This window comes from Phaseolus vulgaris, chromosome 10 (genome assembly GCF_000499845.2).
Source record: "Phaseolus vulgaris cultivar G19833 chromosome 10, P. vulgaris v2.0, whole genome shotgun sequence".
NCBI lineage: Eukaryota > Viridiplantae > Streptophyta > Magnoliopsida > Fabales > Fabaceae > Phaseolus > Phaseolus vulgaris.
In genome coordinates this window covers 6,474,844-6,546,932 of record NC_023750.2, presented here as the reverse complement: position 1 = coordinate 6,546,932, position 72,089 = coordinate 6,474,844, and the positions used below count along the sequence as shown (strand labels likewise).

The 72,089-nt window shown below is 36.2% G+C and overlaps 3 protein-coding genes and 1 pseudogene across 5 annotated transcripts; all 4 read right to left on the bottom strand.

Moving 5' to 3' along the window:
* Positions 1-12,749: 12,749 nt before the first annotated feature.
* Positions 12,750-13,790, bottom strand: LOC137813331 (uncharacterized). The gene is made up of 2 exons (XM_068615491.1): positions 13,226-13,790; positions 12,750-13,162 (listed from the first exon to the last, which is right to left on the bottom strand). The coding sequence occupies exons 1-2, from the start codon at positions 13,788-13,790 to the stop codon at positions 12,750-12,752; spliced, it is 978 nt and encodes a 325-aa protein (XP_068471592.1).
* A 13,532-nt stretch (positions 13,791-27,322) lies between these two features.
* Positions 27,323-29,975, bottom strand: LOC137812741 (ATP synthase subunit delta', mitochondrial). Its single transcript, XM_068614920.1, has 2 exons — positions 29,529-29,975; positions 27,323-27,895 (listed from the first exon to the last, which is right to left on the bottom strand). The coding sequence occupies exons 1-2, from the start codon at positions 29,775-29,777 to the stop codon at positions 27,551-27,553; spliced, it is 594 nt and encodes a 197-aa protein (XP_068471021.1). The 5' UTR covers positions 29,778-29,975; the 3' UTR covers positions 27,323-27,550.
* A 7,332-nt stretch (positions 29,976-37,307) lies between these two features.
* LOC137819381 (protein ENHANCED DOWNY MILDEW 2-like) lies at positions 37,308-47,815 on the bottom strand. 3 transcript variants are annotated; one of them, XR_011082281.1, is made up of 19 exons: positions 47,448-47,550; positions 46,211-46,633; positions 46,033-46,129; positions 45,332-45,388; positions 45,092-45,243; positions 44,893-44,989; positions 44,440-44,538; positions 42,907-43,154; positions 42,630-42,719; positions 41,648-42,169; positions 41,392-41,539; positions 41,162-41,263; positions 40,523-40,615; positions 39,924-39,965; positions 38,532-38,642; positions 38,316-38,387; positions 38,102-38,209; positions 37,948-38,011; positions 37,308-37,844 (listed from the first exon to the last, which is right to left on the bottom strand). XR_011082281.1 is itself a non-coding variant. In XM_068623213.1 (19 exons), exons 2-19 carry the CDS (start codon positions 46,618-46,620, stop codon positions 37,422-37,424), a joined length of 2,946 nt encoding a protein of 981 aa, XP_068479314.1. In that variant the 5' UTR covers positions 46,621-46,633; positions 47,668-47,815; the 3' UTR covers positions 37,308-37,421. The 3 variants fall into 3 exon arrangements, 2 of the variants coding, with proteins under 2 accessions (XP_068479314.1, XP_068479313.1); XM_068623213.1 differs by lacking the exon at positions 47,448-47,550 and adding an exon at positions 47,668-47,815 and having other exon boundaries at positions 38,091-38,209; XM_068623212.1 differs by having other exon boundaries at positions 38,091-38,209.
* A 1,056-nt stretch (positions 47,816-48,871) lies between these two features.
* Positions 48,872-53,135, bottom strand: LOC137819632 (transcription factor bHLH18-like; annotated as a pseudogene).
* Between the last annotated feature and the right edge of the window lie 18,954 nt (positions 53,136-72,089).

Genomic DNA, 72,089 nt, shown 5'->3' with positions numbered 1-72,089 from the left:
GAAAGACTCATGGTGAATAGGCTAGATACCTTTGCTAAAAATCAAAGGAGCCTTCATGATCTATGTGTTAGTAACTTTCAGAGGATTGACATAAGGTTTGACAACATGGATGCAAGGTTTATGACTCTGGACGAACATATTGAAGCTGTCCAGAATCAAATCTTTGATCTTCAGTTTGTTGATGAAGAAGATTGAAAGAAAAACAACCGATTGGTCATCAAAACAATCGATTGTTTTTGGCTGTTCTCTTTTCTGGTTTTAAAATTTCTTTCCTTCTGCTGTTGCTGTTTTATTTCTGATGTAATGGGAACAATGTTTTAGTTTATCTCTTATCTTTGTCTATTTGTGAAGACAAATAGGGGGAGATATATGTTGTGTTTCCAATTGTTTTAAGTTTATGTTTTTCAAGTTGTTAAAAACAGTTTGAGTGATGTTATTTGGTTATGATATTAGATGTTTTAAGCTTTAATTGTTAATCTGTATACTAACAGAATATCAGAAGTTCAAAGTATTGCTCAAAGTTCTTTTGCAGGAATTGCTTCAAATTTAACCAAAGAACAACACAAGCATCAGGGATTTGTCTTCATCAAATAGGGGGAGATTGTTGAACCAAGTGGTGTTCAATGTTTTGAAGAATCCAAATCCTTTGAAAGATGATGAAGCCTCTGCTTTGCTTGATGCTGCTGTGCTGGTTTAAGCCTTGTTCTGGGGTAGTTCAATGTTGTAATCAACCCTTAGATTAAATCTCAAAGCAATTAGCATCTCAATTTTATCAAAGCAAAATGTTTTTCAAACTAAGTTGAAACAACCGATTGTTTTATCGAAACAACCGATTGTTTACACTTAGGTGTTTTGAGAAAGTTTGAAAACTGTTTTTGAATAGTGTTTTTGTTAAGTAACAAAACAATCGATTGATTCGAGGAAACAATCGATTGTTTGTTTTAAAACCATAACAGAAAAACTGTTTTCTTTGACTGAGCTTTAAATGTTTTAACTGAATACGCTCCAGTCATTAAATGCTTTGACCAATCTATTTTAAATGCAATTAAGAGTTTGTTAAGATTTGATAACAAACTATATTCTTAGATATATTCTTGAAACATAGTTTTTGACAAGAAGAGTTTTTTAAAGAATTCTGAGATTGCTTAAGAGTTGAGAGATTGATCAAGGTGCTGAATAGGATTCTGCTTGTATTGATTTCAGATATTCATCTGTAACAAGTGTAATCTTTGTAAACTGCTGAACAATTCGTGTGTGTGTTTTGCTGAGATTGGCTCTGTGTTCTTGAGTTGTTCAAGATCAGCAATCTTAGTGTTGGCCAAGGAAGATGTGTTTCTTGAGGTGTTCAAGGTCATTCTCTTGGTTGTGGTCTGCATAAGTGATCAATTGTGTACAATCTCTCTATCCCTAACTCTTTAAATTCAGTTTGTTTGTTGTTTGCTGGTATAAACAACCGATTGTTTCGAAGAAACAACCGATTGTTTTTTTTTCTAGTATTACAGTTTTGCTTGCTGTTTTGGCTAACTGAATTGCTGAATCAATTGGTTTCTGAAATAAGTTCATTCTAGCTTTGAAAAGTTTACGAAAACCCCTTTAAACAATTCACCCCCCTCTAGTTTAAAGCCATCTTTTCTAACAATGTTGACCCGATTCCTCCTTAGACTGGCAGAGAGCGCATACAGTGGTGTTCAACATCACCCTTCTCCTACTCAAACACTCTCTTGTTGGTACTTTGTCCAACAGTACCCTCCAGGCTGTGATCATCACATTAGGGAACGTCTTCACCTTCCACAGATAAATGAAGGCATCGATTTGTGGTCCCCTTTCGGGCTTGTCAAGGCATTCGTAAGCTGAACTCACCGTAAAGCATCCAGATACATCACAAGTCCAAACCTGAGCATCCTTGACATCCTTAGTGACATTGGCCCTTGACATATGCATACTAAGGTCAACTTCCATCGGGATTTCCCACTCAAATCTTTCACGCCTCCATCTTAAGGTCCATCTCCACACCAATTCCTCCCACACACCTACCTCCTCCACCTTTTGGCCCTGATTCAACGACAGAGAGTACAGTCTTGGTAACATAGTTTTGAAATTAACATTTCCGGTCCAAACATCTTCCCAAAATCTTGTTTTATCCCCACTCCCTAATTTCCAACCTACTTCTTTTTGGAACCACCGGATTCCATCTCCCTCCGTACAAACCTTCATTAAGTCTCTCCACCACCAAGATTAGAGTTTCACTGGTAGTTGAGAGTCACCATATTCAAGGCCATACTTTGAATCCAAGCATTTCTTCCACTTCCTTTTCTCATCAGAGATACAACGCCATCTCCACTTAGCCAGTAGCGCTACATTAAACTTGCGGATGTCTCTAATGCCTAAGCCTCCTTCCTCTCTTGGTTTACATAAGGTTTTCCAGCTGACCCAAGAAATCGGTCTCTTCTCCTTTCCCCATCCCCACAAAAACCTCCTTTGAATGTTGATTATACTTTTGCACACTGATTCCGGTGCTTTAAACATGGACAGATAGTAAAGCAGCAAAGCAGTGATAACAGATTTGATTAAACATATTCTTCCTGCCATAGATAAAAATCTCCCTTTCCATACACTAAGCCTTGACTTTATCTTGTTCAGAACTGGCTCCTAGAACTTTTTCTTCCTTGGATTTCCCCCCACTTCTAAACCCAGATACATAAACGGGATACTCATCTGAGTACAGTTCAAAGTCTTTGTGTAGCACTCAAGAACACTACTAAGGACATTAATACCTGCAAGCTTTGCCTTATGAAAATTGATCTTCAAGCCTGAAGCTAACTCGAAACCCCTTAGAATAGCCTTTAGAGTCACTACATTGGCAAAGGAATCCTCACAAAGAAACAAAGAAACAAATGTACGTTATGTGTTTCATAGATATTAAAGTCGCCTTTCTGAGGATTCTGTTCTCGAGCATCTGGTGCATTCAAATAAATTAAGAGAGTTGGTAGAATAAGCTATTTCACTGCCATGTAATAAATTATCACTAGTTCTATATACTATATTTGATGGCATTGTATATTCATTCTTTGTGAAAGATTAGGTTGCTTCTGGGCCTATATTGTTTTCTTATTTTGTTGTGTGTGGGTTTTTGTAATCCTTGTTGTTTTATACAATTCCTTGTAACAAATATCCAACAACTAGAGATTTCTCTCAGAATTATAATCTTCTAATGTTTTAGAGGAAGCATGCTAGCAAAATATCTGAAATAGAATCTCAGATTTCTCAACTCAAAGAGGATTTATAGGTTGTGAAGAACCAACTTAGTTTGTTTGACACATCCAAGAAGCAAGCTCAGGAAGATTCTGAAGAGTCCAAGAACACACCATGTACACACACCACACCAAATAGAAATAGAAAAAGGTTGAGTAGAGAGAACATAAACAAAAAAAATTGAAGCTTGTGTTACAAAGAGAAAGAGAGAGGGTCGTACAGAAGAAGTTGGGTGAAGAATGCGAGGTTAGGTGGATCGTGCAGAAGAAGTTGGGTGAAGGAGGTGAGGTGAGGAGAGGGAAGGGGACAAAAGGTAGAAAAGATGGAGAGCCAAGACTGTAGATGCGCCACCTATGCAGACCAATACAACTGTGTGTGCCACATCATCAACTGTTAACGTCGTTGGTGGAAACTTAACAGAAATGAGCAAGTTGAACCTTTTTAAAAAATCTTGGGACCAAATTGTTTTTTCTAAAAACCACTATATTAAATTGAATATTGACCCTAAATATAGAGACCAAAAAGGTAATTCAACCTTTTTACCACTAATTACAGTGATCAGTTTTGTTTAGAACAAATCAACAAATCCAAGAAGCAAATGAAAAAGTGATGCAACAACTAAAATAACTAACTTAGCACATCAAAGGACTACACAGTTGGATAACACAGTTGATGCAACAATAATTAGCTATGATGATGGAACAAAAATTTGGTGACACGTTAACAGTTAACATGTACAAGTCAGGTTTACCTCCAATATGTTGAAGATTTTGATGACCATTATACTTGAAGTTCACCTACATTGTAAGTTTAGTTATTTCACATTTCTTTTTTATGTATTAAGTGTTGTATTTATTCTAATGGTTTTATTATTTTTCATACACACTCTCAATTGTATGTGATCATTATATCAAATTAGAACACTCTTTTTGTCTTAATCATGTAATTGTTTTATTTTTAATTTTCAAACATTTTTTGGTCCTACTTTGAGTTATAAATATTCTTTATTTCAACTTTAGGCTTATTTTTCTTAAGCAAACTTACTTTCTGATTTGCTCATGTTTATTTTTCTTAAGCAAACTTACTTTTTGAATTGCTCATGTGTATGATATATTTTACTTCACTATTGCTAATGACCACCTCTTTAAAAAAATTTAATTATTATAAACTACATTGATTGGATGGTGTTGTAATTGAATTTGAAATTACAAATCGTATTGGGTTTGAATATGGAATTGTAATTGAAATTAATGTTAGATTTAAATTTTGAATTAGAATTGACATTGAGTTTGGAATGATGTTGGGTATTAATATAGGAAGATTTCAAATTTAAAAACGGTTTGAAAATGTTTCTAAATTGAATTAATTTTTTTTTTCATCATCCCTAGGAATGGTTTAACTGAAACTACCATTTTCTTTTCTTCTAGTTAGCGTCAACCTAACCTATTCAAAATTCCACTTTTTTTTGTCAATTTTGTTTTATAACGTATGTTAGACCAACAAAAACCTTTTAATTAAAATGCTTTATTTATTTAAAGTGTTTGCTTTTGTGACGTCAAGGTTATCTATTTTTTACATTTATATAGTGTCAACATGACTGATCCTATCATTATATTATTACATATTGATTGTTCAATTTGCGTTTGTTAGGTCGACATTACTAGCATCTCTTCCATAAATCGACAAATTCAATAGCTTCTAGACATGAAGTGTGGACTTTCTAGATGACACAAGACAAACACTAATCATGCTTTTGTATCAAGTTTTTTTTTTTTTTATTTGTGTTCATTTTTGTCGACACTAAAATCATTCTTGTAATAAATATTGTACTGCCCAGGTGGTCGGAAGTGATGACGTGGTAGCAAGCTATTATATAGGCGTGTTGAACGGGGCACCTGGCTGGCAGAAGGGAAGGAAGTCGGGGGGCTCGTGTAGTCGCCAGTTATTAAGTTGGCGTGCTCCGATCTCTAGCATACCTAAACCGGCGGTCACCGAGTTTGAGATGAAGTCGCCGGATGTGAACCCAGGCGACCAAGTGATTAGAGATCGCCGAAAGAAGGACATCGCCGAAGGATCAGGGAAACTTATTCCAGGCTTTCGAAACAGAGGATGAAGTCGTCAGATGGTCATTCCCTAGCTGGCCAGAGGTTGAGGTCGAAGAACAGCTTACCCGAGCATGCACGATGAGGCAAGTGAAGTAGATCATGAAGGCGGCCGGCGAGACCACAGGGAAGGTGTGTATGAAGGCACCCGTACTCGCCACACAGAAGAGATCACGCTCCAAGGCAGTTATGCGCTGAGTTGTTTCCTGCATAAGTAACTTAGCTAAAAGCCTGAAGAGTAAGAAGTGACGCCCAAGTCAAGGATGCTCCAGATGATGGCACGTGTACAGCTGGATGCGAGCCACGTGTCCAGATGTGTAACTGTCAAGAGAGAGAAAATGCACAGGTATATAAGAGATTCTAACGAACTTCTGAGGTACACACGCGTTTTAGAATACTTCTTTTACGCTTGCGAGAACTTGAGTACGCTGAGAGAGAATTTTGCACGGTTCCTGAAAGTTCTTAAGTTTTCTCTTAGTATTTGGTGGTTCAGTCGCTGACTTGGGCGTCGGAGCGTGATCGGCCGTAGCGGCGCCGTTCTGTCTTTTCGCCGCTTACGCGAGTTTCAATCGGTGAGATCGAAGCTTCGCCGTTCGTTCGGATTTTCGACCGGTGAATTAGAGGTTTTGGTGGAGAAGCGGTGGTTTGTGGTGAAGCTGTAAGTTTCTGCGAAGGGTTTTTGCTGATTGAGATTGCGTTCTTGAAGTTCTTTGGAGTTTACGAAGTTCTGACCGATTGATTGCTGGATCGATCGTTGCTGAAGGAGGTTTTGTTCGTCGCTCGTTGTGGTCTGTTAAGTTTTCATGAGAAAGATGAGAAGCAACCGTTCAAGTCCAGTTGCGCCAGTTGCTACTGAAGGCGCCATGACTATGGCGCAGATGGTGGAGATCATGCGTGCGCTGCAGGCGAATGTGGAGGCCTCGCGCATAGAGCAGGCAAAGATGCATGAGGACCTAGTCGCCTCTCAGGCCAGGAATGAGGAGCTCAGCAGAGTGACTGAGGAGTTGCGCCAAGCTCTTCAGGAGCAGAGAGGGCGCCCAGTCGCTGAAGAGGTCGCACCGTGGTCGCCACCTCGCGTTTTCCCCAAGCCATTTGCACAGGCGATCACAGACACGCCTATCCCTGCGAGTGTGGTACCCGTGAAGGCTACTTTCACCGGCGTGGAGGATCCTGAGGCACATCTCACCACGTTCCACACGCAGATGATGCTGTTAGGAGGCTCGGATGCTGTGTATTGCAAGATGTTTGTGAGCACGCTCCAGGGAGCAGCGCTAGAATGGTTTGTGAGCCTGCCTACAGGTCACATAACCAACTTCCAACAGTTTTCGAAGCTTTTCGTCGAGCAGTACATAGTGAACAAGGCGCCACCTAGGGTGTCTTATGATCTGTTCGACATAAGGCAGTACCAGGGAGAGTCCCTCAGGGATTACTTGAATCGTTTTGGGGCGCAGATGGTCCGCTCGCCGGCCAAGGACGAAGAGATGTTGGTCTACGCCTTCAAAAAGGGCGTGCTGTCGGGACCTTTCTGCGAGGCATTGATCAGGGCTCACCCCGCCACGTTTGCTGAGGTTAGGCAACTTGCGGTGGCCCACATCGCCAATGAGAGTGAGGTCGCCGAGAAGAGAGGAAGCGTGGCCCCCGCTAGGCCACGTGCCCATACCAGGATTCAGCCACAGAGGGTGCTGGAGACAGCGGCGGCTAAGAGGGATCAAAGGACCCGCTATCCTTATGATCCAAGGAAAAATAAGGGCAGGGGCCCAAGGCGCCCCAGGGAGTACAATCGCCCACCAAAGCATAAGTTTGTCATGGGGTTAGCGGACCTGATCGCCATCCCCAATATAGCAGCCAGGCTCAAGGCACCCGAGAAAGTGGGCGACAAGGTCTTGGGACCAAAGCCAGACGCCTGGTGCGAATTCCACCAGGGTTTTGGTCACACCGTGGATTCATGTTTGGCCTTGGGATACCAGCTCGACGACTTGGTCAAGAGCGGGTTCCTAAAAGATTACTTGCTGGACAGGAGGACGGGGGGAGCGTCGAGCTCCCAGCCGGCGGGTGGTGAGGCTCAGCAACACGAGATGCCCACTCACGGAGAGATCCACACCATCGCAGGAGGTTTTTCGGGTGGTGGATGCATCGCGTCACAGAGGAAGAAATATGCACGGTCTGTGATGACAATGGACATGTTCGAGGACCACTCGCCAGATGTGGACATCATGTTCACAAGGGAAGATCTCAGGGATGTTGTACCCCATGACAACGATCCAATAGTCATCTCGCTTGTTACGGTGGGAAGGAAGGTCCACAGGGTTCTGGTGGACCAAGGAAGCTCGGCAGATGTGATGTTCTGGCCAACTTTCACACAGCTGCAGTTGCCCCTTGACCAGCTGAGGCCCTATGGAGGGTGCTTGTATGGTTTTGTTGGCGATCAGGTGGAGGTCAGGGGGTACATAGAGTTAAGAACTACATTCACGGATGAGGCGGGCTCGAGGACGGAGAAAATCAAGTACCTCGTCGTGAATGCTCCCTCAGCATATGACATTCTGTTGGGAAGACCAACGCTCAACAGAATAGGAGCTGTGCCTTCAACCAGGCACATGAAGGTGAAGTTGCCATCGATGGAAGGGGTGGTGATCACCATCAAATCTGACCAGAAGGAGGCGAAGAAATGCTATGAGAATAGCCTCAAGAATAAGAGGTCAGTGAGTTACATCACAACGACGCCGCCTCCCGGTGTGAAGCCCAGGCCAATAGAAGGGCGAGTTGTTGATGCAGCGATGGAGGTGGCCGCCGGAGGCGACGTCGCCATGATGGATGCTGAGGCTGAGGGAGAGAACGCCGATCGGGAAGAAGAGGCGAGGAACCGCCCAGAGGAAGCGAGGGAACTGGGAATCGCCAGGGCGGTGATCGCCAGGGAAGCTAGACCCAAACCCGTCGAGGAATGGCTCGAAAGGGAGATCGGGGGGAAAGTATTCAAGTTGGGAAGATCCTTGGAGGCTGAGCTCCAAGACCAGATCGCCAAGGTGATAGAGCGGCATCTGGATGCTTTTGCATGGTCTGCTTTAGACATGCCAGGAATCGACCCCGACTTCTTGTGCCACCATCTAGCAATGGACAACCAGGTCAGGCCGGTGCGACAAAGAAGAAGGAAGTTTAACGAGGAGAGAAGACAGGCGATCAGGGATGAAACACAGAAGCTCCTCGCCGCAAGCCATATCAGGGAAGTCCAGTACCCTGAGTGGCTGGCCAATGTCGTACTGGTGAAGAAAAGCAATGGGAAGTGGCGCATGTGCGTCGATTTCACTGACCTAAACAAGGCTTGCCCAAAGGATTCGTATCCTTTGCCAAGCATAGACGCCCTGGTTGACAGTGCTGCAGGGTGCAGGTTGCTGAGCTTCCTGGACGCCTTCTCGGGGTACAACCAGATAAAGATGCATCCCATGGATGAAGAGAAGACCGCCTTCATGACCGAGAGATCGTGCTACTGCTACAAGGTGATGCCCTTTGGGCTGAAGAACGCAGGGGCCACGTACCAAAGGTTGATGGATAGGGTACTTGCACCAATGCTGGGGAGGAATGTGCAAGCGTACGTGGATGATATGGTCGTGACCTCGCCGGAGAAGAGCAAGCATGTTGCGGACTTGGAGGAGTTGTTCACCACAATCGCCAAGTTCAGGTTAAAACTGAACCCCGAGAAGTGCATTTTTGGCGTGGAGGCGGGGAAGTTCTTGGGGTTCCTCTTAACTGAAAGAGGAATAGAGGCCAATCCTGATAAGTGTGCTGCCATCTTGGCGATGAGGAGCCCGGCTACCGTGAAGGAGGTGCAGCAACTTACAGGTCGGATGGCCGCCCTGTCTCGTTTCGTATCGGCTAGCGGAGAGAAGGGCCATCCGTACTTTCAGTGTTTAAGGCGGAACAACAAGTTTGCCTGGACGAAGGAGTGTGAAGAGGCCTTCGTCAAGCTTAAAGAGTACCTGGCGAGCCCGCCGGTTTTGTGCAAACCGTTGGTGGGAACCCCTCTCAGGTTGTACTTTGCTGTGATTGAGAGGGCGGTGAGTGCGCTGCTCGCCCAAGACCAAGACCAGGCTCAGAAGCCTATTTACTTCGTCAGCAAGGTGTTGCAGGGCCCGGAGGTGAGATACCAGGCCTTGGAGAAAGCTGCGCTGGCTGTTGTATTTTCGGCGAGGAGGTTGCACCACTATTTCCACAGTTTTACCATACTGGTGATGACCGACTTGCCCATCCAGAAAGTCCTGAAGAAGCCTGATGTAGCTGGTACGATGGTGAAGTGGGCGGTGGAGCTGTCGGAGTTCGATATCTAGTACGAGCCCCGGGGTCCGATCAAGGGGCAGATTTTCGCCGATTTTGTGGTCGAGCTCTCGTCAGAAGCATCGCGAGTTGAGGGGAATGATTTCCGTTGGGTGCTTTCGGTGGACGGATCGTCGAACCAGCAGGTTAGCGGTGCTGGAGTCATCCTGGAAGGGCCCAACGGTGTGCTGATTGAGCAGTCCCTGAGGTTTGCTTTCAAGGCCAGCAACAATCAAGCAGAATATGAGGCGCTGATCGCCGGAATCTTGCTGGCCAAGGAGATGGGAGCTAGGGTGCTGATGGCTAAGAGTGACTCGTTGTTGGTCACGGGACACGTAACAGGCGAGTTCCAGGCCAAGGATCCACAAATGGCGGCTTACCTGGAGTATGTGCGGGAGTTGAAGAGTTCCTTTGTCTCCTTTGAAGTGGTGCATGTGCCCAGAGAGCAGAATGCCCGAGCTGACTTGCTAGCTAAGCTCGCCAGTTCGGGCAAGGGGGGTAGACAGAGGACGGTGATCCAAGAAACTCTGAAGACGCCTAGAGCATTTGTGGCAGACCACCTGGTTATTCAAATAAGCAAGTCGACGGAGAAAGCGGCGAGGAGTCACAGGTCTTTAACTCAGGAGACCTTGAGATCGCCGAGAATAAGAGCATGTCGGGGGGAGAAGGTGAACGTGGCGCAGGTCTGCGCTACCCATGAGCCAGACACCTGGATAACACAGTACAAGCGATGCCTGGCAGATGGCCTTATCCCGCTGGATCCGACGGAGGCCAGGAAGATAAAGAAGAACTCCAGCAAGTTCACAATGATTGATGGCGAGCTGTATAGGTTCGGGTTCGCACACCCACTCCTGGAATGTGTGCACGGAGAGAAATGTACAAGAATTATGGCCGAGCTCCATGAAGGGATATGCGGAAGTCACGTCGGGGGTTGAGCTCTGGCCGTGAGAACCCTCCGTGCAGGTTACTACTGGCCAACAATGAGGGAGGACTGCAAGAAGTATGCACAGTGTTGCAAGCAATGTCAGCAGCTCGCCGATTGGCACAAAGCGCCCCCCGAAGAGTTGAAGTCGATTTACAGCCCTTGGCCATTTCATACGTGGGGGATCGACATTCTGGGACCTTTCCCATTGGCGATAAGGCAGATGAAGTACTTGGTGGTGGCGATTGAATATTTCACCAAGTGGATCGAAGCAGAACCAGTAGCCCAGATCACCGCACACAAGATCGAGAGCTTTGTGTGGAAGAACATCGTGTGCCGGTTTGGTGTGCCTAAGCGCCTGGTGTCAAACAACGGGACTCAGTTTGCAAGTCACCTATTGAAGAAGCTGTGTGAAGAGGTGGGAATTCAACAAGTATTTGCATCCGTCGAGCATCCTCAGACAAATGGCCAAGTAGAGTCCGCCAATCGGGTATTGCTAAGAGGCTTGAAGAGAAGGCTAGAGAAAACCAAGGGATCGTGGGCTGAGGAGGTACCCCGTATAGTTTGGGCGTACCACACCACTGAGCAGTCAGGAACCCATGAGACCCCGTTTAGCTTGGTCTATGGGTGCGACGCAATGATTCTAGTGGAAATCCAGGAGAGCTCGTCGAGATTCCAGAACTTTGTAGCGGAAGACTCGAATGAGGAAAGAAGGTTGAATCTGGATTTGCTGGATGAGGCCAGGGAGGAGGTGAGAGTAAAAGCCGAGGCAGTGAAAAGAAGGATCGAACGAAGGTATAACTCGAAGGTGATGCCAAGGCAGTTTAAAGAAGGCGACCTGGTGATGAGGAAGGCCCACCAGTATGAGATGGAGAACAAGTTATCGCCTAAGTGGACGGGACCGTTCAGAATAATTGAGGCGCTCGGGAACGGCACCTACCGCTTAGAAACATTGGAAGGAGGGGCGATTCCTCGCACTTAGAACGCCACGCACCTCAAGTTATATTACAGTTGAAGCTTTGTAAGTAAAAACAAACACGGAGAGTTTTGCAAGCTTTCTGTTAAAACAGTTTGAAGGGGGCACTCTTTTTTTCCTAAGGAGGGTTTTTAATGAGGCCACCCAATAAAGAAGAGTTTTCGAAGTTTAAAGTGTTCTAGATTGCATGCTTATTGTTACGAAAGTTTTAGAAAAAAGACCTTGTCACTCGTATGTGATTTAAGGCAAGTTTGAAGATATGTTGCATGCTTTCTAGAAAGTTTTAAGTCCCCATCGCTTTTCGGCGATTGGCGGCATCAGTTAAAGTTTTAAAAGTCCTCATCGTCTTTCGGCGATCGGAGGCACCAACAACGTTTAAAAGACCTCCTCGCCGTCGAGCGAGTGCAGGCGAGAAAGAGAAAAAGTCCTCAGTGTCTCCAGGGGAGAGAAGATGTAGCCCCTGGGGCAATGTAGAGGCACGAGATAAAGACCTTCTCGCCGTCGGGCGAGTTCAAGCAAGATAAAGACCTTCTCGCTGTCGAGCGAGTTCAGGCAAGATAAAATCTTTCTCGTCTCGAACGAGTTCAGGTACGGTGTAGAGGGTGGAAGAAGTTTGAAGGATGGCCAAGGTAGGTTCGAAGAGAACGCCTAGCTGTTCGGCTTATTGTTCTGAAACTCAGGGAGGTAGAGAAGGATCCGAAAGGCGCCTCTACCCCCCAGATGAGGGAACAATAGCCAAGTTACGAAGGCAAAAGGGGGCTTACATCGCCGGGACCCTCTGGCGATCAGAAGAAATTCAGGCGATGGCAAGAGTAAGGGCCCATTTTGATGGAGCAGATCAAGTGAACTACATCTTAAACTATCAGTTGGATTGAAACTTGCTGCTTAGTAAGTAGTTTCACGCTGAAGTTCGTTATCTTAAAGTTCACAAGTTATTAATATGCCATCGTTCGAAAAGTGATAGTTTGATCGAGTTTGAAGCAGTAAGTAAACGGTAGAATCGCTAAGTTAATTTGTTTAAGCGGTTTTTACAAGGAGAAGCAAAGCAAGCAAAGAGACAATATGTAGAAGCGAAGAAGTTATAATAAGAGCAGTATCAGTTCAAGTACATAAGAAGAGGGGAAAAATATTACAAGCAAAGCCTAAAGATTGTACAAAAAGATATCAGGGAATAAGCGGTGGAGGGAGATGACTAATCTTCAGAAGGCACGATCTTCCCATCCACCACTTCGTTACAAATTGATATCATGGAGAGGTCGAGCTCGGGGTACTGGCAGGCGAATTGCTCCAGGGCGGCGTCGAACCCAGCGGCGAGGACTTGGGCGGAGCTTAGTTCGAGCTCTTTGTTTTGTTGTTTGAGCCCCTCGGTTTGCTGTTCCAGCTCGTCAGCTCGTTTCTTCAGTTCTTCAGTTTTCTCACGAGCTTGAACGAGGTCTTCAGCAACCTTTTTGCTTTCCTCCCGCGCCTGGGCCAGCTCTGCAACAGTTCTTTTGTTTTCCTCTCTAGCTTTGGCGAGCTCAGCCACGACGTCATTCCTCTCCTTTTCGACCTTTCCAAGGAGAACCTCCCGATCAACCGACCTTTTCTCAAGGTTCTCTACCTTGGCTGCATCCGCTTTTATTGATGCCTCCAAGTCAGCCACCTTGAGCCGGTAGGGAACCAGCTTACTCTCCAGCTCGATCTTCTCTTGAGCTAGGAGGTGCAGTTTCTGGCGTAGATCGGAGGCCTCCTTGCGTGCAACCCTCAGCTCGGCACTCATGGCGTCTTCCACCCTTGAGTGATCAATCTTCGCCATCATGAGGTTGCAGGACAGCTTTTCCGCCTCGATCCTTATCAGGCGATTATCCTCTTGGAGTGTGGAGATATCATCCTGAAGTTTTTTGCTGGAACTCTCCACAGCTTTTGTTATGATGGAGGGGAGGTCCTCTGCCATCATCTTGAGTTTAGCTGTGAAGGGCCCCCAGATTCCTTTGACCGCGAGGGGAAGGCTTGCAGCCGCTGTTGGTGGAGGGGCTGAAGGGGCCTGATGCTGACTCTCACCACCACCCTCTTGAATTGGTTGTTGAGGTTGGACTTCCTGGCGTGGTGGTGATGTGGGGGACTCGGTAATGAGTATCGGCGAGTTATGAGCGCCTTCATCCCCACCTGGTGTAGCTTCGGCGATTGAGGCAGTTGAAGGAGGACCCTCTCCAGCAGATACGAATGGTGTGGAGGCGCTCGGAGGGTTCTCCATGAAGTTAGGCTCGTTGCCTTCAATCGCAAGAAGTGCAGCTGCCAAAGGTATTGCTTGGACTGGCGGTGTTGGAGCTGGTGGAGAGGGCGGTGTTGGTGTTGGGAGAGCAGGTGGTGAAGGAGGTGCCACCCTTCTCCTTTTGGTAATGAGGCCGTCCTCAGTCGCCTCATCATCTTCATCTTCGTCTTCTTGAACCACTTGAGGAGTTTTCCTCTTTGGTTTCTTTAGGACGAGCTTCTTTCGTTGAGGGGCGGGCAGTGCCTCTAGGGGAGCTGGGCCTTGAGGGGGCGATCTGCCTTGGACAGCGGCGATCTCCACTACCGAGTTTGGTACGGTTTGGGAGCCAGCCGCCAGTTTGTGAGTTCGGGCGAGCGCCCTCAGTTCAGCTAACTTGCCTTTGCCCAGCATGAGATCTGCACAGTGCAAAAATATACAAGTAAGCGCAAAGGCAAAGGTGAAATGTATGAGTACGTGTGCAAATGAGACAAACAAGTGGTGCAGGAAATAAAAACCAAGTCTAGTGCGCAACAAACAGGACCCCCAATAATAGATAACGGAGATGCGCAATCAATCCCAACACTAGACAAAAACCTAGGTGTCGAGGTAAGTACTAACCTATGTGAGCTTCGAGTTGGCCTTCGAGGAACTCGAAGGATATTATTGCGGAGGTGGGAAAGGTGATGTTAGCAGTCGCTACACTCTTCTAGAAAAGGCATAGGTCCCTGTCCAACTCGCCCATGTTTTCAGGACTTCTTGGCCTTCTGAAGCTCTCTTTGGAGTCCTTATTTCCCTTGTTTACCCAGTACAAGGGAAAACCATCGAGCAGCGAAGGGTCTTGATCATTTTGGCGCACTTGGACGAACTTTCCCTTCCAATCTTTGTAGGATTGCTGGAAGATAGAGAGGATCGATCTCCCAGCAATCCCGTTTAAGCTCACTCAGGGGCGGTCTCCAGGATTCTTGGCCTCGAACAGGAAAAGGAAGACGTCTACCGAGGCCGGTAGTCCCAAATGCGCGCACATAATTTGGAATGCCCGCACGAATGCCCAGCTGTTGGGATGGTGCTGGGCAGCGGCGATGTTGAGCTCGGTTAATAATTCTCGTTCAAAACGAGTGAAGGGAAGCCTGAGTTTCACCTTCTTGAAAAGGGTGGTGTAAACGAAGCAGAACAACTCGTCGTTGTTCCCCTTGTCATCCGCGCAGATTGGCACGTCAGGAGGGCAAGGCAGCACCATCAGTTTGTCGTCGTGCTCCTTGTGGAACGAGAGGTTGGGTTCGTCCCCTTTCTTCCGTCGCAGCACCGCCAACGCAGAGTTTACTGAAGAAGTCTCCTTCAGCAAAGTTGGGGTGGCCCATGGGTAGAGTTTTTTGTAGTCTGGAGTGGGAATGGAGGCTCCTCCGGCGACTGGTGGGGTTGCCTGAGCAGGGTCGGGACGAGAGGTTGCAGGTCTCTCAGCCTGGGAAGAGGGAGCACCAGATGCTCGCGGTAGGTTATGCGCTTGGGATGGAGGGTTTCGTGATGAAGGAGGAGGATTCGCGGTGGTCTTTGTACGAGCCATCGCGGGAACTGCAAAGGAAAAAGAAAAAAGGAAGGTGAACGAAGGTTGTAGAGATCGACTCGATTGCGGACGAAGGATGAAAAACGAACGAACGAGAGTTCGTTGTGATGAAAGTAATGGAAGACGAAGCCCTAAGCTACGAAAAGGGAGAAGAAGAAGAAACAACCCACAGCTTATGCACCAGACAGATAAAGGATGATGCGAATCGATTAAAATGCAGCAAGTATCAACAGAGGAAGTAAAAGAGGTACCTTTCGATGATCAGATGAACGTTGAAGGGAGTTGAAGATCGAGAGAGTTGAAGAGCGTCGTGGGTTTGCAGAGAAAACTTAGAGTGTTTTGAAAATGCAGAGAGATGATGAAACAGTAGAAACGAAGGGGTTTAAGGGTTTTTCAAACGTTTTTAGAAGCGCAAACGGCAGCTGAAGATGACCGTTGATGAAGCTACGTGTTGAGCGATTGGAAAAAGGTGTTTGGTGGAGCGTCAGAAAAGAAGAGGGTACGAGCGTTTGGAATTCCGCGCCAATGCCACGTAGGTCAACAGTGACGTGACACCTTAGTCTTTTCGCTGGACAAGTCTTCGCTTAAGACTGGGGGGCTTGTGTACCGCCCAGGTGGTCGGAAGTGATGACGTGGCAGCAAGCTATTATATAGGCGTGTTGAACGGGGCACCTGGCTGGCAGAAGGGAAGGAAGTCGGGGGGCTCGTGTAGTCGCCAGTTATTAAGTTGGCGTGCTCCGATCTCTACCAAACCTAAACCGGCGGTCACTGGGTTTGAGATGAAGTTGCCGGATGTGAACCCAGGCGACCAAGTGATTAGAGATCGCCGAAAGAAGGACATCGTCGAAGGATCAGGGAAACTTGTTCCAGGCTTTCGAAACAGAGGATGAAGTCGTCAGATGGTCATTCCCTAGCTGGCCAGAGGTTGAGGTCGAAGAACAGCTTACCCGAGCATGCACGATGAGGCAAGTGAAGTAGATCATGAAGGCGGCCGGCGAGACCACATGGAAGGTGTGTATGAAGGCACCCGTACTCGCCACACAGAAGAGATCACGCTCCAAGGTAGTTATGTGCTGAGTTGTTTCCTGCATAAGTAACTTAGCTAAAAGCCTGAAGAGTAAGAAGTGACGCCCAAGTCAAGGATGCTCCAGATGATGACACGTGTACAACTGGATGCGAGCCACGTGTCCAGATGTGTAAGTGTCAGGAGAGAGAAAATGCACAGGTATATAAGAGATTCTAACGAACTTCTGAGGTACACGCGCGTTTTAGAATACTTCTTTTACGCTTGCGAGAACTTGAGTACGCTGAGAGAGAATTTTGCACGGTTCCTGAAAGTTCTTAAGTTTTCTCTTAGTATTTGGTGGTTCAGTCGCTGACTTGGGCGTCGGAGCGTGATCGGCCGCAATGGCGCCGTTCTGTCTTTTTGCAGGTTCTTGAGGTGAATCAAAGCGAAGGACGGAAGCTAACACGACGCAAAGTCGATCCAGATTTGACAAGGCAAGGCTCTTGCGTCTTGGTCAACAGGCAGGATCAAATATAATGAGTGCAATTTTATAAAAACTAAATCTATGTCTTTTTCTTACTTTTGAAAGTAAAAATAAAACATTTCAAAATTTAAAAATTAGTTTCACTCTATTTGAAAAAATTACATTTAAAAATTAACCAAAATAAAAAATTCACCTGATTTCTATATATTTAGGACTTTTTAGATAATTTTTATTAGATTGAGAATCATTCATATTACAACTTCTTTGGAACAAATTTGTCATATCTCTTACTCTCTTTAAAAAAAACTACTTCAAACTCTAAATCACCATTCTTTCTTTCTCTGGTTCTCTCTTTCCACCAAACATATAAAGAAGGAAATTTTGTCAGGTTCATGTAACTATGTATCAGATCAAAGTTGTTTTGGTCATGCATCCATGCCATCATTGTTTTTGTCATAGGATGTTTGCTCTACGTATTCATCTTTCATCAAAACAATGGCAAACACAACAATCTTCACAATTCCATGTTTTTTTGTGAAAAATGCCACTCTTAGTACTTTCACCTACACCAACACCCTTCATTAAACCTCACCCTTCAACTCATTGTATTCCTACCAAATTCACCATCATCGACTATATCAGAGCCACTGCCTCCTACAACAACATCATATTGGCTACCAAGGTTTTAGCTACCAACTTTAAAATCTAAATAATTGGTAGCTAGAACCTTGGTAGTTGATCAAATACCAATTTAGAAACTATTTATCAATAATAGAAACTAATTTAGATACCAATAATTCTTTTAGTTTCTAAAATAATATCTAATTTAGTCAATATAGCAACTAATTATTTTTTGTCTCTAAAATTGGTTTCTATTTAATGATTTTCTAGTAGTGATATATGTGTGTGTGTTCTCTTATTATAATCCAATAGAAAATAAATATCTATTATGAAACATCTAATAAAATGGTTTTTAGATCATGAGATCGTCTACTGAATTGATCATTAAAAACTAATAACTCTTAGAAAGCAAAACACAATATGGTTAGACATTTACTGTAATACATACTGCAGAAGTACATACACCAGACGCTCGTTGCAGAATGTATAACAAATTGACTTATTTCATCTTGTTGCCCTCTTTCAAACTCTTTAAATGAGTGTTTAACATGTTCTTAATTTCTCAATTATTTTCCAAAACTCCATTTTTGGGTAATAGACGTTCAAAAAATTTCACTTAGCTTAAACGTAATTTGAAAACTATGTTTATGAAACTTTCAAAATCCCAAAATCTAGATGTTTTAGATCAACCACAATGGATTAAAGAGAAAAAAAATGATGTTATAGAGGTCACTCGTAGTGGAACTAAGAAATGTGACTATCCTTTTAGATTGCGAGGGAAATCGGTAAAAGCTAGTAAATGATGGATAGTGAAATTAAGTTAGGTCTCATAATCATGACTTGACAAGGACATTGATGGTTCATTTGTATACTAGAAGGTTAATAGTTGATGAGAAGACTATGCTTGTGGATAAGACCACCTAAGCCTGACAACTTTACTGTAACATCTATGTGCTCATGAGGTGCTTCCAGCTTATTCATTTTTCTCTCATGAGAAACCAATTTATAATGAATATCATTTCAGATTTTGCATCTAATAAATAACACACTAAATTCCTCTATCATATAACAACATCATTACTTATCATACCATTCCATAACTATCTTGCCACTTGTCCTTATAATAATCAATAATGACTTATTCTTTGACCCTCCAAGATAACCTTCATCTTTCACATGTGATTCTTCATGTTAAACATTATCTTCACCTTCATCACTTTCCACAATATCAGTAGGACCACCACATTGTCTTCTTCTAACTGATGTAGTTGATCGCACATGGTGAACCTTAGAAGAACCTCCTCCTCTAGTTCTAACCATCTTCATGTACATATACATCAATACAAAACACCATAAACCATCCAAATACAAACACGCACACACACTTCCATAATATGTTTTTCAGAATAGCTTTTTGAAATAGCCTTTCCAGAATATGATTCTAGAACAAAAATCTGGAAACATATTTTGGAAAGGCTATTTCAGAAAGTTGTTCCGGAAAGCATAATTCAGAAGTGTATTCTAGAATACCAAATCTGCAATACATATAACATGCACCCTTCCACTTCTATTCTATAATCAGTTTCCAATTTTATTCTAGAAAGAAAAATCTGAAAGAAAAAAAATAAAACTCACCTCTCTTCTCGAACAAATTGTGCCTAAAAACACTCTAAAGAAGCACCGGAAACCACTAAAAGTTGGGCACAAATTGCTACAAATCACTCACGATTCTTACAAACCACTCAAAACAGGCACAACTTGCACATAATCACCGTCGAAACAATATCCCCACTTGTGTAGAGGAAGAACATCCAAAACCTAGGTTTATTTAAATCATAATAAAGTCATTTTTTTCATTTCACATAAGGCATTGTGTGTATGTTCAAATTCTGCAAATAGAAAAAAAACTAACATGATTCCTTCCAGAATGAAGAAAATAACATTGCAAGCAAGTACAAAAATAATTCAAAAAAATACTAATAAAAATTCTAATAATATTAATCAACAAATAAATTTAATAATGTGAATTGTTTTTTAACCATTCTTACGTTTTTCTATTTTTATCCTTATAAACACAATCACTTTTATTGATTGAATAAATAAATTCTTCACAAGGTGAAAGCATCAACTTCATTTGCAAATATTATATTTGCTTCTTTATCACAATTATTCCAATCTAAGTAAGAAAAAGTATCTTCCACATGAGTTTTAATCTCATCCTAGCTATTGTCTTCTTCAAACACCATATATGCTTGTTATAATCATTTGAGTAACATGATCATCCAATCTCACTACACAAAATCACTAAATTTGAGAGGGCAAAAAACACACAAAAACAGGAAAATACCGACGTAAAATAAAAAATTTTGTGAACTTTGCATCCCATAGCTAATGGAAGCTAAACTCATGGACACAAACACACTAGCGTCACAATTGAAACCCCACGCTATTTTGCGTAGGTTTAGCTAATGCAATTATTGTAGGCTAAGCCTATGCAAAATTGACAATATAATATAAAATATAATATAATAAATCTGATTTTCGTCGGACAAAGTCACGATTGTCAATCCAATTATTGTAGGCTAAGCCTAAGCAAAACCGATCATATATATGAATATTAAGTAATATATATTGTTCATTGCCAAAACTGTAAAATAATACTCCAAACCTAACTAATATGAATATGCATCAGTAAATGGATCTCCATTCCAAACTAAAATTGATTTTTCAATTCTCTAGAAATATAACATTTATATCTCCACATATGAATTTCTCAGCAAATTAAAATTATACTTTAATTTCAATAATAAAGTTTGTAAATTTCTAAAGTAAAATTAAATCTGAACATAAATTAATTTAAATAAAAAATCAAATTTAAAAGACCAATACTATGGAGGATGGATTAGAGGGCCAGTTTAAAAACAAAACAAAAAATGAAATATAGAACCCTAAAAAAAGCCCCAAATTATGAAACCTCAATCACTCAAATTGCGGTGCATCTCAGTCGCTCACACCTCCGCTGCTTGTGTCTCATACACGTCTGTTGTTCTCCTCCTCGTCAGCGGCGTCACTTCTGTTCAAGATTGTGGTGTTGAAGATATCGTCACTGCTTGCAGTAGCAGTTGTCTTTGCGCTTGCCTCCCGCGACCATCGTTTGCGCGTGTCCTCGTTGCACTCCCTGTTGTCGTGCTCGTCGTCATCAAATCTCGCTTTTAATTCTGAATCTCGCGCAACAAAGCTTCAAACGGCCAACGAAGCTCAAATCACCACCATATACCACTACTCACCTTCAATGACACCACTAGTCAACCGCGTGCATCTTCGCGGACCTTCGCCGCAGCAGACAATAATAATTTTTATTTTTGGGCCAACGCAAAATTTTGGAAGCTAATTTGTATTTTTCTTGTAGTGTCTATTTGCCTTTGATTTTATTTTACTTCTATAATGAAGCTTTATTCTTTTACGTTAACAAATATGAATATCATATATACATCCAAATACCTTGAAATAAGCTATTGAATTCATCCCAAGCCTCTTCTTGGGTTTTATTCTTCACTGCAAATGTTTGACACTGATTAATAATGTGAATTATCCCGTTTTCAACTTCAAAATAAAGTATTTTTTGTTGAATCAAGTGTGTTCAAGCTTTGAAGAATCCAAATCCTAAGTGTTTGATGGAAGGCTGGTGATGCTTGATGTTGCTGAGGTGCTTTAAAATAGGATCTGGGGTAGATTACATTTGTAATCCACTCTTTGTTGAATCTAAAGCTTAAGTATTTTCAAATCTTTTAAGTTTAAAGTGTTTTTCAAACTAAGTGAAAAACAACCAGTTGTATTGTCGAAACAACCGATTGTTTATACTTAGGTGTTTTTGAAAAAGTTTGAAAATTGTTTTGGATGGTTGACTTACTGTCAAACCAAAACAACCGATTGATTCGCTATTTCAACCGATTGTTTGTTTGGAATTCTAACAGAAACAATTTTGTTTGTTAAAAGAGCTTTAATTGATTTCATAACTGAATACGCTCCTGCTTTAAATGTTTTGACCAAGATTTGAATACTATAAGTAGTTTGTTAATGTTTTATAACAAACAACAAGAAAGAAAAACAGATTTTGAGTTTTTCAAAGAGTTTTCAAGCATTTGAGTTCTTACCTTGAGCTTTGGTTATTCAAGAGAGAAATAGAATATGATTACTCTGTATTGATTTTAGTGATTTTGTAACAGTGTAATTCGTTCTGTGATTTGTGTATATTCTGGTGTTGTAAAGCCAAGAAGGGTTGTGTGCTCTTGAGGTTGTCAAGATCAACATTCTTAGTGGTGTATGTGCTGAGCCAAAGGAAGTGTGTGTCTTGAGGGGATCAAGGTCACTTCTTTGGTGGTGTGTGTATGTAATCTGGATTTGATTACCTAGTGGATTCCCCAGTGGTTTCTGGGAAACTGGATGTAGCTCTTGGGTTAAGAGTGAACCAGTATAAACTGTTTGTGCAATTCTCTCTTCCTTAAACTCTTTAATTTCAGTTGCTGTTAGTTAGAATATATGGCCTTAAACGAGAGGGGGGGTGAATTGTTTAAGAAAGATTTTAGAAAACTTTTAAGCTTAGAATGAAAAATACTTCAAGAAAACCTTGATTAAGAATTCAGTTTTTCAAAGCATAAAGCAAAAGCACAATACTGAAAAAAACAATCGGTTGTTTTACTGAAACAATCGGTTGTTTATACCAGTTATTAATTGACAAAACTGAATTTAAAGAGATAGGGATAGAGAAATTGTACACAGTTGTTTATACTGGTTCACTCCAAATCCAGAGCTACATCCAGTCTTCTCGGAAACCCTGAGGATATCCACTAAGCAATCACCACTTGATCACTTACAGAACAACCAAGAGAATGACCTTGAACACCTCAAGAAACACACTCTCCTTGGCCAACACTAAGATTGCTGATCTTGAACACCTCAAGAACACACAACCAATCTCAGCAAACACATAAACGAAATTGTTCAACATAGTACAAGGATTACACTTGTTACAGAAGATAATCTGAAATCAATACAAGCATAATCCTATTCCAGCACTTTGATCAATCACAAACACTTAGCAATCTCAGCACTTTGAAAAACTCTCTTAGAAAAACTTTGTCAAAGATTCTTAATTCTTAAATCTGTTTTTCTGAATATATTCAAAGATGTAGTTTGTTATCAAATCTTAACAAACTCTTAAATAGCATTAAAAGATTGGTCAAAGCATTTAATGACTGGAGCGTAAGCAGTTAAATCATTTAAAGCTCAGTCAAAGAAAACAGTTTTTCTGTTATGGTCCCAAAACAAACAATCGGTTGTTTCCTCGAATCAATCGGTTGTTTTGGTACTTAACAGTTCAACCATTCAAAACAGTTTTCAATCTTTTTCTCAAAACACCTAAGTATAAACAATCGGTTGTTTCGACAAAACAATCGGTTGTTTTAACTTAGTTTGAAAACATTTTACTTTCACAAAGCTTGAGAATGCTAATGCTTTAGATTTAATCATAGGGTGGATTACAACATATAAACTATCCCAGAACAAAGCTTAAACCAGCACAGCAACATCAAGCATAACAGAGGCTTCAACATCCTTCAAAGGATTTGGATTCTTCAAAACATTGAACACCACTTGGTTCAACAATTTTTACTGGTATAACCGACTATTTCTGCGAAACAACCAATTATTTTTCTGTTGCTTTTCTGTTTTGAGCTCTGTTCTTGGTAAACTGAATTTCTAAATCTGGTTTCTTGCAAAGAATTTCATTCTATCTTAAAAAGTTTGTGAAAACTCCTTTTAAACCATTCACCCCCTTCTAGTTTAAAGCCATACATTCTAACATTTTTGACATCTTTTTGTTGAGAAAGCATGTTCTGAACAATACTTATGATTGTTCGATTCTTTCGCTCCACTATAACATTAGGTATAAGGGGTTGTCAGGTGCCTTCGAATATCATTCTCAGTGCAAAAATTTGCCAATTCAAGTTATATGAATTCACCCCCATAAGTTGAACAAAGTTCCTTTCCACTATTGGATGTTGACTAAACGGTCCATAAATATCAGCACTAATTCAAGAATTTGGGATGCTCTCCACCTATAGCACATGGAAATGAATTCCTTTGTTGCTTTCTCGTGAGACAATTTTTTCATACCTTTGATAAGGTGTCAAGATAAGGAAAACCTCACATCATTCTATTTTGTTGAAGTATATTCATACATGTGAAGCTTAAATGACCATATCTACAATGCTAAAGTATGATTGAATCTTTTGTCAAAGTGTTAAAACAAGCTTCCTTCTTTAGTTGGTTTTCTTAGACAAATTGAACAAAACATTGTTGTTTTGAAAATCAACCCCTTTTTCATGGTGATGCATTCTGCATAGTCTTCCCTTTACCAAAATTTCAAGACCCTTCTCTGTCAACGTTTCAATACTTAATAAGTTGTTTCTTAATCTAAGAATATAAAATACACTAGTAAGGATATGTCCAATACCATTTATCAATATCTAAATAATACCTTTCACCATCATAATCATGCTTAACATCATAATCATGCTTAAGTTGTCTCCATATGTCATTATTGTTCCAAAGCTTTCATCTAGACTACATTACATATATGAATTAAATGATTAAACTTCATGGTTCATGAATTAAAATAATTATTTGAACCATCTGTTTTGATGATTCATATAAGTGATATTACATTTTCTTGTAAAATTTTGACCACATATATTTTTGTTAAATATTAAATTTCTACTATTGTCATATTATAATTAATTTAACAATATATTTATATGATAATCATATTAAAATAATGACATGACGTTGATTATATTAATAATAACAATACTAATATAATAACAATGACATATCCAAATACTTCTAAAGTATCAACTTTTTATGTTCACCAAGTAAATGCAGTAACAAGCTTCAATATTGGAAGATGTTGTTGGAGAAAAGAATAGAAGTGAAGTTTATGGCACTACGGACTTGGCTACTAACATCTGCTATGAAGTGTCATCCCTCAATCAGCCCTCCTTACATCTTGTAGCACTGGTTATAATGACCAATTTTCTTGAGAATGAATCACTTTGTTAACAAGTCTAACAAGCAAATAAAAAGGTTGATGTAATAATTGAAAGAGTTAACTAGCACATCAAAGGACTCCACAACTGGAGGACACAATCAAGTTGATGCAACAACAATTATCTATGATGATGGAACAATAACTTGACAACAATTCAACATGTACGAGTCAGGTCTACCCCTGCTATGTTGAAGATTTTGATGATCAGTCCCTTACTTGAAGTTCACCCATAATATAAGTTTAATTATTTATTTTTTCATGTGTTAAGTGTTTTATTTATTTTAAGGTATAATTACCTTATTCGTCCTTACATTTAGGGTCAATATTCAATTTAGTACAATGGTTTTTAAAAAAATCAATTTGGTCCCTATGTTTTTTAAAATGTATCCAAATTGGTCATTTTCATTAAGTCCCAGCTTACGACATCAAGTGTTGCTTGTGTGGTTGAGAGAGGGACTTATATAGCAGAGAGAAGGGCTTATGCGGCAAAGAGATGTGAGTTTCTCTTTCTCTTTCAACCTTGCCTTCAAGCTCACAAACACACAGGTTCTCTTCGTCGTCGTCAGTCTCCGTCATCGCCATTGTCCTCACTCCCTGCCTCGCCTTCAGCCACGTCCGCTCCGCCGCCGGCAACCGGTTCCAGTTCTCCTTCCATGCTCACATACTAGTTTACTTTTGAATAGTTAAATTGTTGGAATGTGGAGGTTGCATATAGATCCAAAAATTGGCTTTGTTCACATAAAAGAAGTTGCGGAGAACTAGAAATAGCATGTTGTTAGGTATAAGGTAAATGAGCTCAAACCTATCCATGTCTTAGACATTCACGCAGATACATTATTCCATCACACCATTATGCAGTCACACGATCCTTCGTCACTTATGCAAGCTCTACATTACATCAAAAGTTAGGGGGGGAAACTTTATGGTGAGAAATTGATCCAAGCAAAACCTACTCCGTAACAAGCAGAACGGGGTAGATTAAGAAGGTGGGAGGAGGAGGAGGTGGGAGAGGCGGTGGACGAAGGCGGCGAAGTGACGGGGATGTCGAAGGGACGGTGGCCGGGCGACGGGGAGGAGATATTGGAGAGGGAGCGACGGATGGCTTGGAGGGAGGCTAGCGAGGGTGGGGAATAGTTGATGGACATTGTACAATATTGTCGTGCGCGTGGAAGGAAAAGTGGAACCGGCTGCCGACGGCGAAGCGAGCACAACTAAAGGCGAGGTAGGGAGTGAGGACGATGGGAATGACACAAATTGACGACAGCGACGAGAACCTGGGCGTTTGTGAGCTTGAAGGCAAGGTTGAAAGAGAAAGAAAAACCCACATCTCTCTGTTACATAAGCCCTTCTCTCTGCCACATAAGCAACACTTGAGCCGTAAGTTGGGTTACGGAAGGACCAATTTAGATTCATTTTAAAAAACATAGGGAGCAAATTAATTTTTTTTAAAACCACTGTACTAAATTGAATATTAATCTTAAATGTAGGTCCGAATAAGGTAATTATACCAGGATTAAATGAGAAATGGCACTTCATAACAAATGTTAACAATCAAGTCTATAGTGTTAGAAACTTTACTTTTATTTTTTCTTCCAACAATATATTTCTAACATTGAAACTTTCTTGATGCACTTATTTAATGAATATAAAAAATTAACCTTCAAAACTATATGATTGTATATAATTGTTATTATATTAGTATTGTTATTATTAATATAATCATAGAATCACTTTTAATATGATTATCATATAAATATATGGTTAAATTAATTTTAATATGATAATTAGAGTTTTAATTTTTAACTAAAAGATATGTGGTCAAAATTTTAATTTACAAGAAAATGTAATATCACATATATGCTATTCGATGATTAATTAAAACAGACGGTTCAAATAATATTTTAATTCATCAACCATGAAGTTTAATCCTTTAATTTATCTATGTAGTGCAATACTTTTACTTTCCTAATTACAAAATTATATTTTAAAATTTTCTTGTCCCTTTTGTAACATTTACTTTAATTTCCTCTTAAATAAATAATTTTTTACTAAAAAGTAATCTTAATTATTTCAGTTCAAGAATGTATAAGCATTGAAGAGTTCAGATTTAAAAACTAAAACTTTATTATTATTATTATTTTCTCCTTATTAACCATTTCTCTTAATAAATGTAAATGAGTTTCTCTGATTTGCAATAATAAGGATATTTTTCTTGTTTAATAAGACTCACAGAAAGCAAATTAAAATATCATATTATGATTCTGCAATGGAGATAGTCTACATTAATTTGAAGACACATTAAAAAAGAAAATAAAAATTAATACTTCATGTTACTTTGATTATTTTAAGAACTAGGGGTGGAAAGATTTTAATACTATTTTTTCTTTGAAGTATTATAGTATTGAAGATCTGCATTTATTTTAAAAAATAAGGAAAAATATTATTTAGTGCCTATATGTTTTCTCAATTTTGGTTTTGATTTATGTAATACTGAAAATGTAAGGGTCTTCAGGTACTCCTTTGAAGAACAGAACTGGATCAATAAACACTATCAGACTGAAAATCTCAATCTAACTCAAAATGCTTCAACTTCTCTCGTGCAGCTCTCAATTTTAATCCATAACAATCGTTATACTGGTAAATTTCATGCATGTGAAGCAGCACAATGAAGCACAGTGTTATAGACAGACATGAGTGAAGCTATTATGGAGTTGCATTAGATGACTAAGAATATAATATAGTGCCTATAATAATATAATCCAAAACAAAAAATGAAGCTTTAGTTTCTAATTTGAAGGTCTTGCCCAACATCCTTGAGCTAGAAGGAAGCTGTTGAAATATTATTTTATGAAATCACTTTGAACACAGAAATTCATGGTGAAAATGTTCTTTGGCAACTTTGATTACACCGTGACAAATCAACGCCACGCAGTTGGGGGGAAAAACAAATACAAAAGGAAATGACTCAACACTACAGTACTTATCAGGCTGAAAGAGCAGAGTTGAGAGCGCTATGAACGTCCACCCCAATCTGAGCCTCAGCTTTCTCCAAGTCAGTTGAGGCTGAGTTGAGCTTCTGGGTGAAATCTTGAAGGCCCTTCTGAACTAGATTTGCATCAATTCGATCTACCGGCACGGCCTCAACAGCTATTATGTCAGCAACAGAGTTTGCGTGGATGAATGCAAAGCCACTGCTGACAAAATATTTTGTCACATCGTTCCCTTCATGAACAGAGAGGACACCAGGTTTCAACTCAGCAATTGTTGCTACATGTCCTGGCAGAACACCCATCTCTCCAGTTGTTGCTGGTACAATCACCATGTCAACCTGTTGCACAAAATTGTGTCATTTTTCAAGGAACATCAGTTAAAGAATTTTCTCTTACTAATATGCAAAACTTGGATTGGATCAAACCAGAGAATGTGAAACATGAAAGAACAAGAAAAAAAAAGCATATAAAGAAAATGGGTCAATATTCAGCTTCTCCCATGGGTTAAAATCAACTTATCACCTCAGGTTTAGGAGAAAGTCTCCACAAAATTGATCTGCTGTATCTTCATGATGACAATGACAATAAGGATAAGAAATTGAGAATGGCATATTATCAACCTATAATCGGATCCGAAGCCAGCAAACATGCCCTTGGTGGACGAGATTGGAAAATTACAGGTAACAACAAAAAATATGTTCTCTCTGTTTATTTGATCCTTTTTCATTCCGGATTGCCAATACTATTGCAGGCACACTTTTCATGTCAACTAAATGCAATCACATATACCACAAACTAATAACACTATCTCTAGCAGCTATGTGAACCACTGAATTTAACAGCTTAAATAAATTTAATTAGAAGAGTCACACACACCAGTTTAATCAGACACCTCAAAATTTACATTTGAAAATACTGGAGTGCTTTGGAATGTAGACTACTTAGAATGCATACCTTGTATTAAAGATCGGAGGAAGTAATTTATACTATAATAAAATTATTAGACATCCGTATCTCCTTGAATTGGAAGCTTGATTATGTTCCCCGAAATCAATTATGTTCGGATTTCTCAGTATTGATTCTTGTAGCAACATTAGTGTAATAGAGATCGATTACCCAAAGTCAATCAATGGTAGGGATGACCAAATCCAATCACCAAGTTTTCCTACATTTTACCATTTCACACCTAACTCACCATGTCAAAAAGCTAAAAGTGCCAAGACACAAATCTTGTTTTCTTTAGTCATTCAACATGCATACATAGATACAGAGTCACAGATACACACACATAAGCGGAATAAACAGGAATCTGTGCAACATTTTACCATAGAGTATACAATAGCAATGGAGGAAACATTGATTTAAAAAAACGCGAGTATCCAACTAAATAAAACAAGATCCCAAAAAAAGGTAAGCCAGATAGTCACACACACATGTAACCAGTAGAGATTCAATGAAATTTCAGAAAATTATGATGATCTGAAACAACTATAAGCGCGTTTTGGGAAAGTACTTTCCCATCAATTTCAGTTGTTTCATTGAAAAATAAGTCATTTATAAATAAGATAGACACGAGACATCAACAGACATTTAGTAAAAAAACGAATTACCTAAAAAATGAATTGTTTTCATGAATCTGAAAATTTGTAATTTATGACTATTTTCAGATTTTTTTTTCCCGTCAGCTACATACCTATTTTAAAATCATCTATAACAAACTTTATAAGAAACGATTCTGATCATAATCGATTACAACAATAATCTGAAACACAACATCTAATTTTCACATTTTTCCCAAACACAACCTAAATAAACAGAATAGCTTGAAAATTTTCCATTTCCATCAAACAACGCAACGACAAATCTCATTAACCCTAGACCTACATCCCCAGATCAGCACGTACGAAACGCAGAAAGACACAATCCAAAACAGAAGCTACGAGAGATTCAAAGAATAAGAAAAACCGTGACCTCTTTTGCGGACAATTGGGAAGCGTAGGGGAGGACGAAGTTGACGGTGAGTTTGGAAGGGAGAGCCGAGGGAGTCGGCGGCCGCGCCTTCATGAACGAGAGCGGCGTCTTCGGAGGCTCCAGATTCGGGCTCACTTTCTTCCACGCCTCCGCGAAGCTTGAATTCACAACGGGCGTTGCCGGTGCGTCGGTGGAGAGGCGTCGGCGAGAGACTCCGGAGAGGAGGGAGGAGGTAGCACGGCGGAGCATGGCGATATTAGAGTCGGATCGCTCGGTCTCGCTAGGTCGGAGAGAGAGAGAAAGAGTGAAGGAGAGTGTAGAGAGAGAGAGAGAGTGAGAAGGGTGAAATTTGAAGAGAGAAATGGGTTAACCTGTGTTTGGACTTTGGAGCAAGTTTTGCGCGTCGGAGTTAAACATTGGGCTTAACACAGCCCAAATTTTACTTTCCTAAACTGTCTCTTTGCTAATTCTTTCCGCACCTTATCAATTGTGACCTGCACCTAATGTATTTTAAAAAATTTAAAATTGTCCTTCATTTTATAATTGAAAATTCGGAATTAAAAATAAATATTCTGGTTCTGAAAAAGCAATTATGGAATACACAAAGATACATTCCAGAAAAGAAATTATGAAAAAAAAAATCCAGACATTCTGAAAAAAAGATTTTCGAAACTAGAAAAGTGATTTAGAAATCCAATTCTAGAAATGTTAGCCAGAAAAGAACATTTGAAATGTATTTTTATCCACACATCCTCTTATTTAACTATTTGGATTGGGGGGTGACACTATAGTTGAGGACGGATGAGAGGGTGTCACCCCGTTTTGATTAAGGCAAAGGAGAGGGTGGGGGAGCAATGGAAGAGAAAGTTGAGTGCCTAAGGCTACCTCACAGGTTTGGAGAGAAAAGAGAGAAGAGAAGGTCACGTAATACATAATCTTTTACCATTGTTTCTATTGGGGATTCTCCTTAATTTAATGGGAGACCATGACCAATGAATATTGGTAACACTGTTGTGAGGGAGCTGAATTATTGATACCCCTCAATTAAGTCAGGAAGGGGGAGAATTGTTGGAAATCCCTCCTTAATTTAGTGGGAAATTATGACCAATGAATATTGGTAACTGATACGTTGAATATATTCAGTGATGGTCATTCCAAAAGTTTTTTGGAATTGTAACTCTCTCTTGAAAATGTAATGAGAATTAATCTCTTTCTAAAGAAACCTTCCTCTCATTCTCTGTATAAAGGGAACTTCTGAGGAAAAGAAAAACAAGCAAGTGAGAAGAGCAGTATAGAGAGAAATGAGAGAATAGATAACCACCATAATGATGAGATTAAAAGTCCTAGTGAGATACTAGAGAAACTTTGTATTTCATCCTTGTTGGGTGAGATTGAATGTTATCCTCAGAGAGTGAGATAAACAAATATTGTAATCCTACTTTTCATAGTAGACAGATTTTTTGGACTAGGTCCCATGGGTTTTACTTCTCAAATTGAGGAAGTTTTCCCACGTTAAAATTTTTTCGTGTCATTATTCTATTTGCTCCATTTTCTATTATTTGCTTATTGCTTCCACAAGTGCCCATTTTATATCTACATCAAAGGGGAGAATTAATTAATTCTGAATTTTCCCAACAGTGGTATCAGAGCCTTATGTACTAATACAAGATGAAAGGAGTCATTACTCATGAAAGACTTAAGTCTTGCAAAACAAAAACTTGGGATGAAGGTGATCAAAGATCGCTCAAAGAAGTTGATATGGCTATCACAAGAGAAGTACATTGAGAAAACTCTCAAGAGATTCAACATAGATAAGGAAAAAACATGTCAGTGTTTCACTTGCCGAACATTTCAAGTTAAGCACAATGCAATGTAGTGAAGAAGAAAAGAAAGAGATGAGTAGAGTGCCTTATTATTTTACTCTAGGAAGCCTAATGTATGTCATGATTTGCACAAGACCAGATATTGCCCATGTAGTTGGTGTTGTGAGTTGATTCTTGTCCAATCCATTGAAATGTACTGAAGTGGATATTGAGATATTTGAGGGGAACTACCAAAAGATGTTTATGTTTTGGTAATGAAGATCCTATGTTGGTAGGATACTTAGATGCATACACGACTGGAGATGTAGATTCCAGAAAATCCACATAAGGATATTTAACTACTGGGGAGCTGTACCTTGGCAATCCAAGCTACAAAGATGTTTTGCTTTATCAACAACTAAAGCAGAGTACATTGTCGCACCTGAAGCTGACAAAGAGTTAAAATATATGAAAAATATGTTCTCCATTGTGACAACCAAAGTGCAATCCACCTAGCTAAGAATCCTACATTTCATTCTCGGACAAAGAACATTGATTATCGTTATCATTAGATACTAAATGCTTTGGAGCATGAAGAGTTACAGCTAGAGAAGGTTCATACAGATGACAACTGGTCTGACATGATTGTTGGGAAAAATGGGTAATTTCCTCACTAAAACAGAACACTAACAGAGCTACCCGACAAATAATATTGAATAAATAGAGCGGAATAATAAAAGAGATAAAGAGGAAAAAACACACTAGAAAATTGTTAACGGAGTTCGGCCAATTTTGCCTAATCTCTGAGCACAGCTGAAACAACCCACTTTTATTATTATGGGAGAAGATAAATTACTTCCTTCACAGCCTCTGTAATCGCATATACTTTGCCTATGTCGTAGACAAAGCCACTGTAGACTGCAAGGTAGACTTCCAACTAACTGGCGTTTTTGCTAAAGTGAACAAATAGCCAGTTGTAGACCGTCGCTTATCCAAATCACCTGCATAATCAGAATCACAATATCCAACTATGCATTGACCAAGTGATTCATCTTGCTCAAATGCCAATCCAACATCTAAGGTATTTTGGAGGTACCGTAGAATCCATCTCACAGCTTGCCAATGACCCTTGCTCGGATCATGCATGTACCTGTTAACAACACTCACAGCCTGTGAAATATCTGGTCTCGTACACACCATTGCATACATCAAGCTTTCAACTGCATTTGCATATGGGACTTTCACCATGTATTCTCGTTCTTCATCAGCGTCGAAGATAAACGGCTACTCAATTTCAAATGAGGAGCAAGTGGGGTACTTACAGGTTTTGTATCTTCGTGTATACCAAAATGTTGTAGTACCTTCTGCAAATACTGCTTCTGTAACAGCCAAAGTTTTCCCCTCTCTCTATCCCTGTTTATCTCCATGCCGAGAATCTTCTTGGCTTCCCCCAAATCCTTCATCTCGAACTCTTTACTCAACTGAGTCTTTAACCTGTCAATCTCAACTTGGCTCTTTGCTGCAATCAACATATCATCAACATATAAGAGTAAGTAAATGTAGGAACCATCTTCAAGTCTGCGCAAATACACACAGTGATCATATTTGCTTCTCTTGTACTTCTGATCCTTCATGAACTTATCAAATCGTTTGTACCACTGTCTCGGAGATTGTTTCAGTCCGTACAACGATTTGCTAAGTTTACAAACCCAATCTTCTTTACCAGCAACCTTGTATCCTTCTGGTTGAGTCATATAGATTTCCTCCTTCAAATCACCGTGTAGGAACGCGGTCTTTACATCAAGTTGAGCTAGCTCCAAATTCAACTGTGCTACCAAGGCCAACAAAATTCGAATGGAGGAATGTTTAACAACCGGAGAAAATACCTCATTATAATCAATTCCCTCCCTTTGAGCAAAGCCTTTAGCAACCAACCTTGCCTTGTAGCGAACATCTTCTTTATTAGGAAATCCTTCTTACTTTGCAAATACCCATTTGCACCCAATTGTCTTCTTACCTTTTGGTAATTGTGCCAGCTTCCACGTCTTGTTCTTCTTCAAAGACTGCATCTCCTCTTCCATCGCACGTGCCCAATTACCACTCTCTGAACTCAGAATGGCTTCTGGGTAAGTGGATGGAATGTCATCAACAACTGGAAGTGCATAGGCAACCATATCCATGAAACGAGCAGGCTTCTGAATATCTCGTCTTTGTCTTCTAACTACAATTGGCGCTAATTGCTGTTGAGATTCTTAGGAAGGAACCTCTTCCTCATCTGACTCTTCTTCTGCCATAGGAGAGTTACTTGTGGTATTTCGTGTTGGGATCACCATTGTTTGCTCAAACTCCACCTACTTCTGGGCACACTCCACCTGTTGCGGAGTACTATCAGCTCCTTATGGATTTACCTTCTTTAACATGACTGATTCATCAAAGGTAACATCCCTGCTGATAATCTTCTTCTTTGCCTCTAGACATCACAAACGGAATCCCTTCACTCCAGGACTAAAGCCCATGAAAAGAGCCTTTTATGCCCGTGTATCCAACTTTGATTCAATCACATGATAATATGCAATAGAACCAAAACACATGCAAATAATCATAATTAGTTGTAGGTTTTCCATACCATACCTCTAACGGGGTTTTGCCATCTACAACAGATGATGGCAAACGATTGACGAGATGTTAAGCGTATTTCACAGCCTCAGCCCAAAACTCTCTGCCTAACTCAGCATTAGACAACATACAACGAACTTTCTCCACAAGTGTCTTGTTCATATGCTCTGACACCCCATTCTGTTGTAGTGTTTTTCTAATAGTGAAGTGTCGAACTATGCCACAATCTTGGCATACCTCCAGGAACAGATCACTCTTGTATTCTCCTCCATTGTCTGTTCGGAGAACCTTAATCTTCCTTCCTGTTTGGTTTTCAACTTGAGCTTTCCACTTAAGGAAAATTTCAAGCACATCATTTTTGTTATTCATAGTAAACACCCAAACTCTCCTGGAAAAATCATCCACAAAAGTGACAAAATAATGTTTACCTCCGATTGACGGAGTCTTGGCAGGTCCTCACACATCTTAATGCACATAATCCAGAATACCCTTGGTATTGTGAATTGTAGTGCCAAACTTCACTCTTCGTTGTTTTCCCAGAACACAATGCTCACAAAATTCAAGTTTGCAAGCCTTCGTACCTTTCAACAATCCCTGCTTGGTAAGAATTTGCAAGGATTTCTCTCCAGCATGTCCCAACCTCATATGCCACAACTTTGTTGCCTCAACATCCTTCTTAGAGCTAGAAGTTGTTGTCGCTACTGTCCCCACCACTGTATTACCTTGATAGTAACACAGATTGTTCTTCCTCACGCCTTTCAACATCACCAGTGCTCCTGAAGTTGCTTTAAGAATTCCATCTCGCATCGTCACAACTAGGCCTTTAGATTCTAAAGGCCCCATTGAGATAAGATTCTTCTTCAACTTTGGCACATACTGTACATCCTGCAAAATTCTGGTGGATCCATCATGATTCCACAACTTGATTGAACCTATCCCAACTGTCTTACATGGATCATCATTACCCATGTAAACAACCCCGCCATCAAGTTCTTGAAATTCAAAGAACCATTTCCGAATGGGACACATATGTACAACCAGAATCCAATATCCTCTCATCTGGATATGATGATGCTGAAAGCGAGACAATTAAAGAGATATCTGATTCCACATCACTTTTGCATTCTGCAACATTTGCATCTTGCGGAACCTTCCCTTTCTTCTGTAGTTTTGGACAGTCTTTCTTCCAATGTCCTTTCTCATGACAGAAAGCACACTCATCTTTGGCAACGGCTCGACCTTTAGACTTAGACCTCCCTCTTCTCCCCTTTATTTGGCTTTGCTGACGACCTTTTGCCACCAATGCTTCTTCTGATGTCATTGATTTAGTTTTCATCTTATCTTGCTTTCTCAATTCATGACTATATAAAGCAGAACAAACAACATCTAATGACACATTCTCCTTCCCGTGAAGGAGCGTAGTCTCCAAATGTTCAAATTCATCAGGAAGAGATGATAACAATATCAAAGCCAAATCCTCATCCTCAAACTTCACATCTAAATTCAACAAGTTTGCTACTAATTGATTAAACATAGTGATGTGTGCATTCATAGTAGTACCTTGTTGGTAGTCAAATCGGAACAACCTTTTCTTTATCAGGAGCTTGTTCTGACCACTCTTCTTCAGAAACTTGTCCTCCAATGCCTTCCACAGTTTCTGTGCAGAAGTCTCGTTTTTTACGACATACTTTTGCTCTCTGGACAGGCAGGATCAAATAGTTCCGCATGCCAAACGGTTGATGATGCTCCAGTTTTTCTCCTCTACCTCTTCTGGTTTCTCTCCTTCAATAACAATATCAAGACCCTGCTGAAAAAGAGAGTCAAAAACCTCTCCTTGCCACATGCCAAAATGTCCAGTGCCATCAAATATTTCCACCGCCAATTTCAAAGTGGGGGAGCTGAATTATTGATACCCTCAATTAAGTCAGAAAGGGGGAGAATTGTTGGGAATCCCTCCTTAATTTAGTGGGAGATTATGACCAAAGAATATTGGTAACTGATCCATTGAATATATTCAATGATGGCCATTCCAAAAGTTTTTTGGAATTTTATCTCTCTTAAAAATGTAATGAGCATTAATCTCTTTATGAAGAAGTCTTCCTCTCATTCTCTGTATAAATGGAACTTCTGAGGAAGAGAAAAACAAGAAGTGAGAAGAGCAACATAGAGAGAAATGAGAGAATAGATAACCACCATAATGGTGAGATTAGAAATCCTAGTGAGATACTAAAGAAACTTTGTATTCCGTCCTTGTTGGGTGAGATTGAGTGTTATCCTAAGAGAGTGGGAAAAACAAATATTATAATCCTACTTTCATAGTGGAGACATTTTCTGTACTAGGTCCTACTTCTCAAGTTGAGGAAGTTTTCTCACGTTAAAAATTCTCTATGTCATTATTCTATTTGTTCTATTTTCTATTATTTGTTTATTGTTTCCGCAAGTGCCCATTTTGTATCTACACCAAATGGGATAATTATTTCTGAATTTTTCCAACAGTTCCCTCGCTTTTCTTCACTTGTTTTCAATGAATTAATATTACACTGTCATGCATACACTGCCATGCACCACAATTATTCCATTCAGAGATTTCTGACTTTGCCATAGAAAATCTATTTGACCTTGAATGTGATGAATGCACTTCCTCAATAGGTTAGGTCATAAATAATGTAGGTTCACGAGTTATATAAGCATGAGAAACAAAAAGTGCATTTAAACATATAATTATATTTAAATTTTTAATTTTATTTATTTATTTATTTATTTGTTTTAATTTTATATTATTTTATTATTTTATTTATAATTAAATTTGTACATTATTTTAATTAACTAAAATGTGCACAAAATTAATAATTTTTTTTTTTATACATAAAAATAAATTTGTAATTTTACAATTTACACTATTAAAAATAATTCAAAATATATCATCCAATCACTCATATACTTCATTAATTTTTTTTAAAGATTCACTCTAAGGTACCCGATAACATAATATAACTCTTACTTCATTAAAATATTTTTACACATTCACATACCCCGATAACCTAATATAAGAGCAATTTTGTCATTTCAGGTTACTATTGGGATAAAAGTTCAAATTACTATTATGGATTAGAGCAATTCAGAATACGAGAGCTAATATAAGATACCCCGAGAACCTAATATAAGAGCAATTCAGAATATGAGTGCTAAAAAGACTCTTCATGATTTCTTTTTACATATCTGATTAGAGTGGAATGATGAAAATAATCTTTTAAAATTTTTATACTTTTGAAAAAATAAATTTATATATTTAGAATGTCATAAATTAATTTATAAACATTTTAATTATTTATTTTGAAACACCTAATTATAAGACTTCTCATTGCTAAATGAACTTTTCAAAGCAATTTAAAATTTGTTCTAGAGATAATCTTTAAAAAAAACTTTCCAAAAGCTTTGATTCTTCACTCTGTAGCTGTGTAGCCATTACAAATTTCTAGGGAGTTGATAACTCCATATCAATACACATTTCCTCAGCTTCATCAAAGGGTAACTCCATTTCCATTTCTCCTCCACAATCAGAAAACACTGTTCCTTTCACCTCTCCCAGAGCATTGCTGGTTGCAACTTCCTCATCTGCACCATCATCATTATCACATGGAATATCATCAAATATGCTCAAAACATCACCAGGTGCATGCAAGCCAGTGTAGTCCTGGTAACAGTCATGATTCTCCTCCATAAGATAATTCTTCACATGCACATCATATTTTTCATTGATGTGGCACTGTTTTTGAGCAATTTTTCTGTGCTTAGTGGTCCAATCAGGGTGACTCCAAAGGTACAAAGGTGGTGGCTTCAAGTTCCAGTCTTCCAGTTGCTTGTCACGCACATCAACAGAACCAGGTAGATAAAATGACTGGAACAATGAACAAAATGCAAAAAGATAAGCTAAGCTGTCCCTTGTTTTTGGTTAAACAAAGTTATGGTTGAATGAAATCACTGAACTTTTGCTAACTCACCTTTCCTGAAAACATTTCATCATTCTCCCAAATTAAATCATATCCACCTTTCCTTTTGTCAAGTCTAGGAACATAGTAGAGAGATGAGTTTTGTTCTGATTTACATGAAAAAACCAAGGGCATAAAATGAAACAAACACTAACCGTTTAGTCACCTTTGGTACAATTAGTATAAGAAGTTTTGGATTGAAAGTCAATGCCTTGTTAATAAATTTGTTAGCAAGACAACCCTTCACCCCAAAAGGAGGATTCAGCCCTATGATCTAGTAAAATATCAGCAGTGAAAGGAAAATATCTTAATGAAGATGTTAAACATGGAAGTATGCATGTGTCTATATAAATTATGAAGTAAAAGATTTAGATTCTTACAAGTTTAGAACCGTGTGGTAATTCTTCTGCATTGACACTCATCCAATCTCTCTTCTCAAAGTTGAAATCATTCTACATGCAGCAGGACTTCATTAGCAATAAATGGCAAATTTGCAACAGGGAAATGGAAGAAACAAACCAAAAGTATGTTGCAAACAAAAACTGAAGCAAAAACTATGCCATGCATGCCTTCATTTGAGCAACATATAGACTTACCTTAGGTTGGAATAAATCATAGTTCTTGAATGAACATGACTTCCCCATCTGTTCAAGCTTTGATTTCATTAGACAACTGAAGTCATTAGAACCACAACAGAAGTCCAAAACCTGGCAAGGATACCACATAAGTATGAATGGAGCAAGTAAGTCAACTCAACACAAAGGCTAAATCCAGTAGAAATTGTCATCAGCTATCATTCAGGAATGAAGATTAACAGAATCTCTCCTCTCTCAAATTTTATCAACTTGAGAAGTTCCATGAAAATTGAATGCTAGAAAATTTTGATTCCAATAATTTATTCTAAAGACATAGGAAGTTATGTGGCTTAGAAATATTCACCTCCCTGTTTTTTTCTTCAAATGTTTATAACAAACCCTCACAGTAGGAGACATCAAATCCTCACCAATGAAACCCCGTTAAAGACGGTGGCATGTAAAGTTTCTTCATCACAATACAAAAATGAAGAACCTAGTATTTCTGAATATCAACTAAATAGAGCATTCATATTAGGAGAAAGGGCAGTGGAAGATGCATAAATCTGCAATAAATCATCTGTACTAATCTTACTGCCACATTCCAAATAAAATTAACAAGCTAGAAAACAAAGGATTTACAAAAATTAACACACTGGAATAACTAAAAATCCTAAGCTCCCATTTGAATTGACAGAGAGTTACAGGTTGTGAACTCCAATATGAACACATTCAAAGATTATGACCTATATTTCAACTAATTAATATCAATAACAAACTAATAAAACAAAAAGAATATAAGGAATGTTAGAGCTAGTGTAATTAGTTTGAATACCAGGTTAATTAGAATATTTGGGCGGTTAAAGTAGTAGACGTGGAAAATTAACTTTGTTGAAAATAAGCTTAAATATCTTTAGTTTGAAAATGGATAATTTAGATTTTAGGAATTTATTAACTGTTTCAAATATTTAGAATGCATGTTTAGATGAAGACCTTCTTATTATTATTTAGACTTTAGGATATATTGAGTTTGTTTTTAAAATTTTGATGTTATTAGTATTTGATTTCGTTTGCTGCATTTTAGATCTATACAGAACCCAGGAATAAAATTTCATGTGCTCATATCCTCTTCTGTTAAAATTATTTTTTCTACAAAAAGAGGAAAATAACATAGCTTTAAATTGTACAGTTGTACAGCATAGCAGAGTGGACAATCTGTCTTGTACCAATAGGGAAGGGAAAAAGGAAAAACTAAGGGAGATCCTACGAAGTGATCTCTCTCTTCATTCTACCATTTCCAATTAAGAAGTAAAATCTTTATTTTTCTTTTCTCTTATTTTCTATTCTAGGTTCCAATCAAGGTATTTATGTATACCAAAATAGAAAAGCATGAAGGACAACCACTGAACCACATACCGTGTCTCCATTCTGAACATACCAATGAAGCCTATTAACAACCTGCATTGGGGAGTTCTGACATCAGCTTACTAATAATATTGAAAAGTAAAACACAGGAAAGTTGTTTGTAGCATTTTAATTCCCAAAATCATTACTTACAATTAGTTATCCCTGACACTAAATCAGCCTAGTTCAGAATTTAGGCATATAATTTAGTGACTTGTTATTTAGATACAATGAAACTCTCAAGAGTTTGAGAAAGACGAGGAATATAATTTCACAAAACTGACTTGTAAAGTGAGATTTTACATACTAGAATTTGGTCATATTTTGAATCGATGTGAGATTTCCAACATTATACAATAACTATATAATAGTATTGGCTAATCTATAACCCTTATAAATCGGTTAGTGTAAATGTTGAAAACCAATAAAAAATCCAACATAAGAGAATAAATGGGATGAAATGTGCACACACACAAGCACACATACACACTAGTATAATAATTAATAACCAATTGTCCTTCACAACTAAAGCAAAAGAGCCAAGCAAATGCTATAAATCTTCTCCTTTTCGGCAACTTACACTTCAGAACAATCTAATATAATGTATTTACCTCCTTCAGTTTGTCTATTTTAGTGAAATGGCGACCAAAGGAAGTATATCGCATGCCATGGAGAAAAGGTGCAAGATACACCTTGAGCTGCGTCTGCAAGTGAATTAATAATCAGAAAATTGACTCAATATATTTTATGTTTCCTTCAAATAACAGTCATTCAGATATAGATAAGTTTTTCCATGACAACAGAACACAAAACAATTCAGCTATAAGTGAACTCTGTATTGCATTGCCACCAAATAGCATTTGCATCAGTTGCAAATGTCACTAATATTGTTGATTTAGGGAAATGGCGAAGAGGAAAGATAAGAGAGTCCTCCATGTACTCTGAATGTGTGCATGATACAACAAATTACACCGGCAACTGAAGTGGTGAAAGACTCTTTCATGTATCATTGGTTCAACCACAGTTTGAAATGTGGTTGAGCTAGTATTAATTAAATTTATATTTTCAATGTTAAATACATTGGAAGTATAAAATAATATAAAATTGTTCTTGCATGAGAAGGCATGTTAGAGTGTAATGTAAATTTTTCAGGATCATTGGTTCATGATGAAAAATTCGATGATTAGATGAAGACACATGAATGCTTTCATTTAACATCTTTAACAAGAATGCTGGAAAGGAATTTCAACCTGCCAAATGAAAAGCTGATGCAGGACCCCTGGATCACAAATAGCTTTTGCTTCTTCAATACTACATCCTTCTTCTAACCTCTGCAAAGCTGTTTGAATAGCCTGCAAGAAACCCAGAGATCCTTTAACTAGAACAATAATTACTCATAGGCCACTTAAACTTAACATGCTCAGATTCTATTTAACAACAATACTGAATGCTACATTCAAGAGGGAAAAATAAGACAAACCTTAATTGAACTTTCTACTTTCCCTTGAGTAAGGTTCTTATGAAATTCAGTTTCGGTTAAACCTGGTGTTGTAGAGAAGGCTTGATGGTTCTTAATGAATTCTTGCTCATTAAACGTAGACATGGATTCTTTCATTAAAGACAAGATACTGCATAGACAGTGACAAATAAATGTAAGCACCTGAACTTAAAAATCAACATTTTTTCCTTAATTAATCCCAGAAAAACACAAACAAATGACAATGCACATAAAGTACCTGTTTTTCATTTCAGCATTATCAAAGTCAAGCGATGTTTGGATTTTTTTTACTAGAGGCTTCCCAAAGCCAGTTTTGTCAATTCTTCCACTGACCATTTTTTTCTGCAGAGATTTAGCTTCATCTAATCTTGAATTACACAAGTTAGCAACTTTCAAAGGTAACCTTTTTGCAGGACTTGGTAAGGAATGATTCAACACAGGCATATTTTTTACCTTCAAATATGTTCTATCCCTATCAAACTTGACTAATGCACTAGAGAAACGTATATCTTTCTTACAACTTATTTTCTCCAGATCTTTGACAACATCACCATCTTTAATGCTAACACTTTGCTCTGCAACCCAGTTTGGTACCAATGTTTCCTTAGTTGGAAGATCTTCAAAACTTTTATCCAAATTTATAGTATCTTTTCCTTTGTCAAATAATTTGTAATTGAATACCTTCCTTTGGACTTTCATATCAGGAAATAGCAGATGGTCTCTTGCAGGAGTCCAGAGTTTGCTATCTATCTCATGATTCCTAAGCAAAAATGGGTTGAAAACAAGTTTTAGGCCTCGTATGAGTACTACATTGAGAATAGTGTGACTAAATGACAGGTGAGAAATATGAACTGTAAAGGTCTGTGACAACATTGTCTAAGTGACGAGTGAAGAAAAAGAAGGGAATATGTTAAGAGTAAGCCTGAAAAGGGTGTGATGGATCTGGTTGGTGTAGGCAAGATTATAGCAAGCTGAAGAGATTTTAGGAGGGGTGGGGTATTCTGTGTGCCTGCAGATTTTCCCTGGTTATTTTCTATCTTCCTGCATTTTCTTTGTGAAATCAATCTCAATAGAAACTTACTTGTGTTAGGCTAGCAAAAGGTTGGTTTTCCTTATTTCTACTTCTAATTCGAAGTTCCTATCATATAGAATAAGGACACATCTATAATTCAAACACTTTTTTTAATATCCAATCATTTAAACACTAACTAACAACTTACATGCAATATATCAAAATTCGATGATCAAGTAAACCATCCCAAGCCCTCTGCTCAATGCCCTTATCATAATCAAATGTGAAGGAAATTTCCCTGAAGAAGCAACAGAAACAATGAGACATGTAGATGCAGGCATGAGCATGCACAAAGAAGGAATAATAGCATATAGCGTGTTTTCATTTCAACAAATAAAACATAAACACAATAATACTGTTTACATGAATACCTGTAACCATAAATAACTAGTTAAAAGAAAAAGAAGCGAACAAAACAAACCTACTTGGGTAAACATTTTCTGTGGTAAGCTTTAGGACAGCGTCTACATATTGCTAACTGCAAATGATGAACATTTTTAATTTCTCCCTTTTTGCATAAAGAACATGTATGAAGAGGACAGACAAATGCTTTGCCAAAGGCAACTTTCTTTCTCATTTCCTCTTGTTCAGTGTCAGTGCCAGGGGAGAGAAGCCTTGCTACACAGTCAGGATGGTAGTAGTGCCCACAATTTGCAGTAACACAAGGAAATACCTAAGAAGAAACAAATAATGATAGTTTTTGTGCACTTTGCAAATTTTATAAACCAAAAATCGAGTAAATTAGTTTCAGCATTTAAAACAAAATTGCACTCCAGACTACAAAAGAAGAAAATAACCTTAAATAATATGAACAAGTTCTAGTAGTGTGATGTTCAAGATGTAAGGGAAATAAGAATTAAATACGTAGGTGTTTGTAAACATAGGATACCAATGGGTAGGTCCAAATGTTATGAAAAATATTGATATTTGGCTCCATTTGATATAAATATGCAGAGGTACCAAGAAACCCAATTGCATTCCTTTCCTAATTGTTGGTTCTAAAGACTAAAGAGAGAAAGAGATACACTAAGACAACACTTGAACCAAAACAAAGCAAGAATATAACAAACACACAACACCAAAACGTAGAAAAACAACGGAACTTGGTAAAAAAGAAAGAACAAGATTAACTTGTTCAACCATTGTCATCTACATCTAGGAGAGAACCTAGCTTCACTATGAAACAACAATGCACACTAACATACAACAGGTAAACCCCTTGGTTCTTGCACCTTCTATGTCCAAGAAAAAATCCCAGCAAACGACAAGTTTCACACTCTACTTCACTATTGATTCTCTTTCTTTCTCTTCTCTCCCTCTCTTCTACAACACAGTGTGTTTACACACCTTTCTTCTCTCTGAATACAAGTATTTCAACCCCGCACTCTCCTCTATTACGGATGACCCCTATATACACTTCCCTTTAGACTTTACAGACTAAGATGGAGCAAACTCTCAGAAGACATGATAATGAGTCAAATTGTTTCCACTAGATCACGCTATCAGATGGTCTTCATTAGACTAAGTCATTTGACCAAGCCAACAGATAATCTCTCAGCCTGAACACCAGACAATTCTTAATCAGATTAAGCAGTTTCTGAGTCACTTTTAATAGTGATTATTAATTCAAGGAGCTCATCACTCCATATGAGCAAGTGGGAAACTAACCACTCAACCACAGAGGAATATGAAGAGAATATACATCTCATTGTTCCAATATTGAAAGGCCTGAAAACAAATAAAACAAATGTTCGAAACACTTTCAATATCATACTTTGTTACTCCTGCACAAAATAAAGATGAATATCTTCTGGACACTAACTAATCAGAAGAGGAAAACCTACGGAAAGGAAAACTAATGACATGCATCACTGGATGTTATTCGAATGAAATGTTACCTGAGGTAGAGAAAGACAGGATACAATGTATACAAAAGCTAAAATGCATCTGAAGTATACCTCTGCTGTAGATGATGCATCAGATGAACCCAATTTGCCACATGCAAAGCACTGGTGCTGCTTGTACATACAATTTTGACAGTAAAAGTTTGGAAAGGCCTGCAAAGTTATTATTTGGTTCTATCAAACATTAGTTGGAGTTTTATTCAAAAATTATGCTGACATTGAGTTAAGGAGTTTATTATGAAAAGGGAAGGAGACGGTAGGGAAATGAAATGTGAGGGAAAGGTAAGAAAAAGAAAGATATTCATCATCACATTGTTTGAATTTGAATATGCTAATAAACTCATTCTCATTAGTTTGGTAATTATTCCCATAGAACAATTTATTTATACTCAATTCTGTCCCAAATTGGAGAGTAATTCTGTTCCAAATAAGAATAAAATATTACTACTCTTTTCTTTCCCTTACTGTTCAAACATAGTAACAGAGGATGAGAAACACTGTAGTTACCTTAACTTGAGCACTGGTGTAGCCAAGGGATTCACAAAATGCGTCTATACCAGCTTCTTTGGTTGCATGGAAGGATCTCAAACAGCTTCCTTCACAACTGATCATTAAAACAGAAAAAACATAACATGTAAGTAAAAATTTAAAAAAGGTTTATTAATTATAAGTTAGTCTATTTTATGGTTATATGATGAAGACATACGGAAGTATTTCTCCACCATTATCACATATTGAACAAACAGTATCATATCCAATATTTTGCTCTCCATCTGGATTGAGTTTGCCATCAGATTGGACTTTCTCCTCATCCTCTGAGTCCACAATAAATTTTGGTTTCTTTGTAGGAAGAACATCCTGCTAATTAACCAACTTAACATTGAACAGGAAAGAACTTCAAAGATCAAATACAGATAAAATGAAGAAAAAAAGAGTCAAATTTTACATTGTACTCATGGAAGCCTTCATGTGAACATCCCTTTTCCATTAAATCATGCAGGTACTGTCCATTAAATAAATATTTGTGATAAATATCATGTACAAAGGAATTCAAAGATACATGGTGCAAGCTGAAGATAGACTAATGTGAATTCAAGTGAATTAGAAGATAAAGGAATTAGATGGAAAATCATTCATATTCATGTGAATTCCAGCTTACAAACAAACCTGGGATTGTACAAAATCAAAGGAGTGAACCTGGCAGCACTAGAACTAAAACAACATTTTCTTATGCCTTTTAAATAAAATGGTAATCACTTCACATAAAGGCAAATGGAAACCCAAAAATTACAGTGCTACTCAACTATAAGTCTGTCATTTTATGGGAATTTTAAATTTTTGTAGGTATCATCAAAATTGCTATGAATCTATTAGATGTTCTTAAAACTGTAGCCATCTGGTGCAGGCATTGGTACCAGCAACGACAAATAGCGTACACGTACTAATTACATTTTCAAACAATAAAACAAAATCTAAATTAAGTGGGACAAATACAAATGACTACAAATTATAGAAATATAGAGGGATACATGTCCGTTGTTTCTATCAACTGCATAGTTTATACAGACATCTAGTGCCTGCGTATGGAATAAATGTATTCCTTATAATGTATTCCAATTCTTATAAAAATAATGTAAGACTTCGTACCTTTGATTTTGTTAAATTTTTGTCCCTTTTAACCGCTTCTCTGATCAAACTCAGATGACACAGAATATCATTCTCGGATGGTATGATATCAAATGTGCTGCAAAACAGACATAGCATTAACGAAATGAACGGAATATGACAGAACAGAAATGTACAAAGGACAAAAGAAAATTCACACCTAAAGGCCTTCTTCATTTTGCCCCAAATAGATATATGAGATTCCTCTGGATTCCATCTCAGAAAATGTAAACAATATATAGTGACCAAGATTGTCCTAAGTATACTTTCAAAACACTTCCTTGGTCTTTGGAGTGTTATCCAATTTTTGTCCTTTGAAAGCACCGAAATCTCAGGCTTCTCATAGGGAAGTTCAAATCTCCATCCTATGATCTGTTTGTAAATTTTCTGCAGGCCATCATCAGTGGTGCCACGTAAAAATACTTTTTCTCCCAAGTCACATTCGATCTCACTGATGCTAAACAACAGTGTCAAACTAGAAAGTGACACAAAATCCTCCTTTGCATTTTCAAACCAATAACTATTAACAAGATCTGGGATAATTTCACCCTCTTCATCCGATGATGCCATTAGATGTCCAGAGCTATGTTAGAAAAAGTGTGTAATAGAAAACATATAAGTTTTAGTATTCCATCACTTTCCAAGGGCACAACCTAGATTGGCATACTTAAAATATAACATACAAACAGTGAACTAAGAACACACAAAACTAACACATATCGTTCAGAACAAAATATTCAATTTATAGCTTTTAACACTGTAAACACAATCCCTCTGTGTTGCTGACATGTCATTATAAAAGTGTACAATTGCATTTGACATGATTTTAGAAAACTGGAATGCAGGAAAGAAGAGAATCAGGCAAAAAGAAAAAGAAAAACTAAACTTATAACTCCACATGTATATTGTCCTGCATCATTGTGACATGTCCCAGGTAAAACCTTTTCAATGTCCCATTGCCTCAATGTCAGGTTACTTCCCACCCACGTTCATTTTTTCTTCTTTTTTTTCATCAGCAATCAAAGGGTTTTCTGTCTTAAGACAATACAGATGCACACAAACTTACTTTCTTTCAATCAATATTATCATTATTATTACCAAAAACTAATCCTGTGAGGGACTCCAGCTGAAAATCATCAAGGTGCAGTACCACTTTAGTTCTAAACCAACATCAAAATATTAAGGTAACAAAGAAATGCACAAAGGAGTACAAAAGGAAACCAGAGTCTGTTACATCCCCTTTTTTATATATATAAGCAAATGTGAAGTAACCACTACTTAGCCAAGGAATCCCCTTTTTTTTATTCCCCCAAACCTTAGACTAAAACAAAATTACTCATAATCCACAAAATCATAAAATGTAAAATCAAAATAAACTCAACCACCCAAAATACCACCTTTTACTTTCCACATTCTTCTCCTCAAGCATGGAACATGGATTTGCACAAACAACCTCTATTCTTTCTCACACAAAGAAATACTCATGGCATACTATTTCCCCACCAACTATTCCTTTCATTCATACCTTTCAAGTTCAGACAAACCACTGTGAAAAAGAAATATATATACATATACATATATATATATATATATATAGACACACACTGTGAAACTTACAGATTTTAGAGTACAGAAAAGGGTAGAAATGTTGAGTAAGAGCTCAAATTTTCTCTGCTATTTGGTCTTGATCATGAGAAAAAGAAGAAGGAATATATCAGAGAATGGTTTTCCTCTTTCCTTGAGTGAGCACAAACACTGTCCTTCTAACCTTTAAATTTTCTTTTTATTTTATTTATTTATTTACTTTCTAGTGGAATTTTCATTTTGTTTTTGTGTAAAAAAGTAGTAGCATGGTAAGTCTATGTTCCCAACACACACTGGTTTCGTGTTACATTGCAGTTTTGGAAGATCATGGTGGTCGAAAAATCAAAAATTGAATTTTAACTTATATTATATGTGGTAAAATTTATCCTGAAGGGTCTCAAATATATATTTTGAAAATAATGAGAATCTTTTAACTTACAAAATAAAATTGGAGCATGTTTTCTATATATTAAGTATAGCCAATTGTGTGAAATTTAAATTTGAGATATTCATGAGTTATTTAATAAAAAACATTATAACTCAGAATCATTTTACTTAATTTAAATAAAAAATTACAAGTAGTTTATGATGATAGGGTATACTTATGGGACTTAACCACTTGAAAATTTGTTAGAATTGTAATTGTTATAAATAAATTATAAAAACTAACAACCATATAGATAATGAAATATTTCTATCTTTCATATTTAATTTTGTTTTTTTATTATATTTTAAAATTACAATATTGTAAGCCTTATAATTATTTAAATACATATGCACCAATAACATAACGTAATAAAAATAAATTGTTCATTCATTAAGAAAATAATGATACACACTATTATAGCTCTTCTTTTTCTCTATTATTTCCTTAACATCGTCTTCATTTAAATTTTACAAATTTTAGAGTAAACCTATAATACATATAGTTTACAAAAATAAATATATAAATTTTAAATTTTAATTCATTAAAATAACATAACATATAATATAAAAACAATAACGTCTCTTATTATTGTGATGCACATGTTCGTAATTAATTAACAAATTCATTATAAAATATTAAAACAATAGTGCCTTCTTATTTTTACAACTTGTTGTCATGTAAAAATATCAAAGATTAGTATAAAAAGATAAACATAATATTAATATCGATTTTGTTGTTGCACTTATTTTATTACAGTATATAATTTTTTTGTGTATATTATATTTTCATGTCTTATAGTTAGACATTAACTAAATAGAATGCAATTTTCTTACCATTTTTCATTATCTCTCAATCAAAATCCATATACAAAAAATAATATTAATTTTCCTTAACAATTGTTTCCCATACCTTAATACATCACCATGAACAAATTCTCATAATTTTCTCTTATTTAAGAAGTCAAAACTAAATTTCTGCAAACTTCACTCTCCATAAACAATTGCAGAGTATATTGGCACTCTTAGGAACATTAATGTCATGTGATTTTCAAGAGAGCTTGCTTCAGACTTTTTACAAGATTATTCACTGTCATGCAGTATTTTTCTTCCATCTGCAACAAAGCTAAAGTAAATTAATTCAGCATGTAAAATTATTACATGTGCATGGAGAATAGATGTTCTCATACTAATATTTTTCTTAAACTTTTCTTCATAGTAATATATTCTTAATAGAGGAGTTTTGTTTTCTCTTAATAGTGAAGTAAGAATGTTTACCAATAAAATAACAACAAAACAATGACTTGTTATCATGATTAAATACAAATCATTCATGATATATATTGAAATCATTAAATACAAACTACTTTTAGATAAAAATAATAATTAGTTGTTACAATGACTAAATTAGATACTATTTTAGAGACTAAAAAAATGATTGGTATCTAAATTAGTTTCTATAATTCATAAATAGTTTCTAACTTTGTATCTACAAGAAAATTATGAAATAGAAATCAATTTTAGAGACCCAAAATAATTAGTTGTTATAGTGACTAAATTATAGACTATTTTAGAAACTAAAAAAAATTGTTTCTAAATTAGTTTCTATTATTGTTAAATGGTTTTTAAAATTATATCTAATTAATTACCAAAGTTTTTGCAACCAAATTTAGAATCTAAATAATTGGTAGTTAAAACATTGGTAGCTAATTAGATATTAATTTATAAACTATTTAACAGTAATAAAAAATAATTTATAAACCAAAAAATTTGTAGTTCTCTAAAATGGTTTCTAATTTAATCACTATAACAATTAATTATTTTTTGTCTCTAAAATTGTTTTCTATTTCATGATTTTTTTATAGTACTAATTAACTACCAACATTTTAATTATCAATTATTTAGATCTAGAATTGATAATGAAAACTTTATTAGCTAATTAGTTATATAAAGAAATTTAACAAGTTAAAATGTACATTGAAGATAAATTTGTCGATTGACCTTAATAAGAGGTAGACTTTAATCATGACTTAATTTTATAAGACCAATTTATAAAATTAGATTGAGAGATTTTTACCTTACCTAAATAAATTCCGACTAAATAATTCATAGACTCTTCAGTGAATTTTAATAAGTTGAACATAATGAAAAGAAAAATAGTAAAAGGGTATGGTTAAAGTGCATGGGAGCATTATTTTTCTTGATTAAAAAATGTTGGTTTCTATTATAGTGTTTGGAAAATGAGATTTGGAAGCACCTGGGCAATGATTGTAACTTTGAGAGTGGAAGTTCCAAAGGGCAAGACACTGCTGCTAGCAAGAGAGAGATGATGATTTTGGAGCAAAGCCATGATTTTGAGCACAATGTCCTTTTGTTTGTGGCAGTGAATTCCAATCAGAACCTCTTTTTCCAACACTCTTGCTTCAACCTGAGGTAGTGGAGGAGTTGATATATTATGAGACTTTGTTTCATCACATGATGTCCCTTCTTCTTCTCTTGAACACACTTGGGAATATTTCTTTATCAGTATTCTTGAATCTGTGTTCTTCCTCTTGTTCTCATTTTCTAGCTCAATCACTCTCTCTTCAAGTTGTTTCATGTATATCATTGCTTCCCTAAGTATATAAGCCTTGTCTGTCTATAAAATCATGTTTATAAGTCAAATCATGTAAAGGATGTGTTATATGCAAACTTTTCGTAATAATATCTAAAATAATTAATTATTTGTTATCTTAAATTTTTTTTTTTAATAACTTTATTATAACATATATTTCGTTTACTTTAATAATCATTTCAACTAACAATATTATTATACAACTAATAATATTTATGTTGATATTTCAACCAACAATATTATTATTAAAAAAATAAAAAATAAAAAATTGTAGAAAAATTATAGCAAAATTCATATGTTAACAAAAACGATACATGAATAGATTATAATTATTGGTAAAAGAATTTTAAGAACAGAGTAAACGAAAGTCTATTATACCAATGAAATGATTTTCTATGAATAAATCATAAATTAACCAACATATCAATACATGTACTTCTTTCCCGAAAAATATAGAAAAATATAAATAACTCTAAACCTGATTTGTCTTTTGTTGATTTTTTAAATATTCTGGTTGATTATTTTCTCCTGTCAATTCTTTTGAAAAACAATTCTAAGCTAGTATAAGACTTAGTTTTTATATACAAGAAAGTTTCATTATGTTATAAATTTTGTTTCCAAGAAACTTATGTAATAGTCGTTTATTTTGGGGATTATATGAAAGTTTTTTTATACTAAGATTTTAAATATTTTTATTTGTTTGTTGATAAAAAAATTATAATTAGGAGATTTGATTAACAAGTGAAACTTAAAATGGTAAAATTTCATTTTTGAAAAGATGAGATAAGAGTGACTAAATTCTTAGAATTAAGGTGTTCAAAAATTATGAGAGATGCAGAAAGATTTGCTGAAAAGGGTGAAAAGGTGCAGCAAAGCTTGCAGGAAGCTATGGTCTGAAAAAGTGCTGTAAAACTAAGGAAAACAGCTTTATTTTTCTGCCTCAGTGGCCCTGATTTCACTGCAAACAAAGCTTTTTTTTCTTTTGTAAAACTTCTCTTTCTACCCTACTATGTACTTTCTGATTTGAAAGTTCAAAACTGTGCCTCTGGAACCATGGAAATGGCCCTATACATGCACTTTTATCACTTATATGTGCTGCAGAATATATAGTGTTTATACACAGTTTATTGTCCTTTTCACATATCAACACTATAAACCTTCTTTAAGAAAATGTCATTAATACTCTTTTTAACATATACCTGTTTACTATATAAAATTTAATAATCTTATGAAATGAAAATATTCTCTATGAACTGCATTATGTAGCAGTTCATGTAAAAGGGAGTAAATTTCAGTAATATCAGACAAGGAATCAGTTTTTGCTTCTGCTATCTGATCATTGCCTTCATGCTAATACAAAATGTTCAAATCAAGGAACACAACCATACAATTAGTTAAATGTGGAAATTTTAATCAAAATTAACTTTTTGTTGAAACTAATTTTATAGATACTCAATTGAATGTTGTGAATTCAGTCACATTGAAGGCTTGTAAAGAAACAACAAGGACTAAAATTGATGAACATGATGATGATTGAACTGAGTAGAACTAACCTTCTTCAATCCAGGTATGGTGGCAGAAAGTGCTATGAACCTTTCAGTGAGTTCCTGTCTTCTTCTTCTCTCAGTCATGATGTGATCTTGAATCTCAGATGAGCTTCTATACTTCTTGTTGTCACCTTGTTTGGCCTTTGGTTTGGTGATGACATGCTCACTCTCTGAGCTCAGAACTGAAGAACATAGGGCATCCCCACCAAAATACCTATGCAAATCACCATGATCATCATCATCATTAGGTCTATGATGGAGAGAAGAAGGTTTCATGGTTGAGTTTTCAAAGGACAAAATGAAGGAAGAAGATGAGGATGGTGCTGAAGAAGAAGAAGAAGAAGAAGCAGCATTCTTGTAAGCCACAACATCTTGAGAAATGATGGAGCTTGAGCTATTACTCTTCAGCATTTTCCCATGCCTCTCATCAAAGCTTGCATCTTCTTCATAGGACAAGCAACTACTTCCCATGGAAAAAACTTTCTTACTATTATTATCATTATCATTATTATTAGTAGAAGAGTTGTGAAATGAGAAATTCAATGGCTCAAGTACAAACTTATCTTCATCAAGTGATTTGATGTGAGAATGGCCAATGAAATTGTCCTCATCACCCATCTCCTAATACAAAGAAAAAAAGTGGGAAAACACCAAATAGAAGAGTTAAAGAGGATAAAGATAATAGAGAAAAAGTTAAAACAAAGATGCAATGATGATCACATTGATGGAAGAAAAGAAAGTGTTTTTTTATTGGTTTGTGATTACCAAGGAAGAAATCCAACTCTCCCATGAGTCTTCTTCCATTGAAAGAAAAGTGAAAGAGTGAGATGTTTTGGCCAACCATGTCAAAGATCAGTCTTTTTTAAGGTACATTCAAAGGTTCATCAATGGAGACAAGAAACCAACTCGTTATTCATGCGACCTCGTTTCCACCGTTGGATGGAGTGTGATAATGTATACAAAAATGGTGACATGGGGATGCAAACCCTAGTGCCAATAATTTAGATATTGGGCAAAGTGCATTATGCAATCAAAAGTAATATCACCTTTCCATGGATCCACCAACTTTTGTTTTCTCAAACATCATCAATTTAATAGTAAATGAAAAAGTATTTTATTGTTAAAGGGTTTCAATATTTCGAGTTAGATCTTTATTAACATTTTTTGTTTTAAATTTTTTATTTATTTCGATATTCTAATGTTTCATTGTGTTAGTAATAGATGAAGTGATTGTTGTTTTTATATTTAATTTGTTGATTGATTTGTATCTTTTTCTCTTCCATCTCATTTAATTTGATGGTTAATGAATTTCAAAATTTTAAAACAGAAAAAATAGCACTATAAAAAAATCACTAAATAATAACTAATTTAAAAAAAATTACTATTTAAATTTATTATTATCTAAATAATTTCTATTATTAATAAAATTGTAAAATAGTTTTTAAATTAATATTTAAGTTAATTATCCAGATTTTATCTATTAATATTTTAGATTTTAAATTAATTTTCAAAAGATTAATAAAAATAATTTATAATATAAAACTTTGATAACTAATAGTTAGATATAAATTTAGAAACCACTTTAAATAATAAAAATTACTAATATAAATTTATATTAATAATAAAAACACTACAAGAAAATCATGAAATAGAAATCAATTTGTAGAAACCAAAATTATTAGTTGCAATAATAACTAGATTAGAGACCATTTTAGAAACTAAAAAAAAAATTTGGTTTCTAAATTAGTTTATATTATTTTCTATTATTGTTAAATAGTTTTTAAATTGGTATCTAATTAGCAACCAAGGTTTTTGCTACCAAATTTAGAAACTAAATAATTGGTAGTTAAAACCTTAGTTGCTAATTAGATACCAATTTAGAAACTATTTAACAATAATAAAAAATAATAGAAACTAAATTAGAAACCAATTTTTTTTTTTAGTTTTTAAAATGATCTCTATTTTAGTTCCTATGGTAACTAATTATTTTGGTCTCTACAAATTGGTTTCTATTTCATAATTTTCTTGTAGTGAAATTACTTTAATTATCTAACTTTTTAATTTATAGAATAGTCTTTAATTTAGTCAATATAATAATTAATTATTTTAATTTTTAAACTAAGTTTTATTTAATAATTTTTGTAGTATTAAAATTTAATATTATATTATATATATAAAGATTTTTTATTTTTCTAAAAATTAAATTGAAAGTGTCTTATATTTTCACAAACCAAATTGAAGATTTTTATAGTTATTCACTATCTAAGTCTACTCACATACTTTTATTAAATGGTCTTATAATTTTTTATAAATCAAAATATACATATGCCTTTCCCATTATTTTTTACTCATATAATTTTATCTCTTATATAAAAGAATAATTAAATATATTGTTTAGTATAAAGTGTATAGTAGAATAAAAAAATGAATTATGTAAAATAAAAGATTTAAAACACCTGCGTGAGAGACAGTGAGGTGTGAAGTTTTGGGCCTGTTTGGTATGTTTTGAGGCGTAGGGTTGGAGAAAGCTGACAATGATTATTCACCTTTTGGGAAGGAGCAGAGAACTACGCAAGTGGACCAAACAATTATTGGATTCTCGCATCTTATATCATTGCAAAAATTATAAATATTTTTTTATTTTCTGTTCAAATTATCAAACTTTTGATTTCCTTTACAAAAGCTGGTTAAATTTTAATTTTTTTTGAGAATGGAATTGTTTTATTAGAAAATGCATAAAAAAAGTCATGCTAAATTGATTTTTTATATATATAAGGTCACATCAATAACGAAATAGAAATCAATTTGAGATAACAAAAATAAATAGTTGAAATTAGAGACTATTTTAAAAATTAAAAAAAGAATTAATTTTTAAATTAATTTTTATTATTGTTATCTAATTAGCTAGCAACATTTTTCTACTAAATTTAGAATCTAAATAATTGGTAGTTAAAATCTTGATAGCTAATCAGATCAATTTAAAAATTATTTAACAATAATAGAAACTAATTTAGAAATAAAAAATATTTTTATTTTTTAAAATAATCTCTAATTTAGTATCTATGAAAATTAATTATTTTTATCTTTAAAATTAATTTTTATTTTATGATTTTGTTTTAGTGTTCATTATATTTTTTTTTATATTTTATTAACACGATTTTAGTATATCTTCGTAACTCGTGTGACGTTTCACAACTTCTTCATATTTATAATTTTCTAAAAACAACCTCATTCTAATAAAAAAAAAATATTTTGTCTCACTTTTATAAAAATTCCCAAACATTCTTCACACATATAATATTTTCAATATAAATAAAAAAAATACAATCAATTATATATTTACAATTGGTAACTTATTTTTTTAACACACTTCACTATTATTAAACATGTCTCATAGTTTTTGTTTTTTTTTAATCAACAAAACATGTCTCATAGTATATACTTATTTATCCAAGTTTAATATAATAATTTATGTATTATATTTTTATTGTGATTTAATTCATTTAGTTTTTGATAAGAAATATAATTAATGATTTTTTAATTTTTTTCTTTTGAATTACTACAATGATAATTTTAATTGTGATTTAATTCACCTGAATTTGTTATTACACAAATTGTTATAATCGGTGATAAAAGAATTATCTTAATGAAAATTAAATTTATGACTTTTTCATTAGTAGAAAGTAAATTTAATTTAACTCACTTATAAGAGAAGTTTTATATAATTACACTTAATTAATTTCATTTTTAAGCTATTTAAGGTACTTTTTACATGATTATAATAATTTTTAGTTTGTAGTTAACATTTAATTAATAGAAATATAATGTTGAATAAAACAAAATATGTTGGTTTTATCTAGAAGATAAATAGAAGACCTAACATGTGTTATAAAGTGCTTAGTTGTATTTCTGTTTTGAATGCTTTATAACTTTTGGTCATTTGTTCCTTTCAATGTCAGTTGTATGTGGCCTTTCGACCAAGCCTTTTCCATTCAATACAACTCACATTTTTTTTAAGAATTAAAAAATAATAATTAATGCTTCATATTTTTTAAGGAAAAATATTAAAATAACCTTTTATTATGATTTTTTGGTTAAATAACTTTGTATAATGAGTTTTTATTAAGTTTTTTAATAAAAAATAATTTTGATTGACCCACCATTTATTGTTGGTCATTGCTTAAACTTGATTAAATAAATCAAAGACTGAATCACTATTTTTGAGTTCAGCAAATAGTATAATCTGATTTTCAAATTAAAAATACAAATATTTAAAAATGAGGTCATTATGTAAAATGACATCATTAGTATATGCAACAATATCACACATATAAACAAAATAATGTTTTATTTAAATTGGAAAATAAAACACTAAAAGAGTGAAAATAAAAAGTTAAAGGTGAAATTATTTTGAACTAAATGATATAAATAAAAATATAGAAAAGTTAAATATTTATTATTATAATTTTTTTTATTAAATAGCAACTAATTTAAAAATAAAAAATAATTAGTTACTATTTTATAAATTAAAAAATTATTGATGTTTAAATTACTTTTTATTATTAATAAAAATTTATAAAGTAATTTTTAAATTGACATCTAATATTAATTAATGTTTTAGCTATTTTATATTGTAAATTATTAAAATAGTTAGTAGTTAAAAATTTGATAATGTTAGATATAAATTTAAAAATTATTTTATAAACTTTTATTATTAATCAAAAATTACTTTATATACTAATAATTTTTAATTTATAAAAGAATATCTAACGGATTAATTATTTTTTATGTATTATTTTAATTACTGATTTTATTATAGGTTTGATAATTTTTTTGTCTTATTATTATAATAATAATTTCTTAACGTTCATAATTTATTTAGAAAAAAAGTTAATATAATTTTTTGTTAAATTATTGGTAATGAATAATATGTTATATGAATAAAAAATGTTATCTTGTAATTAAAAATTAATTTATTGATGAAAGTAACATGTAAGACGAACAATGAAAGTCATATATCAATGTATAAATACCCTTATCATGAATTTAACTAAATATTTTGTATGGATTTATCTTAAAAAAAAACTAAATTAAAAATATTTAAAATAATGAAGACAAAATTGAAAAAATTACCCTAATTTTAACAAACAAAAGTATATAGGCGGTTGAATTGAAAATAATAACGATAATTAGATATTATATAAAATAACATTAGAGAAATATAATTACTAATACTAAAAATAAATAAATAAACTATAAACTTTTTATATTTAAAATAAACCAAAAATATCATAATATGAGGTCTAAGTACAAAATTATGTTATTTAACAATAACTTTAGAATTGAAAAAAAAATTCAATACTTTACAATTATTTTGGGAAAAAGATTAAAATAACGTTTTATAATAAATTGTTTGCTAAATAAATTTGTATTAATTTTCGTAAAAAAATATTTTTCATTGACCCACGAATTTTTACTGGTCATAAATAGATCAAACATTAGACTGAACCACTAATCCTTCAAAATACAAATATCACATAATCAGTATTACATAAACAACAATATCACATCATCACGACATGAAAGAAACTAATATTTTGTTTTGAGGTGAGAAAATGAGAAAAAAAAAACGTAAACTAAAATGGTTTGAATTAAATAATATAAGTAAGAAGTTAAATATATTTATCTATTATTTTAATTATTTAATTTTGTTGATGATTAGATATTGATGATGAGTACACCTTCAAGTGATTACATTATTTCAAATAATAATCATTTTTCTAATTTATTATCTCATATAATAATTGATTATCTAGTTTAAAATTAATTTTTATAATTTTTGTAAATTATTAATTATTTTAATAAATATTTGATTATATTATGCAATCTAAAAAACTACACTTTCATAAATAATTAATTATACTAGTTTAAAATATTTTTATGTTAATGAAGCACATAAGAATCAATATTTACAAGATTCCACTCAAATTTTGTAGCTCCTTTCAATAATAAAAAAAACTTAAACTTCTTGGCCAGTTTCGGAATGTACCGAAGTAGTGAGGTGAACTTTCCACTCAACCGTTGGAGTTCCTTAAGATTGTTCAAACTCCAAGTGCTCGTGATTGCCTCACACTTATCTGGGTTGACTTCAATCCCTCTGTTCAGTGAATTGTCTTTCCTACTCAGATGATATGAGTAGGAAGGAGACCACGTTGATCATTGGTTCATCAAAGCTAAGATAATTTCCTTCGAACTTAACTCTAGGATCCAAGTTGACCTCTTCAATTTCTTCAAGATCGTCCTTTGTAGTAGGGGAAAATTCCTTAACATTGTGGACTTATCGAGGTATGTCTTGATGTTCAAGGATTTGAATAGTGAACTCTATTTGTGTTGTGCTACTTGAGGTTGAGCCTTTCACCGAGTATGGGGCTACCTGTATTTACGTAACACTCTTGAGTTATTTTGGGATTAACTTTCACCGTTATTATTGAGTCGTTTTCTGTTGAAAACTTCATAGCCATGTCTTGGAATTGATTAAGAGTCAAATGGCCGAAGAGAATATTATAGGAGGCATCTGCCTCCACCAAAATATATCTCACCGTCAAGGTGCGATATGCTGCACTAGTTCCAAATGTAGTAAGGAGATTTATATATCCCCTTATATGTACTCGTTTTCCAATGAATCTGAGTAGTGGATCTGGATAGGACTTGATCAAAGAAAGGGGAAGATTCAGCTTTAAAAAGGTTGATCAGTAGAGTACATCAGTCGAGCTACCTTGATCAATGAACTTTACAAACTCTCCAATTTGTGATGGTAGTTGTGACGACCATTGGATCATCATGATCAAGATTGTTGGGACAAAAATATGCATATGTGAGTGTGATTGGGGGGAAGTGGTCGAGGTGTTAAGGAGCTAATTGAGTTTACACTTCTTAGATGCCTCTTTTGTGCTGATCTCAAACTCCCCCACCTGCAAATCCACCAGTTATGGTGCAAACAAATCCTCAAACATTATCAGGATCCTTAGGTTTTTCCAGTTTTAGTGTAGCTTGAGGAGGAGGATTAAAAGGAGGCGTCGTTGTACCAGACGGTGGTAACGCTCCTTGATGGAGATCAAGCCCAAGAGGACATGGAGGCCAATCAACAAGATCAAGAGGAGGTGGAGGCACAAATAGAAGACGCCCATGGAGGTCAAAGTCCACCTCAAAGGATTACAAGAAGCATGTTCAAAGCTTTGGGAGCTAGAGGACATTTATTTTCTCTTTTTGTAATTTCTTTAGTTGAAGGTGCTTAGAGGGAAACATTAGAAACCTCTTTTGTTTTAGCATCTTTTAGGCTTTAGTTAGGAGCTTTGGGGGGGTGTATTAGTAGATAGGTGTAGGAGTAGAATAGGAGGTGCCAAAGTGAAGGAAAGAGTCACACCTTCCTCATGCATGGAATAGGCGCCGGTTTTGAATAGTTTTATGAGGGAATTTTGAATTCTCTTAGCTTTATTTTTCAGCACCTTAGGCTATAAATAGAGGTGCTCTCCTTGTAAAATTCAGATTGGAATTAATCTAAGAAAACTCTACTCAAATTTTGAGTGACCTTTGGAGAGCTTTTGGAGCCTTCTTCTCTAGTCTTATCTTGATGGATCAATGGAGTCCTCAAGTGGCGGCATCACTCTCATCTAGGAGCATTCCACACTTCTAGTGGCGAGATCATCCATCCTCCTTCCATCTTCATGAGCATTCTCTTCTCCTTCCTTTCTTCTTCTTCAATTGTTCATGTTGCTTTGTGTTCTTGAGTTTTTAAGTTTCGGTTTTTCTATTTTCCAGCACTATGTTCTGTTTTGTTTTTAATTCTGTTCGGTTCATATGTTTAGTTGTTTAATTCTGTTCGGTCATTCCATCTTTCATTCCCTTTGTTGATTCAATTTGACAATATTTGGTTCATCCAAATGAGTTTGGGATTTGGTACTAGTTATTGGTGAGTTCTTGTCTTAGAACAATGATCCAACTCTAAGAAAAGTGCCTCTATATTTTCCAGCTCAAGGTGATTCCTAAAAATGTCAAGAATCTTGTTCTATGTGGCTATTGGAATCACATCATGTGGTATCATGAGTCTTAGGTTCTTCTTGTTTAATTGTTGAGTTGTGTGCACTTTAATTTCAAGAGCTTTTTAATTTCTTGCAATTTAAGTTTCCGTTTTAGAATTTTAATTGAGTATTCTTGCTGTTTTTCTTTTACACCAAGTGCTTGTGAAAAGGTTTATGGCTCTCATAATTCTTATGAGTATGGTTGCTCTTTTGGAATGGCATTATCCTTCCTAGAGTTTACCTTAAGCTTCCTTTCACTTGTTGTTAAAATTTGTGATGTGTCTTTTAATTTTGTAATCATGTCAAGTTTTGTCTTAGTCATGTTATTCCATAATTGTCATTACTTCTAGTAGTACTTTTATTGCTTTGATTGTTTCTTGCTTTGGTGCCATATAATTTTCTGAATTGATGTTGATCCTTTGTGCATTTTCTTTTTAGAATTGAGTTCATACTTGTATTCTAGACCTATACAAGTTCCAATACATCATTTTCTATTATGTCTTTGCTAGTTCATCATCCTGTTTTTTATTCCTATTAGGATTCCTCTGTTTCTGAAAAAAGTGCTTACTGTCTTTCCTTATTGCAATTGATTTACGTACTGTAAAATTCTGAAATTCTGGATTTGAGATATTCAAAGTGTTAGAAAAGAATAGAAAAAAGAATCATTCAAAAATATGAAGTACACAAAAAATGATAAATAAAATAAAAAAAGTGTACATTCCTGCCGAAAAAAATACGGTAATCTGGCAGCGATTTTAAAAAATTTATTTCTCTCAATTGGCTTACTGTTTTTAATTGATTCCAGTGCCATTATTGAGTTAACATCTTGAAGTTTCTGTGGTATAAATTTCATAATCCAGTTCGCTCTAAAACGTTCCAGTTAAATCAGTGAATATCAAGCACAGTTTGCATTTAAAAAAAAAAAAATTTTCCAGTAGCTAAATTTTTTGTTTTCTTCATCTACTCTAGTGCTTTTCCTTAGGTATTCTTTTGTGTGCCTACTTTTCTCATTGAGTTCTTTATTTTCTTGATTGTCTTTCATTCTTACTCTTTGAGTTTGTCTTACATATAGTTTTCCTTTTGCAATTACCTTTCCTTGCTTATACCTTTTCTTGTTTGTCTTTATTGTTTCTTTGGTTTTGTGGTGGTTTGCTCTTAAGATTGGTGTGCTTGCTTTGACATATTTCATTTGAGGATTCCAAGGCCTCAAGATCAGATTGGTGCAAGAACATTATTTCTTTGAGAGTGATATCTTTTTCAGCCTTCATTCACTTCGGCAGTTTCATTGCCAAAAGCTCACTGTTTTTGCTAATTTTTAACTTGTTTGCTGTTTTTGTGTGTTTGCTGTTTTTAATTACAAATGGCTGGCTTTTCAAGTGATGCATCCTACAAGCAGAATTCTCCTTCCAAAGCTTCAATTCTTGGTGAATTACATGAAGCTCAAAGAACAATTAGACGGTTGGAGGAGAAAATGCAAAAGATGGAGGTCCAACAAACTAGACCATCTCCTTCTATCCATGATGGACATCATTCTCATAGACCATCTTCAAGAGCTTCTTCAAATGATGTTGGCCGTGAAGATGAGCATAGGAGAAGGAGACCTCCACCCCAAGTCCATGGACAAAGACATCATCACCAAGGGGAAAGAATTCACTACGGCAATGGCTTCTACCATGATGCAAAGTCCAAGCTTCCTTCGGTCAAGCTACCTTGTTTTAATGGTTCTAGTGATCCAAATGTATATTTAGATTGGGAGGCTAAGTGTGAACAAATTTTTGAGATCCATGAGATCCAAGATGAGCATAAGCTCAAGCTAGCCACCCTAGAGTTTAGTGATTATGCCATGAAATGGTGGCATGGAATTGTAAAGGACATTATCTATCACAAGGGTCCTCCCGTGGACTCTTGGAACTCTTTAAAGGATCATATGCGCGCTAGGTTTGTGCCCCCACATTTTAGGAAAGACCTCATGTTGAGACTCCAACGGTTTCAACAAGGCACGCTAAATGTGGATGAATATTATAAGGAGCTTGAGACGCTTGTGCTTAAAATTGAATTAGAAGAAAGTGAAGAAGCCATGGTTGCTAGGTTTGTGAGTGGTCTTAGGAAGGATATTCAAGACATTGTTGAGTTACAAGAGTATTCATCATTGGGCTCTTTAGTTCATCTTGCAATGAAGGTGGAAGCCCAACTTGCTAAGAAAAACTCTTTTAAAAATGCTTCCAATGATGGATACTACTCCAAGTCTTGGAGAAACAAAACTTCTTTTTCTAAACATCCTTCCAAAGATTCTTCTTTCAAACCCAAGGAATCTAAGCCATCTACTTCTAGACCTAAGTCTTCCACTAGAACATCTAACACTAAATGCTTTAAATGTATGGGTTATGGTCATATTGCTGCAAATTGTCCTTCCAAACGAAGTATGTACATGCATGAGGGCATTGTAGTTAGTGAGCATGATTCGGATTCTCCAAAGCATTCATTGCATTCTCATGCATCTAGTGAGGAAGAGAGCGAATGTCCACTTGAAGGGGACTTGTTAGTTGTGAGAAGACTTCTTGGACAAGTTTCACAACCTTTTGATGAAAGTCAAAGGGAAAATATTTTCCATACAAGATGTCTTATTCAAAACAACATTTGTTCCTTGATAGTGGATGGGGGTAGTTGTGCAAATGTGGCTAGTACAAGAGTAGTAGATAAGCTTGGATTGCCTACTATCTCTCATACAAAGCCCTACAAGTTACAATGGCTTAGTGAAGTAGGAGAAATAATTGTTAATAAACAAGTCCTCATCCATTTCTCCATTGGAAAATACAAAGATGAGGTATTATGTGATGTTGTGCCCATGGAAGCCACTCATGTTCTTTTGGGAAGGCCTTGGCAATTTGATAGAAAAGTTTTACATGATGGCTTTACCAACAAACTATCTTTTGAATTCCATGGTCACAAGGTTACTTTAAAATCTCTCTCTCCAAGAGAAGTCCATGAGGACCAAGTTATCATGAAGAAAAAGAGGGAGAGTGAAAAAGATAAAAAAGATAAAAAAGATAAGAGTTCTAAGCCTACACTCCTTGTGTCTAGGCGTGACATTGAAAGGGAAATAGTGGCTCATCATCCTCTTTTCTTAGCCATCCCTAGAACTCTTAGAGTAGAATCACTTGTTGATAGTCCTCATTGCTTGGAAAATTTGGTAGAAGAGTTCAAAGATGTGTTTCAAGATCCTCCAAATGGACTTCCACCTTTGAGAGGGATTGAGCACCAAATTGATTTGATACCGGGCTCTTCTTTACCAAATCGTCCAGCATATAGGACCAATCCAAGTGAAACCAAGGAAATTCGCCAACAAGTTGAGGCTTTGATTGAGAAAGGGTGGGTGCAAGATAGCATGAGTCCTTGTGCTATGCCTATCATCTTAGTGCCAAAAAAGGATGGCACATGGCGAATGTGTTCGGATTGTAGGGCCATAAATAACATAACCATTAAGTATAGGCATCCCATACCTAGACTAGATGATTTGTTGGATGAATTACATGGTTCTAAAATCTTTTCAAAGATTGATCTTAAAAGCGGCTACAATCAAATCCGTATCAAACCGGGTGATGAATGGAAGACGGCTTTTAAGACCAACTTTGGTTTATATGAGTGGTTAGTTATGCCTTTTGGTTTAACTAATGCACCAAGTACCTTCATGCGCCTCATGCATCATGTTCTTAGACCTTTCATTGGTAAGTTTGTTGTGGTTTACTTTGATGACATTCTCATTTATAGCTTATCTTTGAATGACCATAGGTTGCATGTTAGGCAAGTTTTAGAAACCCTTAGGAAGGAACATTTGTATGCTAACCTTGCTAAATGTATGTTTGCTCTTGATCATATAGAATTCCTAGGGTTTGTTGTGAGTTGTAAAGGGGTCCATGTGGACAAAACAAAGGTGGTGGCCATTCAAAATTGGCCTACACCGAAATCTTTGAATGAGGTCCGAAGTTTTCATGGACTAGCTTCTTTCTATAGAAGATTTGTCCCAAACTTTGGTACAATTGCCGCACCACTCAATGACATAGTGAAAAAGGATGTGGTCTTTCATTGGGGAGAAGCACAACAAAATGCTTTTGATACTTTGAAAGAAAAATTGACTAATGCTCCCATCTTGGCCCTTCCTAATTTCACTAAGACATTTGAGATTGAGTGTGATGCTTCAAGTATAGGTATTGGGGCTGTTCTCCTTCAAGAGGGCCACCCCATAGCCTATTTTAGTGAGAAATTGAAGGGAAGTCATCTCAACTATTCCACCTATGATAAGGAATTATATGCACTTGTTAGGGCTTTGTTTACTTGGCAACACTATCTTTTTCCCAAAGAGTTTGTGATACATAGTGATCATGAATCTCTTAAATATTTGAAAAGCCAAAACAAACTTAACAAGAGGCATGCTAAGTGGGTGGAATTCATTGAGCAATTTCCTTATGTGATCAAACACAAGCAAGGCAAAATAAATATTGTGGCGGATGCTCTTTCTAGAAGATACACCTTGCTAAATCTTTTAACCTCTCAATATCTTGGTTTTGATCACATTAAGGAACTCTATCATGATGACCTTGATTTTTCTCTCATCTATCAAGAGTGTCTTAAAGGAGGACACAAAGACTTTTTTATTCAAGATGGCTTTCTTTTTAAAGGAAAACGTCTTTGTGTTCCCCAATGCTCTATTAGATTATCTCTTGTTAGAGAAGCTCATGAGGGGGGTTTAATGGGACATTTTGGGGTTGCTAAAACTTTGGATGTGATGCATGAACATTTCTTTTGGCCTCATATGCATAAACATGTTCATAGTTTGTGTGATAAATGCATAGCTTGCCGCAAAGCTAAGTCTAAAATGCATCCCCATGGTCTTTATACTCCTCTTCCTATCCCTTCAATGCCTTGGGTAGATATATCTATGGATTTCATCTTAGGCTTACCCAAGACATCAAAGGGAAAGGACTCCATTTTTGTGGTAGTGGATCGTTTTTCAAAGATGGCTCACTTTATTCCTTGCCACAAAGTGGATGATGCATGCCACATTGCAAACCTCTTCTTCCAAGAAGTGGTTCGCTTGCATGGGATTCCTAGGTCTATAGTGTCCGATAGAGATCCTAAGTTCTTGAGTCACTTTTGGAAGACCTTGTGGGGCAAGCTTGGAACTAAGCTTTTATTTTCTACCACTTGCCACCCACAAACTGATGGTCAAACCGAGGTGGTGAATAGAACTTTGGGACAACTATTGAGATGCTTTATTTCGGGGAATCCTAGAGTGTGGGAGAATTTACTACCCCATGTTGAGTTTGCATATAACCGAGTAGTAAATTCTACCACCTCCCATTCTCCTTTTGAGGTGGTCTATGGTTTAATCCCCTAACACCTCTTGATCTTCTTCCTATTCCCCTTCTTGGAGATGTCTTGTGCAAAGATGGGGATGAAAAGGCTTCTTTTGTGAAAACTTTGCATAAAGACATCAAGAAGAGAATTGAGAAGAAGGTTGGCAAGTATGCTGAACTTGCCAATAAAAGGAGAAAAGCATTGTTGTTTGATGAGGGCGATTGGGTTTGGCTTCACTTGAGGAAGGATCGTTTTCCTACTCAAAGGAAGTCCAAACTAATGCCTCGAGGGGATGGACCTTTCCAAGTCCTCAAGAGGATTAATGACAATGCTTATGAGTTAGATATGCCTGATACATTCTTAGGTAGTCATACTTTCAATGTCAGCGATCTAACTCCATTTTCTGTAGGTCTCCAGAATTCGTGGTCGAATTCTCTCCAACTCGGGGAGTATGATGGAGATCAAGCCCAAGAGGACATGGAGGCCAATCAACAAGATCAAGAGGAGGTGGAGGCACAAATAGAAGACGCCCATGGAGGTCAAAGTCCACCTCAAAGGATTACAAGAAGCATGTTCAAAGCTTTGGGAGCTAGAGGACATTTATTTTCTCTTTTTGTAATTTCTTTAGTTGAAGGTGCTTAGAGGGAAACATTAGAAACCTCTTTTGTTTTAGCATCTTTTAGGATTTAGTTAGGAGCTTTGGGGGGGTGTATTAGTAGATAGGTGTAGGAGTAGAATAGGAGGTGCCAAAGTGAAGGAAAGAGTCACACCTTCCTCATGCATGGAATAGGCGCCGGTTTTGAATAGTTTTAGGAGGGAATTTTGAATTCTCTTAGCTTTATTTTTCAGCACCTTAGGCTATAAATAGAGGTGCTCTCCTTGTAAAATTCAGATTGGAATTAATCTAAGAAAACTCTACTCAAATTTTGAGTGACCTTTGGAGAGCTTTTGGAGCCTTCTTCTCTAGTCTTATCTTGATGGATCAATGGAGTCCTCAAGTGGCGGCATCACTCTCATCTAGGAGCATTCCACACTTCTAGTGGCAGATCATCCATCCTCCTTCCATCTTCATGAGCATTCTCTTCTCCTTCCTTTCTTCTTCTTCAATTGTTCATGTTGCTTTGTGTTCTTGAGTTTTTCAGTTTCGGTTTTTCTATTTTCCAGCACTATGTTCTGTTTTGTTTTTAATTCTGTTTGGTTCATATGTTTAGTTGTTTAATTCTGTTCGGTCATTCCAGCTTTCATTCCCTTTGTTGATTCAATTTGACAATATTTGGTTCATCCAAATGAGTTTGGGATTTGGTACTAGTTATTGGTGAGTTCTTGTCTTAGAACAATGATCCAACTCTAAGAAAAGTGCCTCTATATTTTCCAGCTCAAGGTGATTCCTAAGAATGTCAAGAATCTTGTTCTATGTGGCTATTGGAATCACATCACTCCTCTTCCTCCCCCTTGATGCACCTCTAAAGCCATCTTGGTGGTTCTGTATAAAATAGTTCAAGGCACTTGACCAATTGAGCTCTTCAATTAAGTCACATATTTGAAACATTTTTCAATAGTGTGACCTTGATTTTGATGGTAGTTGCATCTCTTTATTTAATCAACATGTGAAGTGAAGATGTGGGGTGAGGAAGTCAGACAAGATCCATTGCAAAGGCTTCTTTGAGGACAACATCCTGAGTAGCATTGAGGGGAGTGTTTGTTTCAAATTTCCCAACACGCTTCTTTTTTAAGCTTTGTGGGTTAGGATGCAAACCCTTATAAGTTCGCTTCCTCGTTTCGGCATTTTCCTTTATGCTCATATATCGAGCAACTCGTGCTCAGAGCTCATCCATGTTAATTGGTGGATCAACATATAAGGTATCTGAGAATGAACTTGGTTGTAGTTCATCCTTAATGGTGTGCGGTGCAACGACCGGGTGCAGGTCAAGAATGTTCGGTGATGCTTTGGTGAAATGATTTATATATTGTCTTAATGACTCGATTTTGCCTTGAAAATGTCTTGAAGTGATGTGAGTTGATTTTAGGATTGTACATTTTATAGGTTGCACTTTTTTTAAGATTTTTTTTGAATTAGCAATTATGGTGAGAAACCCAAAGAAGATTCCCACTGGACACAAACTTAACCAAATGGTTAAGTAAGTGTGAGAGTTCACTTCTAGAGGGCAAAGAGAAAAACACAATATAGGTGATGATGATGATGAGGTGCAAGAATTAAAGAGCATAAATGGAAAGGAAAAAAAAAAAAGAAACCGAAAAGGAAAAAAAAAGAACACAAATTCATAAGAGGGAATGGAAATTGCGCATGGTGAAGAAAAGAAAAGATGAAGAGATAAGAGAAAGCTTATGGATGGTGAGAAGTTGTCATGCCACTTAGAGGAGGGGATACTCCAAGATGAGTGGTGAAGAGCTGATGACTTTTTACGGCAAGTAACATCGCGTTTGTCAAAAGTAATTATTGTCCCTAAGGACGAATATCGATCCCACAAGGCACAGTAAATTATCGAGTACAAAATTCGCTAAATATAACAAAAGAACCATAAAAAGAGTTTTGAAGTGATTGTGTTGGCACTTATCAATAAGAAAACAAACAAAGAATTAAGTGCTTCAATTGGAAAAATAAGGATTATGTTTCATCTCTCCCACTCTCATGTATTTTGATTAGCATGTTAATAATGAGTTCTTTGATTGAAATTGATGCCCGTAGAAAATTCATTTATATCGATCTCTCGCATATACAATTCTTAAGAATGTTTCCTAAATATCGATCTCTCACATACTTATAAAAACAACTTAGAAATCACAATCAGACGTTAATGGCAATTACCATTTCAAGTCTATCTCTAGCACTCAAATATGTTAAGTATTGATGTTTAGGTCTGAACCCTAAAAATACCTCTCGTTTAGATTTAAGATTCTTAATTTGTCACGGAAAGTTAAAAGTAAAACAACAATACCAATAATCAATCAAGAATTGAATATTAATATATAAGATATCACCTCAATACATAAGAGTTTGAGCAGATTACTCCAAATTCCAAAGGGTAGAATTAGCCACACATACTTCTAACACCTTCCATTCTCCCAATTGGGTTACAATTCAGTCTATGGTGTTTTCCTCTCAATCTGGCACCCCAGGGTTGTGCCTCTAGCCCCCTATTTAACCTAATTTGCTAGGGTTAGGTGATTTCATGCGTCGCGCTTGTGGGCTTAATGATAAAAACATAAAAATAGCCCAATTAATCTAACGCATTCTTGCTGCTGAGTTGGACTCTTTTTCTCTCTTTTGTGCGTTTTGGGCCTTCCCACTTTCTTCTTTTAGCATATATCATTTTTCTTTAGTCCAAATCTTCATTCTTCCCTAGAATCCTGCAATTAACACCAAATTTGGGAATAAAATGCTCTTATTCAATTAAAGATCATAGAAAATGTAAAAAGGTATAAATTCATAAATTAGGGATTATTTTATATGTAAATTAGCAATTAATACTAATAAGTGCCTATATTTTAATTTGAAATATTACGGAAATTAGGCATTTATCAAGAGCCACCACTTTGAGGTGTTGTGCACTCAAGATATTACTTTCAAATTACAATGTAAAAGTACATGAGGCAAGACACCCTTTACATAGGAGAGAGTCACTTGGGGAGCAAGAGTGAGAGGGGTAGGAGTGTCATTTGTGAGAAACCTTCTAGAAGGTAGGTCATAAAAACCCTAAACCTAGGTGCATATCTTATGAAAGGCGGGCTTGGCACAAGCCCAATTTACTAAGAACACCCTACTCTAGCTTATTCTTCTATTTGTAACCCCAAAGTGAGTCCAATTTATTTATATAAACTTGTCTTTTTAAAAGACCAGAAGAAAGAACATCTGATGCTCTGGCCTCTGTCTAGTTCTTCTTCTGTTGAGATCCCTCTGAAGTTTGGTGGGGCCTTGTCTTGGATTGTGAGATGACTCACTTAATTGTGAAGTGTCTATTGTGTCCTTAGTCATCTGTTTGTCGAGATGGTTTATATCATGCCCCCCAGGTTGGAAAGAATTCGATCTCGAATTTAGAACTTCTGCAAATAACATAGTTTGTTTGTTCACTTGATTTATATATGTGAGTTTTGAAGCAAACTTATGTTCATTGAATTTTAGGAGTTTGGGTTGAATGGTTCTAGTTACATGTAATGTTTGTAGAGAATGTGTAGGATCAAAGGGAATTTGGTGTGAAAATTCAAAGTGTAAACCCTCTTATAAGGTGTAAACCTTTAGAAGGATTTTGAAAAATATTCCCACATTTCTCTAACAAATCATGTAATAGAACTATGAATAGATAAACAAGAGAAGGAAGGAGAATACCGAAGTGTGCTGGCAGTATTTATTTTTGGACGGATCAACATTACAGTTTTGACCACGTTTGGTGAGGTGATGAACCCCGTTTTATTATTTTCGTCATCTTTTTCAGATTTTCTTTTTTGTTTCATTTTTATTTGGTCTTTAATTGCCTCTTTTGGAGATAGAAGTTTCAATATGATCTTATGGCCTTGGAAGTGAAAAGAAATCTTGTTAGTTAGTGTACTGGTCGGACGTGCTCAGGGCCTCGACCCGAGCACTTAAGTGTGTTAACTTAGCTGGTCAGGTCAATGCGAGGGAAATACCTACCTCGGTCATAGATAAATGGTAAGCCCAATGACGCGTCAAGAGGTCGACCCAAACAATCGTGAGCCCATATTAAAAAGATAATTAAAGTAAAAATAACAGAAGGAATAATCGAATTAGATAAGCACAAATATTATTGTAAATTTCGATGAAAATAAACAGCTAGAGATAATTGTTGAAGATGAAGCTTTGATGATTCCAAAATCCAAGAAGGATGCTTAAAGCTGGGTTGCTGCTTGTGGGGCTTTTTATTTTGTGTATTTAGAATTTGTTAAATCACACTTAGTCCAATCCAAAGCTAAAACAATCAAGATCTTTTAAAGAAAACTGTTTTTCAAAGTAACACTAGTGCAAAAAGAAGAAAAGGATACACTTTATTTAGCGTGGCTTTTGCGCTACCCGCTTTCGTAAAAAACGCAGTGGCATTTTTGAAATTATTTTGATTTACGAATGCGGTTATTTGAATAGCCGCATTCGTAAATCAAAGCACTTGATTTACGAATGCGGCTATTTGTATAACCGCACTTGTAAATCAAAGCGCTTGATTTACGAATGCGGCTATTTGTATAGCCGCATTCGTAAATCAAAATTCTTTGATTTACGAATGCGGTTTTACCTTTAGCCGCATTCGTAAATCCTTTTTTACCCTAAATTTTGAAGCGCACCACACACAATTTCAAACTTTATTTCTCGTCTTTGCCTTCGTTTCGTGTTCGCACTCTGAGTTCGTCTCCTTCTGCTGCATCTGCATTCCATTTGTGCAATGTAAGTTTCTTGAACTCTCTTTCTTCCTCTTCATCTTCACAAATATATGCATAAATGTTTTTCGTTTTTCTTATATATGTTTTTTTCCTTGCATTGGTGGTCTCGAAGCATTGTTTCATTGGCTGACATTCGTTTTTCTTACATTGTTTGGTTTCGCATTGCTCAGTACTCTTTCATTGTCTTCGTGGTTTCTTGTGGATTTTTTGGTTTGCTCCGTTGCTGCTTCCCTGTCCGCCGTCGCTTCTGCTGCCGCCACCATTGTTGGCGCTCCCGTGACTCTTCATCAATGATGCCTTCACACAAGATTGACGATGTTTTAAATTTTTTAATTTCTTTTTAATGATTTGGCATATACAAGTGCGGTTAAAGCAAATAACCGCACTTGTAAATGGTATTTATAAATGCGGCTATATAGCCGCATTTATATTTCTTGATTTACAAGTGCGTGTTGATCAAATGCGGCTATAAAGCTGCATTTATAAATTCGAAATAGCCGCATTTGTTTTATGTTTCTGCACTAGTGAAAGTGAAAAACAACCGGTTGTTTCTACAATTCAATCGGTTGTTTTACACTTGGTATTTTGAAAAGCTAAAATTGGCTGACTTTACAAGTCAAAGCCAAATCAATTGTTTGAATCGAGGTTTCAATCGATTGTTTTTTTGAAAAGCATAAGAGATTCAGTTTTAACTGTCAAAACTGTTTTGGCTTGATATGCATCTGTTTTGGGCTTTGTTTAACCGAAACAAACGGCTATTTTTGTGGATTTATAACTGGGTTTGAATCTCTATTAAGACAATCAATTAGATTACGAAAAATAGCTTAAGAATTTTTCAAAAGATTGCAAGATTGCTATATGCTTTGCCTTGGTCAAAAAAGTGAAATACGAGTTGTGTTTTTCTTCTTGTACCAGGTGTAATCTTTCCTATTCATTCTTGTATTTCTGTTTACGTTTGAATACTGTAAAGTGGTTTGTATTTTAAGTCAGAGGGTGTTCTGACTGTGTGTGGTGGTGGTGCATGAAAGAGGG

Excerpts from the sequence above, each read along its gene's own strand:
- LOC137819381 (XM_068623212.1), bottom strand. The coding sequence starts at position 47,479 with ATGCTTGAGGAGAAGAATGTGGAAAGTAAAAG. Across the intron at positions 42,170-42,629 it reads CGAATTTTGATATATTGCAT|GAATCATGAGATAGATAGCA; the intron begins GTAAGTTGTTAG and ends ATTTTTGCTTAG. Across the intron at positions 39,966-40,522 it reads AAATAGACAAACTGAAGGAG|GTTGTTAATAGGCTTCATTG; the intron begins GTAAATACATTA and ends TCCCCAATGCAG.
- LOC137813331 (XM_068615491.1), bottom strand. The coding sequence starts at position 13,790 with ATGGAGAACCCTCCGAGCGCCTCCACACCATTCGTATCTGCTGGAGAG. Across the intron at positions 13,163-13,225 it reads AGAGAAGATCGAGCTGGAGA|CCAAGGTAGAGAACCTTGAG; the intron begins GTAAGCTGGTTC and ends AAGCGGATGCAG.
- LOC137812741 (XM_068614920.1), bottom strand. The coding sequence starts at position 29,777 with ATGCTCCGCCGTGCTACCTCCTCCCTCCTCTCCGGAGTCTCTCGCCGA. Across the intron at positions 27,896-29,528 it reads CCCAATTGTCCGCAAAAGAG|GTTGACATGGTGATTGTACC; the intron begins GTCACGGTTTTT and ends TTTGTGCAACAG.